This window comes from Arachis hypogaea, chromosome 11, assembly GCF_003086295.3.
Source record: "Arachis hypogaea cultivar Tifrunner chromosome 11, arahy.Tifrunner.gnm2.J5K5, whole genome shotgun sequence".
Classification (NCBI taxonomy): Eukaryota; Viridiplantae; Streptophyta; class Magnoliopsida; order Fabales; family Fabaceae; genus Arachis; species Arachis hypogaea.
Window position 1 is genome coordinate 75,842,233 of NC_092046.1, and position 72,089 is coordinate 75,914,321.

At 34.1% G+C, this 72,089-nt stretch overlaps 4 protein-coding genes and 2 long non-coding RNA genes across 8 annotated transcripts; 2 read left to right on the plus strand and 4 right to left on the minus strand.

Moving 5' to 3' along the window:
- The first annotated feature begins 19,933 nt into the window (after positions 1-19,933).
- Positions 19,934-23,393, plus strand: LOC112722242 (SNF1-related protein kinase regulatory subunit gamma-1). Its single transcript, XM_025773229.3, has 6 exons — positions 19,934-20,461; positions 20,684-20,856; positions 21,156-21,344; positions 21,481-21,756; positions 22,415-22,578; positions 22,755-23,393. Exons 1-6 carry the CDS (start codon positions 20,287-20,289, stop codon positions 23,050-23,052), a joined length of 1,275 nt encoding a protein of 424 aa, XP_025629014.1. The 5' UTR covers positions 19,934-20,286; the 3' UTR covers positions 23,053-23,393.
- Positions 23,394-24,037: 644 nt separating this feature from the next.
- On the minus strand, positions 24,038-27,107 carry LOC112722241 (exocyst complex component EXO70B1). The gene has a single exon (XM_025773228.3). It carries the CDS (start codon positions 26,309-26,311, stop codon positions 24,260-24,262), a length of 2,052 nt encoding a protein of 683 aa, XP_025629013.1. The 5' UTR covers positions 26,312-27,107; the 3' UTR covers positions 24,038-24,259.
- Positions 27,108-38,242: 11,135 nt separating this feature from the next.
- On the minus strand, positions 38,243-44,248 carry LOC112722243 (probable inactive purple acid phosphatase 27). Of its 3 annotated transcripts, none has more exons than XM_025773232.3 (13): positions 43,881-44,248; positions 43,436-43,604; positions 42,897-42,988; positions 42,726-42,795; positions 42,484-42,606; positions 42,196-42,288; positions 41,868-41,997; positions 41,503-41,584; positions 41,276-41,408; positions 40,857-41,062; positions 40,652-40,777; positions 39,636-39,945; positions 38,243-38,689 (listed from the first exon to the last, which is right to left on the minus strand). In XM_025773232.3, exons 1-13 carry the CDS (start codon positions 43,922-43,924, stop codon positions 38,384-38,386), a joined length of 1,884 nt encoding a protein of 627 aa, XP_025629017.1. In that variant the 5' UTR covers positions 43,925-44,248; the 3' UTR covers positions 38,243-38,383. The 3 variants fall into 3 exon arrangements, with proteins under 3 accessions (XP_025629017.1, XP_025629016.1, XP_025629015.1); XM_025773231.2 differs by having other exon boundaries at positions 43,436-43,651; positions 43,881-44,028; XM_025773230.3 differs by lacking the exon at positions 43,881-44,248 and having other exon boundaries at positions 43,436-43,757.
- A 9,923-nt stretch (positions 44,249-54,171) lies between these two features.
- LOC112721486 (pentatricopeptide repeat-containing protein At3g56030, mitochondrial-like) lies at positions 54,172-54,756 on the plus strand. The gene has a single exon (XM_025772545.1). The coding sequence runs from the start codon at positions 54,172-54,174 to the stop codon at positions 54,754-54,756; it is 585 nt and encodes a 194-aa protein (XP_025628330.1).
- Positions 54,757-61,812: 7,056 nt separating this feature from the next.
- Positions 61,813-65,515, minus strand: LOC112722244 (uncharacterized). Its single transcript, XR_003162544.3, has 3 exons — positions 64,451-65,515; positions 64,192-64,364; positions 61,813-62,006 (listed from the first exon to the last, which is right to left on the minus strand). It is a non-coding gene; the product is annotated as an uncharacterized lncRNA (long non-coding RNA).
- Positions 65,516-66,190: 675 nt separating this feature from the next.
- On the minus strand, positions 66,191-69,374 carry LOC112722245 (uncharacterized). The gene is made up of 3 exons (XR_003812304.2): positions 68,806-69,374; positions 68,547-68,719; positions 66,191-66,384 (listed from the first exon to the last, which is right to left on the minus strand). It is a non-coding gene; the product is annotated as an uncharacterized lncRNA (long non-coding RNA).
- Between the last annotated feature and the right edge of the window lie 2,715 nt (positions 69,375-72,089).

A 72,089-nucleotide genomic window follows, 5' to 3' on the forward strand; every position in this document is an offset into this window, starting at 1 on the left:
GACAACCCACCATGGTATGATCGTCCCTTTTTTAATTTTTATTTAGTTTTATTTGTTTTCAAGTTTTATTTTATTGAACCTGGAATTTTGCATCTCATTCATATTAATCATTGCATTCTACATACTGCATAATTGCATACCTGCATAAAAAAAAGGGGTGCGCGACGCGACCGCATCACTCATGCGATCGCGTGACCTTGAGATCGGCGTAAAGATCCAACGTCCAGAAAGTTAGGCTGGAATCGTGCGGCCATTGTGCGTTTAGCACAAAATGCCCACGCGATCGCGTCACTTGTACAACCTCAATCCCACGCGACAGCGTGAGCGATGCGATCGCGTCGCATAGGATTGCACAACACCCCAAAAAGAGACAGGGACTTGCGCTGAAACGACGCTGGATTCGTGCGTTTAGCACAATTTCCAGCGACGCGATCGCATGCTCCAGGCGATCACGTCATTCACTCTTTTCCTATTCCATGCGATCGCGTGCCCCACGCGATCGCGTCAACCACCATTTCAGCCCAACCACGCGACCGCGTGCCCCACGCGATCGCGTGGATTCAAATTTATATCCCCCAAGTCACGCGAACCCTATCAATCGCGCCCCCCCAAACCCCTCTCCTCCCCTCTCTTCTTCTCCAATCACATCACCACCACCACGCCACCGCCAGACGCCGCCGACCACCCAGACCACGCCGCCACCCACCCCCCTTCCTCCTTCCCCCTTCTCTCTTCTTCTTTCTTCTTCTTCCCCACTAACCGCCACTGCCCACGCCGTGCAACCACCACCCACCGCCGCCGCCCCGTTACCACTGCCCAGCACCAACCACAGCCCCCCTTCCTTCCCCTATTACCCCCTACCTCCATTACCCCTAACTTTCCCTCCCTTCCTCCGAACAGCAGCCACCGCCGCCGCGCCACCCTCCTCCGCCGCGCCGGATGCCACCGCCGTCATCCCCAGCCACCTCTCTGCCCCACTCTCTTTCTTACGCCTACCAGGTTCCGACAAATGCAACCCATCTATCCTTCGTAGTTAATTCATATTTTTCTGTTTATGCTCGTCATTAGGCTAGTTAGATATGCATGTTGTAGTGGATTTTAGGTTGTTAGGTAGCCTAGGATGTGGTTAGTGGATTTAGGTCTGTTTAACTGCGCTGTTCGTGTTTCTTGTTTCATTATTTTCACAATTCTGCTATTGTTGTGATGTTAGTTTTGTTCATATGCTGTAATTTCTTGTTTCATGCTGCTCTTTACTCTAATTTTTCATGTTCTTATTCCTTATATGTAATTGCAGCTGTATTTCTGATTCATATGAACTATTCTGTTGTTGTTTATTTTCTGGGACAATCTAATTTTAGCCGGAATGCTGCCCAAATTTCTGTAAAATGTTTCCATTCATGTCTTGATTTTGGCATTTTCAACTGTGCTTTCCTTAGATTTAACCAAAACAATTCATGAATGCCAGGGCAAGCTTTCTTATTCTTTTTGATTTCCTGGTTCATAATTTGCATTTTTGATGTTTGATTCCAATTTTTGCTATTTCTATATCTATTTGAATCATCATCAACCTGTTTTCCTTATTTGGATATAAGTTACTTATAGCTTCTAACTGTGAATACTTGTTACTTGGAATATTTTCATTATGCCACTTACTTTAACCCCCTTTTTACTAACTCACTAATGTTAACTTCCTAAACTCTTTTTCAATTCTAACTAACCTAACCTTTCAAAACTTCTCTTCTGATTTTCTTTCACTTTCTTTTAACATTCTAACCATGGCATGATGTCAATTTTTCTATTTAACATGATTTCTAATACATTTTGGATTGTTAATTTTACTTCTCGAACTTTTAACTCCTATTCAATCCTTAATGCAGATTTACTTAGCTCATATTTATTACTCTCCTGCTCCTTTGCCACTATGTGCTTCTTTTGTTAATTGCCTCCTTGTTTTCCTATTTTTATTATATCCTTGAATTCTGTTTTTCAGGATGTCGGACTCCCACAGAAAAGGAAAAAGAAAGGCAACAACTGGCAAACGGAAAAGAGGAGAATCCTCTATGTCTATCATAGATCTCATGCATGATGCCTCCTTGCGGGGGAAAAATTTTACCCCGCAGGAGAAGGCCGACCAGCTAATCCCAGCTACTGATCCAGTAAAATTTGCAAATCGATACTGTGAGCTGAGGTATCCGGTGTTTGCAGCCTCCAGGAACCTATACCTGGAGAGAACTTTGAAGATCCCAGAAGAACTCCAGCAATACACCTCTGACCAGATCAAACAAAGAGGCTGGTTCTTCCTGGAGAGAAACCTGACTGAGGTCAATGCATCTTGGGTTAGGGAATTCTACTGCAATTACTTCAAAACCTCCCTAGATGCAGTGAACCTTAGAGGAAAGTAGATTCTGCTCACTGAAGAGGCCATTGAAGATGTTCTGAAGCTTCTGCCTAAAACTGATCAGTTGGATGGTTATCAGAAAGCTGAGAAAGATATGCACTTCATGTGATTTGATTGGGATGCAGTAAAGGCCAGGATAGCCCTTGACCCGACCGTTCCTTGGATTATGGGTCAGAACACTACCATGCCAAAGGGAATCAAGCGGATTTACTTGAATGATGAGGCTCGGATATAGCTTCAAATACTTAGCAACTTCATTATGCCGAGTACTCACGAGACTGAGATACCAGCCGCTATGATCACCCTCCTTTGGTGTGTGATGGAGGGTAAGGACCTGTACCTGCCACGCTTTATCCGGTACTATATGGCCAGGGTCCACGTCCAATGCACTCTTCCCTTTTCTTATCTGGTTACACAGCTAGGCCGTCGAGCTGACGTGCCTTGGGAGGATGCTGATGAGAAGCCACCTGCTGCAGAATGCAAGATTATCCCACACAGCAGGAACTTTCTGGCTTTGGGCTACAGACCTCCATTCCTCACTGCTACTGCTGACACAGCCACACCATCTGCCGGCCCCTCTTCTTCCACAGCTACCCCTGCCACCACCACTGCACCTCCACCTGCCCTAGAGCCCATCTATCATCTAGTGCACCGCCTGTTTCGACGGCTTGACTAGATGGAGCGTCGCAACAAGCGACGCTATGAGCAACTGAAGTTGATGATACGAACTAGCGACATCCCCTCCGAGCCTGACACACTATCCAAGGCATCTGAGGAGGAGGCGGATGATCACGAGGCAGAGACCCATCCCCAGAGCGAGGCTGCGCAGGCAGGCACCCAGCAGGCAGCATCACATCAGAAGGCTCTGCCTCAGATTCAGGCTGTAGACCTCGAGATCCCTATTCAGTCAACACCTCCTCTGCAGCAGGCTGATACTCCGACCGCCACCACATAGACCCCAGCTACCCACCTTTCTAGTGATGACACCCCTTCACACCCTGCTTGAGTGAGCATCGGGGACGATGCTTCATTTTAAGTGTGGGGAGGTCGCCATCTTTGGTGTTTTTTTTTTGGTGAACCACTACACTCTTTTTATTTATTTTGCTACTTTTCTGTATTTTTCTCTTTATTTTTATTTTTATTTTCTCAGTACTTATATATATTACTATTTTTATGTATATATTCTATGTTGCACTTTAGTTCATATTCTAGCCATTTAGTTTTTGTTGCAATTCTAACTTATTAGTTATAGAAATTGTGGATTAATTAGTATAGTTTACCCTTTTTAGCATAAGATAGCTTAGTTTAAATTGAAAATATAAAAAAGGAAGTAAACTAGGGACTTGAACATAATAGAAACAATCCACACACCATATATATATAGCATTACATGTTAGTTAGTTAACAACATTTCATCAAGAAGAAACACTTGAACTTTAAAGCCACCTTAAGTTTTACATTGAGAATAATGGGAATTTTTAACTAAACCTGCATGACATACATAAGTGATAAATGATTTTTGAGCTAGAGAACACACAGCCTGTGAGTTTTGAGCTTAATTGTATGGTTACATTCAAACCATAATATTTTATTCCTGTGTGTTCCACCCTTTCTTTTTATTCTGATGTTCTTTAGTTTGTTTTAATCTATATGTTCAATTATAGAATAGAAATACATACCAAGAGAGTGATTGAGGCCATTATTTGATTTTAGCTCACTTATCCCAAAATAACCTACCTTTCACATCACCCTTGTTAGCCCCCTTGAGCCTTTAAATCCCTTTTTTCTATAAACCACATTACTAGCCTTAAGCAGAAAAAAAAATCCCAAATTGAATCCTTGGTTAGTTTAAGATAGAAATTGTGTATGATTTACATATGGGATACTTATTGGGAACATGGATGATAAAAACAAAAAGGTAGAAAAGTTGAAAAGAATAAAATAATTCAAATAAAAATTTTAGGACGCATGCTCATGTGAAATCAAAATAATTGAATTACCATGTGCATTAAAAAAAAAGTGTTGTGAATAAAGGGGACACAAAAGAATTTCCCAAACATGAAATAAAGCAATGCACATGGGATAAAAATAATAAATATTGAAACATGAGCATGTAACATCAAAAGTGGGAAAATATGGAAAAATAGGTGAAGAAGCTTTGCTTTACAAAGTATGTATGTTAGATGAGATATTAGCCTAATTAAGGATTCACTTATTAGCTCACTTAGCCTTATACATATACCCTTACCTTTACCTTGGCCCCATTACAACCTTAACTAAAGACCTCATGATTTTTGGTATGTCTATACTCTATAATTGTTGATTGGTTAGATAAAGAACAAAGTTATAGAAAGTAAGAATAAAAAGAAGAATAGAGTGATTAACCCAATAAACACTGAGTGACTAGAGAGTAAACACAAAATTCAGTGAGGGTTCAATAGCTCATTAACATATATCTCTGCTAAATTATTAATCATCTTGCAAGTTTATAAAATGTTTTTCTCTCCCATCTCAATTGTAAAGGCACTTTATCACTATCTAAGGTTTGGCTATATATATATATATATATATATATATATATATATATATATATATATATATATATATATATATATATATATATATATGACTCCTTGAGAATGTGAATTAATTCAACTACATGCAAGCTTTATATACAAGTGAATAAAAACTAGAATTGCATGATGCATGATGCATTTAGGTAGTTGCATTTAGATTAGATTGCATTTCATGACATTCCACCACTTCAACCTAACATTACTCTTGGACTTAGCATGAGGACATGCTATTGTTTAAGTGTGGGGAGGTTGATAAACCCATATTTTATGATATATTTTGTGCTTAGTTTGAGTGATTTATTCAATCCTTCACCCACTTATTCATATTAATTGCATGGTTTTACTTTTTCTTCCTTATTATGTGATGTATGTGAAAAACATGTTTCCTATGCTTTAAAATTAATTATTTTAATTGCCTTTATTTTCATTCGATGCCGTGATTAGTGTGTTGAGTAGTTTCAGATCTTCTAAGGCAGGAATGAATCAAATGATGGAAAGGAAACATACAAAAATGAAAGGAAAGCACAAAATGAAATTTTTGGAAAAACTGGCATCCACACGATCGCATGGGCGACGCGGCCGCATGCCAAGCGCGAAGAAGCAGCGACGCAGCCGCATGACTGACACGACCGCGCGCCTTAAGCAAAACACATATGACGCGGTCGCATGACTGACGCGACCGCGTGACAAGGAAAACTCCGAATGACGCAACCGCGTGACCCACACGGACGCGTGACAGAGGCCACACACCAAAAATTGCAGAAAACGCTCATAGCGAATTCTGAAGCCCTTTTTGGCCCAAATCCAAGTCCAGAAGGCATAGACCAGAGGTTATGAAGTGAGGGAATGCATCTGTTCAGGAGAGTCTCCACTTTAGTTAATTTTCATGATTTAGATTTAGTTGAGAGAGAGGTTCTCTCCTCTCTCTTCTCTCTTTAGGATTAGGATTTAGAATTAGGATTTTATTCGCTTTCAGGATTATCTCTTTATCAGGTTCAATATTCCTTTTTATTTACTTTTGTAATTTAATCTATGAATTCTTCCATGTTGCAGATTACTCTTTTGAATTAATGTTATTTGAGGTATTTCAGTTTATTATTGCTTTTCTTTTATTTACATTATTGTTATTCCCATCTGAAGGCATTTTTATTCCAGTATATTTACTTTTCTCCCTTTTGGTCTTGGTTAAGAAATCAGTAACTCAGGAGTTATCAAACTCAAACATGATTGATAATTGTTATCTTTGTTAATTAAATTGAACTTCAATAATCCCAATCTTTTCTTAGGAAATAAATAGGATTTGAAGATCAAACCAATTAATTCCTTGACCTTCCTTTATCTTAGTAAAGGTTAACAAAGTGGAATTAAGATTCAATTCTCATCATCATTGATAAGGATAACTAGGATAGGACCTCCAATTTCTCATACCTTGCCAAAAGTTTATTTACAGTCATTTATTTATTTTACTTGCCATTTAAATTACTTGTTCTTCATTTACTTTAATTTCTAATTAAACTATTCACTCCTCATTCTCAAAATCCCAAATTTACAATCTCCATAACCAATAATAAGAACATACTTCCCTGCAGTTCCTTGAGAAGACGACCCGGGGTTTGAATACTTCGGTTATCAATTTATTTAGGGGTTTGTTACTTGTGACAACCAAAACGTTTGTACGAAGGGATTTCTGTTGGTTTAGAGACTATATCTACAACGCGACTATTTTTATAAAATTCTTTACCACCATAAAGTCCCAACGTCAATAATCATCTCAGCTCGTTCTCAAGGCCAAACAATACTTCTACTTATCCCTTTTTCGTTTCGTTCTTTCTTTCGTTTCTTTTATTCCTACTCTCTACTCTCCTGTGGCAGAGGTTCTTTAGATTATTTTAATCTTTTCTCTCTGCTCTTCTGTGGCAGAGGTTTCTTTAATATTTTTCTTTTCTTTTCTTTTCTTTCCTATTATTCCATAATATAAATTATTTTCGCATTATTCCCTCGCCTCTCCCTAAGTGTCTTGGAAAAGAATTATAACGTTCTTTAATTAAGTCTGCGTTCTCTAAAGCTTTTAGGATTACTTTGCTTGCTTGCTTACTCAATAATATTACACATTATAGTATTCTTACAAAATAATATCTTTGATAAATACAAATTATAATAATAATTTATTTTAATATAATTGAGTAATTTTAAAGAAGTATTTAAAATAATATTTATAATCTTCTTTTAAAACTTAGTTTATAAAATCTTATTTTTAAAATTTTTATTAATTACTCTTTAAATTACTAACTTTTTAATGTTCTATTTTTAATATCAATATTTTATAAAATTATATTTTAACTCTTACTTATTTTTATATTTATAAATAGAACCTAAATTTTTATAAAATATCCATTTTATCCCTGAACTTTACTTATTACCTAAAATACGCGAAAGCTTATACAATTATAAGTTATACCTCGATTTTTATATACAAATACAATATTACCCTTTAAAAATAAAATTTAGTTACTAATCTTTCTTTAATACCAAAATTGAAACCCATAATTCTTTCCTTTCAAAATATTACTTGTATTTTAATCTATTTTTGAGTTTTTCGGTTACCGATTTTTCACAGCTTTTTGTTTAATCTCTCGGCCATCAAATCTTATCACTTTTAATCAATAATTTTCATTCACAACAGCACTAAAATCATCAAAATAACCCCATTTGGGCTTTTCTGCATGGCCGAACCGCAATTCACAAACAATGACAATAACTTCACAGAATTTCAACGTAAACTTAATCAAACTCAAACAGTAATTAATCAAATCAACATTCACTTATCAAATTCATATTTAATTATTATAAAGTTACCAAACCCTACCTTTGTACGAATTTAAAATCAACGAAAACTCTAGAAAAGCTTTTTGATTGAGCTGCTGAAGAAGAAAACGTCAGAAATCGCCTGTATCTCCTAAAACTCCAATTGGCCAAACTAGAGAAGAAATTGAGCTACGTCACTGTCAACTTCTACCGGACAAAAGTAACAGCAACGTGTAGAAGATGATGATACGGACACTTTTATCGGAGTAGATTTTTTTATTGGAGTTACAGATTAAAAGAAACCAAAAAAAAAATTAAAATGAACTCACGGTTTTCACATGAACTTCGGCCACTCTCTCCTCTTGTTTTGATACATGCAAGTTCGGTTATTGCATAATGAATATGCTTAATGGATGTGATGATGATTTGGGCAATGAAAGGGTGATTAAGTGTCACCTTTATATATATGTATCTATTGGTACACAGGCCACGTTTGGCTTGATCTCACTTAGTTTCCCTAGGCTTTCGGCCATGAGGAATGATCGGTTAAATATTATTAAGTAATAATGTTATTTAAAGAACATAGGATGAGTTAAGATAATAATACATGAGGTTGAATAATAATAATAATAATAATAATAATAATAATAATAATAATAAGAATAAGAAGGTTAAATATATGTGAGTTACTAACTTAAATACATTAGTAACTTAAGAATATAAAGATATTTGATAGGGCTTTAGCAACTCTAAACTTATCACGAAATACCAATAATTAATTCTATCGACAAAAGTCGGACTTGATAATATTATTAATATTATTATCTAAGTTCCATTATAACTAGAGCAAGTAAAATAAATAAACAAGATAATAATAAAATTATATTACCATCTATTTTACTTCGGGATTCGAAATTGACTCGTCATAATAAAACTAATCGCTTTAAAATATTATTTTAAAAAAACTCGCATTAGTGCAAAAATTAGAGTTGTTACAGAAGTTGTCGTAATATCTGCTCTATCAGAGTAGCGCAGGCAAAAGCATGACCTTCTGATAGTAAGGATATTACATTATAGTATCAAAAAAGTCTTTCCTGTAGAATCTGAGAAATTGACTGACTATGCTTCAATTGCATACTATGAGCGTCTACCATGTAGTAGGTCTTGTCCTGATAACAAGAGTTAGAGCTTTAGGCACATGACTGTCTACTAATTAACTTTGTTAGTCTACCATGCACATTTTTTTTTGTATTCGATTTGGCCAACCTAATGCTTCGTGTCTATGTATTTGGGAACACTAATGGGTTATCATAGACGATATAGGAGTATAGGTAACGCGACTCACAGGTGTTGGGAACGTTAGAAGTTTCTCTTTGAGGATAGCTCAATTTCGAATCTTAATCTTTGCTTTATCCTTGTAACTTGATCTATCCTTTCCAATCCTATCCCCTTATTTGCTTGATTGCCCTTATCAAGGTTTCTTGATTTGAGATTTTCAACCCTATTGTGTTTTTCCTTAAGTTACAGCATAATGATAAGATATGTAATAGTTTGTATATAATGTTAATTTTTTAGGAAAAAAATTTTTGAAAAGTAGGTAGGATGTAAAATTCAGAAAAATAATAAATAATTAATTAATAAATTAAATGAGAACAAAAAAGATTAAAAATTTAAAATTTATATTTTGGAGAAGTGAAAATAATTAGAATACGAATTAAAATTCAAATCTTAAAGATTTTGGCCCAAAATTGGGCCAACGAGCTAAAACAAGTGAACCAGACTCAAGTAGGCCCAAGCCCACATATATAACACTTAACAAAGTCACATTTCAGTCTCCATTCCCCATCTATGAGAGTGAAGGGCCGATATGAAAGGAGAAAGAATGGAGAAACCCTAACACTATTTGTCACCATCTTTAATCGCCCATAAATTTTGATTCGGAGCTCCGATTGATGAGCTGTTTGCGGTCACACATCGCTTTCCTCATCCTCTTCATTTTTATATAAGTGTTTCAATGAGTAAATCCAAAATCGCTATCCAATTTTTCATTCTCCACTATTTTATATTTTTGGGTAGTTAGTGTTGAAATTTTGTGATTTTGATTATTTAGGGGTACTCTAGCATGGATTCCAAGTGGTTCCATCCCTATTGTGTATAGGTTAAGGTAAGAGAACTCTTTTCCTTTGATTGTTTCTAATTATGTATGAAACCCTAGTTTGAAATGTGAATAAATTGATTAATTAGATTGAATAAGAGTAATGGCTAGCTTAGGTTGAGTTGGTGTTGCGGAATTAGGGCTTTGCTTGTTTTTGGGAACACTTGGTGGAAGCTTGGTGCCATTGGTTAAAGTTTGAGTTGATTGGAGGAGGAAATTCAAGAGTTAGAAACTGCCGTCAATGAGGTAGGGGTTTTCTAAAAAATCATTTTTATACAAGGATTGTTATGAATCGATATCGATATAAAAATTTTACTTTTGATGATGTGCTTGAATGATGATTTGGTGTAAATGTGTGTTGGATGATGGCCGAAATTGTATGTTTGATTAGTAAATAAATTTTATGGTTTTGATTACCTTGTGATGAGTTATAGATTGGGTTGAATGATGTTGATGTTAGAGTTTGGGCCTAAGACCGAGATGAGGTGAGTTATCCCCTATATGGTAAGTCATGAAAAGTGATGGATTGCCACGATTGAACTTGAAATGATTGGTATATGTGGTTGTGTTTTGGAATAAATTGTGAATATGGTGAAGCTTGTTGGGTATTTAAATATGAGTAGTGATACATATATATATTGGGTGTTTTGATATGATTGATGATTGAAGTTGGAGTTTCTATAATGACTGAGAATCAAGAGGTGTGAATTAATATGTTTATGAATGATTAAGAATGAGATTTAGTGGTGATTAATGTTGTGGTTGAAATTAGATTGTTGGCATGAATTGGGCATGTGAGTATATATAAATTGCTGTTTGAAAGGATATAAGAAATGAGGCATGAAAAGGTGTTGTGATTGAGATAAGAATTTATGTTGTTTACAAAGAAGGTATTTGAAAAAGGGGCAATATTGCTTGTTGCGAAAATTTTGGATAAAGAGTGATTTTGACTAACTTCGGCGCACCATAACTTGGTGCTTAGAGTTTGGATTTGGGTGTAATTTGTCTTAAATTATAGATGAGGATGAGAGATTTAAAATGGTTTAAAAATGAAGAAAATTTGAATTTTGTAGAGAAAGTTATGAGAGTTAGAAATTTTGTACAAAAATAAAAAATTTAAGAAGTTGCAGAAAACTAGAATTTCTAGTATGCATGCCCACGCACCATATGGTGTGCATGCATGGAACATAGGCAATGGAAGCTGATGAGCGGATAATTTATACGCTTTTTGGCATTGTTTTTACATAGTTTTCAGTATGATTTAGTTAGTTTTTAATATATTTTTATTATTTTTTAAATAAAAATCACATTTATGGACTTTTCTATGAGTTTGTGTGTTTTTCTATGATTTCAGGTAATTTCTGGCTAAAATTGAGGGACTTGAGCAAAAATCATATTCAGAGGCTGAAGAAGGACTACAGATGCTGTTGGATTCTGACCTCCCTACACTCAAAGTGGATTTTCTGGAGCTACAAAAGCCCAAATGGCGCGCTTTCAATTGCGTTGGAAAGTAGACATCCAGAAATTTCTAGCAATATATAATAGTCCATACTTTGCCCGAGTTTAGATGACGCAAATTGGCGTTCAACGCCAGCCTTCTGCCCTATTCTGGAGTTAAACGCCAGAAACAGGTTACAAACTGGCGTTTAATTCCAAGAAAGACCTCTACACGTGAAAACTTCAATGCTCAGCCCAAGCACACACCAAGTGGGCCCGAGAGTAGATTTCTGCATTATTTACTCATTTCTGTAACCCTAGTAACTAGTTTAGTATAAATAGAACTTTTTACTATCATGTTAAGAATCCGATCTTTTGATCATTTTTAGATCTCTAGACCTCCATGGGAGGCTGGCCACTCGGCCATGTCTACCCTATTTTCACTTATGTATTTTCAACGGTGGAGTTTCTATACACCATAGATTAAGGTGTGGAGCTCTGCTGTTCCTCATGAATTAATGCAAAGTACTATTATTTTTCTATTCAATTCAAGCCTATTTCTTCTCTAAAATATTCATTCGCACACAAGAACATGATGAATGTGATGATTATGTGACGCTCATCACCATTCTCACTTATGAACGCGTGCCTGACAACCACTTCCGTTCTACATGCAAACAAGCTTGAATGTGTATCTCTTAGCCTCCTGATCGTGAGATCAGAGTCTTCGTGGTATAGGCTAGAATTATTGGCGGCCATTCTTGAGATCCGGAAAGTCTAAACCTTGTCTGTGGTATTCCGAGTAGGATCTTGGAAGGGATAGCTGTGACGAGCTTCAAACTCGCGAGTGCTGGGCGTAATGACAGACGCAAAAGGATTACTGAATCCTATTCCAATATGATCGAGAACCGACAGATGATTAGCCGTGCGGTGACAGCGCATCTTGGACCATTTTCATTGAGAGGATGGGAAGTAGCCATTGACAATGGTGATGCCCTACATAAAGCTTGCCATAGAAAGGAGTATGAATGATTGGATGAAAGCAGTAGGAAAGCAGAGATTCAGAAGGAACTAAGCATCTCTATACGCTTATCTGAAATTCTCACCAATGAATTACATAAGTATCTCTATCTTTATTTTACGTTTTATATATCTGTTAATTATTAAAACTCTATAACCATTTGAATCCGCCTGACTGAGATTTACAAGGTGACCATAGCTTGCTTCAAGCCGACAATCTCCGTGGGATCGATCCTTACTCACGTAAGGTTTATTACTTGGACGACCTAGTGCACTTGCTGGTTAGTTGTGCGAAGTTGTGACAAAGAATTAAGATTATGAACATGCGGATTAAGTCTTTAACGCCGTTACCAAGGAATGAACGTGCGTATTAAGTCTATGTTCTTCAGAATTTTTAAGAATGAATTCTAGAGTTTCAGATGATGCTTTTATCATCACAGGAGTCAGTTGATTCCCATCAATTTGGCTGTTGTATGTAATGTCCTGCTGAAGCTTGTTCTGCCCTGTCTAATCTCTTTAGACTGAAGCTTTAGACTAACATTGCATGATTCCTGGAATCTTTATTAAAAATTTTGAGTTTCTTATTTTCTTTTTCCAAATAATTTTTGAAAAATCCAAAAAAAAAATTAACAAAATCATAACACTAACATCTGCCTCATTCCTAAGATTCCTGATGCTTGTGACATGTCCCAGGTACGACTCATTAGTTTATCCTCTGTATTCTACAAAATCATCTCTAAGATACTGGTTCATAGATTACAAGGATGTATGAATAAACTTATTATCCCTAATCAGAGCGCATTCCTAAAAGGGGGACTTATTTCAGATAATATCCTGATAGTACATGAGTGTATGCACTACCTCAAGCAGAAAAAGAGAGGTTTAGAGTATGAGATGGCTCTTAAACTTGACATGAGTAAAGCATATGATAGGGTTGAGTGGCAATTTTTGTGGTTTATCATGAAGAAGATGGGATTTGATTCTATGTGGATAAGTTGGATTCATGAATTGGTAACGACGGTTTCTTACTCTATGGTTGTGGAAGGCCAACCATACGATTTTTTTAAACCAAATAGAGGCATCCGTCAAGGTGACCATCTATCTCCTTTTCTTTTTCTATTTTGTGCAGAAGGCCTCTCCTTCTTCCTACACAAAGCAGCGCAAAACCGGAACATTCAAGGGATCCAGATTACAAGAAGATGTCCTAAGGTTAATCATTTACTTTTCGCAGATGATTCTATATTATTATTCTGTAAGGCATCAGAAGACAATTGTGGGAGGATCTTAGATTTATTAGGGGACTTTAAAAGCTTCGGTGGCCAAAAAGTTAACCTTAATAAATCTGCAATCTTCTTCAGCAATAACATTTCTCGTGATATACGCACATCACTTGCTATTACCATAAATATTTCACACATTGGAGTTTAAGACAAGTATTTGGGACTGTCTTCTTTAGTAAATAAATCGAAGACCGCCTTTTCTGCTGTCAAAGAAAGGGTTATCAAAAAGGTCCAAGGCTGGAAACGATATCTTTTATCTAATGGAGGAAGACAAGTATTACTAAGGACGGTAGGAGAAGCAATCCCGATATATACCCTGTTTGTTTCAAACTTCCAAATAATCTAATCAAGAAAATCTATGGCATTCTTAATCAATTCTGGTGGGTTCAACAAGCTATGGAACGTCGTATGGTTTGGATTAGTTGGGATACAATGACAAGGGCTAAGAAAGAAGGAGGGCTTAGCTTTAAAGACCTACATGCACAAAATTTGGCTCTCCTATGTAAACAATATTGGAGAATTGCTACTAATCTTGATGCTTTATTATCTAGAATCTTAAAAGAAAAATATTTCAGATATAATTCTATTCTAGATGCAGAGTTGGGGTCCTTACCTTCTTGGGGATGGAGGAGTATCCTTGCAGGTAGAAGTGTCGTTAAAAAGGGGTTAAACTGGAGAGTTGGTTCTGGAATAGCAATCCAAATCTTTAGAGATCCTTGACTCCCACCTCTGTATCCATTCTCAATATCACCTCTTACAAGTCAGTCCCAAACTAGACATTCAATCTTCTTAGTTCATGATCTGTTCTCTGCACATAAGCAATGGAATCAGTCCCTAATTAATTCAATATTCTCTCAAGATGTTTCCCAGAGAATTCTATCTACAGTACCAGGAGAAGGAGAGGATGAAATTCAATGGACACTCAACAAATCCAAGATATATGATGTAGCTTCAAGATATAGAGTTGCTTCCTTTTTCCACCATGTTTCACTAGAATTTTGTCCAAATATCATGCAACAACCGAAAATTTGGAATTTTCTTTGGAGTCTGACAGCCCCACACAAGATTCCAGTATTCGGGTGGAAGTCCCTCCATGGAAAATTTTCCGTCATTCAACTCATAAATCAGTGATTTCCCAGTACTTCACCAACTTGTCCCATTTGCAATGCTGAACCAGAATCCTTGTTACATTGCATCTTCAACTGTCCAGATGCTTCAGAAACTTGGAGCGAGAGTCCAATAGCGCACTTGACCCCAAATTCAAACTGCATCTCCTTTTTCGATTGGTGGAGACTCCAAATTGTTACCCCGGGTTACCGATCTGTGAGTAAGAACTCGGCCCGTTTTGCTTTGATTATTGCCTGGCATATATGAAAAGAAAGGTGTAGGAGGGTGTTTGAACGCCAATCTATGAATCTTGAAAAACTTCTGACAATTGCTACCAAACAAAATCAGGAACTTGTAAACTTACCCACTGAAACCCAACTTAATTCCAACTTTGCTTTTTTCTTAGTTTCATTCTTTTTACTGTGACTCGCTAATGTTTAAACGAAGGATAGAAGAACCCACTTTCTTTTATATAGTCCTGAATTTTGGACAAAATATTTTTTTTTATTTAAAAGAAAATAATCTACTGTCTTTGAAGGAAAAAAAAAACTTAAATGTTTCAGCTCTTTCTGCACCAGAACAAAATCTTTTTCTGGAATGCTTGGACAAGTTGTTATATTTTTCATCAGTAAGAATGGTAAAATGAGTTCAGGGTAGATTTTATGCAAATATCCCTACACAGTACTGAGATGGAGATAAAAGCAACCAACCTGTGCCAATCTTGTAACTATATTATGTAGGTGTGGAGATCGACTGAACTACGAAGTAATTAACAAAATGTTCAATCATACCATGAAAAAATCACCATTCTATATTGACAACTAACTCCATAAAAATATTTGACTATAAAGAACATATATCTAACCAATTAATTATATGAAAATATTTAAGTGTAAAATACTTGCACAAAACATCTCTCACCAAATATACGCATTGACTCATGCATCATATCTATATCTATTTCAACTACTGGAGTGGTATCCCAAGTGCATAATAACGTGAACAGAAATAATTACCTCTGAAATTACAAATAAGTTTTTGAATGATTAAAAGCGTGACAATAATAAAAATATAACATATTTCTTTTATAATTAGTAAAATTTTTTATATTTATTAAATAATTTATATATTTAATCTCAATTTTTATGAAAATATTAGATAATTATTTAAATTTAATCTTTAAACATTTTTTATTTTGTAAAAGAATTTTGGTCAGTTACAATAAAAAATAAAAAAATTGTTTGACATAAAATCTTTAAATTTTAAGAATAAAAATATTTTATTTTATTAATAATATTTGTAAAAAAATATGTTCAAATTTGATTTTTTAAATATATATTAAAAATATATATTTAACATCTGAATATTTTTATTGATGAGTTTGGAAAACTCTAAATTAATATTTGTGATGACTAATCATTATTAAATATTTAATTACAAAATTATTAATTTGATTTTCATTTAACATATGTTAATTAATAATTTTGTGATGCAGGTTTTAATTGGGCCGAAAACAAAATTCTGATGCAAGCCCAATTACATTCAGCCTTGGTTTAATAAATAAGCTTGGCTGATATTGATTATTATATTACTTGGGCCAGATTGAGTTATTATTACTACAAGCCCAAATGAATGCTTTCCTATGTGCTCAATGCATGATCCGAAAAATATACATCAGAAAAGCAAATGTTACTAATTGGACCAGATTAAATGATTATTGCAACTAAGCCCAATTTTATTTGAGATGAGAGTTCCTCATGCTTTGTCCGAATCCATGAAGCAAAGAAAACAAAGCTTCAATGCTTTCCAACGGATCCCATTTCTCTTCTTTGAATGGATTTCAAATTTAATTTGCTAGCATTGGAACTATGAGAGAGAAAAGTATGATTAACATAATTGAGTGCATTGAAGAAGCACGCTACTCAGCATAAAGGAAAAGCAACTCATTACATTTAATTTATCTTATTTCATTTAATTGTTTTCCTTTTCAAACTCCATCTTCTCTCTCTCATTTCTTTCTTTGCTTCGGTTATTGTCCAAGAAACCATGAAAGCAAAATGGAGCTACCAAAGTGAAGGAAGAACACTCTACAAGACCATCACAATGATGGCAAGAAAACATACCAAAATAAAAGTGTGATGTGGCTGAGATTTTTACCAAATATGGTTAGATTTGGTGTGGTAATCTCGAGCTCTTCATGCTCAAAAAGGAAGAAGAAGATTCGGCCAGCAAAGTGAAGATTCTTGGAGGCATGGCTTGTCTTTGATTCTGCTCAACCACCACAGGAAGTAGCTAGAGTGGCAAAGTGATGGTAGAGGCAGAGATTGAAGCAGATGAAGTCATCATCATCATGAAGCATCAAGGGCCAGAAATCCATCTTGGAGAGCAAGCCAAGGATGGAGAGCTCGGATTGATGAAGAGTGATGACCAAGGAAGGACTAGAGGTAATTGCATGTTGGTTATTGCATGGTTATCTCTTCTCTCTCTGAGTGGCCGAACCGGTTTCTTGAAGGAAGAAGAAGTTGGCTTGGGTTTTGGCTTCAAGTGTGGAAGCTTCTCTCTTCTATAAAAAAGGAGAACAGCCACTGTTTGGAGCAAGGAGTTAGAAGTAAGCAGTGAGAGTGCAAGGCACAGGATTCTCAGAGCTACCTAAGCTTGCAGATTTTCTTCTCCTTCAATGTATTCTGTTTAGTATTTTTCTGTTTAATTTTGTCATGTCTTGAGTCTCATGGAAAAAGGCAAACAGTGAGGTTTGTATGAAAAAGCCAGAGCGGAAAAAGGCAGAGAGTGCAACATTAAAAAAAAAAGCCATAGATGTCTTAGAGCTCCTTTGTTCATCTATGTTGTGTTTCATGATTCTGTGGGAATCCCCTTGTAAGTTGGGTTAGCACTTTACAGTTTGTAATCTGGAAGATTATAGTGAAATTCCATCATGTTTGTGATGGAGACTGGATGTAGGCTGCAGTGCACTTAGCAGCTGAACCAAGATATATCTTGGTGTAATTTTCTCTCTTCTCTACTCCATTTCTGTTTCTGCTGCACAGGAGCTAAAAATCAAAAATGTCTCGTGTCAAGTGACGAGACAAAATGAAAAAATCTCGTGGCTAGAGACGAGATAAAAAACAAAAAAGTCCCATCTAAGTTCAGCAAGTGTTAACAAGCAAAAAGGGGGCTAAGATTCAAACCCCCCTTCTCTTAGCCACTGAAACCATCATTTATTTTATTTTTTTTACTTTTCAAAACTTATTTGTGGATTGTATTTTTGGGATTATTTTTATCAATCACGTCAATACTAGTACAATTTTATTATTTAACCCAATACTGTTTTAGTTTAAAATAAAGGTGAATTCTATGGTGTAGAAAGAAAAAATTTTCTACACCTATAGAATCTTTGTGGCATAATATAAGAAGGACATGTGGATATTTGTAATTGTTTGATGGTTCAACAATAACAAAAAAAGCTGACATTATTATAGCTTATGGCAGTAATTAGTAGCATAATAAAAATTAACAGTTTGATTTAAAATATAATCACAGATTTTTTTTATCATTTGATGGGCCATATTTATTTGTTGAAAGAGTATCTTGTTTAGCCAAAACCTCGTGAACCACGCAATATCATTATCCTAGCAGTATATTAGAGTAAAAAAAATATATAAAAAATAACCAAAATGCAGGCACGAAAATAAAAAAGAATTTGTGATGAATGTATATTATGGTTATCACAAATTAATTTCACCAAAGAATTTTTGTAACTTATAGTTATCACAAATTATTTTTATTTTGTTTTCTAAAATACAACTAGTATAACTTGTTTTTCAGGAATTATAGTTTGGTTTAATAGCAGTGTTTATGTTTTTCAAAAATTTAAAAACCTAGTTTTATATTTAGTAAACTAAACCAAAAAGATAATATATTTATATTTATAATTTTTAAAAGTTAACTTCTATTTATTAAAATTAAAAAAATCTAAAATAACTTTGTATATTAAAAAATATAAATATTTATCTTTATATTTATATCTATTATGAAATTTTAAATTTTAAAATTATTTTACTAAATATAATTATTGTTGTTTATATTTATTAAAAAATTATTTTTAATTTAATTTATCAAACTTATATGTTACAAATTTTAAAAAGTTATCTTTTAAAAACTAATTTTAATAAGTTACTTTCAAAAGTTAAAAATTTTACTAAACCAGCATTATATCTAAAAAGCAAAAAATATACAACTTTTTATAAATTGCAGTCTTTAATAATTTTACGCTAAATATTAAAATACAAAAAAAGTTATTCACCCAATCTTTTGCTACTCTACATATTCATTTATATTTATTTTTTAAAGGTGATGTTATTGTCTTATAGCATAATTACGTTGCTTTTTTATTGTTTACTATCATTTATTTCATTTTAAATTTATGATATTAAGTCTATAAATTATTTTTGGACAACTTTTTTTAAAATATTGGATGTTAACTTTTATAGTAAAGTTACTTTATAATATAATATCTTATGAAAAAAAATATTTTAATTTATATAACTTACCCAAACACCAAATTATGGTCCCCGAATTTTAAAATTGGCATATTTATCAAAATCTACTAAATAAATAAATATTAAAAATGTGGTTCAACTTTTTTTTTTTTTGGGTAGCAGTTTAAAATTTTGATCTTTTTTTTTCACTAGATTTATGGAAAACACTGCATCCCATCCAAATATTTTTTATTCGTCTTGTGCTTCATGATTATTGGTCAAACAAAACTCTCTCAACTAACTCACCTGGTCCATAAAAAATAATTAAAAACTGTAATTACATTTTATCAAATAGTTAATTATTTAATAATGCACTACAAATTACTGCAACAAATTATAATCTGTCTATTATTCCTGTTATTGCTGAACTATCAATCAGTTACAAATATCCACATGTCCTTCTTATATTATGCCACAAGTATTCTATAGGTGTAGAAAATTTTTTCTTTCTACATCATAGAATTCACCTAAAATAAATTAAATCAACATATGTTTCATCCTTATTAATTAATTGTTTAGGCCAAAAGATTAATTATGACAGAAAAAATAAAAAAAATTAATAATTAATTAGCCCCATGAATCGTCACTCAATTCAATCCCATGAGCGCAAACCACTCCCTAGCTCACATCAGTGTGGCCGATAGTAAAACCCGGATGAGGATGTGCTTTCTAATCAATAATAAACAAACACAAATTTGGATAAGCATGACGAATAATAAGGGAAGGACATAACTATTCTCGTTGACCGCTAAGTTGATCTACAGTGTGTAACCAAATCATATCCATCCAGGTGTCACCATTACAAAAGCCAATGTAAGAAGGATGTGAATCCAACGATGGTTTATATTTGTGTTGAGTAGGTTATGTGATCCTATATGGTTCAGTTATTTATGGGAATGTGTTGGAGAAGAATGATCATGTTATAAGCTTGTCAACATTGCAGTTACACACAGAGAAAAAGAGAAAGAAAATTATGGCAATGAATACAATGGTGGCAGAGGGTCCAAGAAGCCCAGAAGCGAAGCTTGGGTTGAGAGTGGAGGATCTTTGGGATGTTATGGAGCCACAGCTAAGTCCTACTGAGAAGCTTAATGCCTGCTTTGAAAGCATCCCAGTCTCTGCGTTTCCAATGGCTCCTTCAAACAAAGGTATGGTAGCAATAAGGATCTATAAAGCAAGAAAATGCTTCAAATTTATTCTGATGCGCTTTCACTTCAATCTGTCGAGTTTGGACTTCTGGATCATCATTTTGGTCCTACTCGGTTGAAGAGCAATATAATATTTGATCACAACTCGCAACCATGATAGTATCCATTGATGTCTAAGCATGTGTATTTTTGTTTTATTTTATTTTTTGGTGTGTATTGTAGAACTTGAGATAAAATCAGATGCCACACTAGCCGAAGCTGTAAAAGTACTGGCACGTCACAACATTCTGAGTGCACCTGTGGTGAATGTTCACGCACCTGAAGATGCAAGTTGGCTTGATAGATACATCGGAATAATTGAGTTTGCTGGAATTGCTGTATGGATTCTGCATCAGGTTAGACACATGTCAATTCACCTTTAGTTCCCCCCTTTCTCACTGTAGTAATGTTTGAAATTATGTATAATTGAAAATCTAGCAGTGGCAAATATGAATGTCATATTTTGGTATGTATATGGTGGTGATACACAATTTTGTTGCTATATAAGGGAGATTTGAATGTGATTGTGATTGTTCCTATCTATGCATGTTATAATATAATGTTTTAAATGCAATAATCGTGGACCATATGAAAATGGAATTAATTTAACCAACATTTTTGCACTAAGCCAATGTGGGTCTATGCTTTTTGGCAGTCTGAACCTACAACTCCTACAAGTCCATCCACTCCAAACACTCCAACCAGTGCAAGTGCTATTGCAGCTAAAGCAAACGGATTAACCTTTGCTCTAGAACTTGAAAATTTAGGCCTTGGATCTGCTGCAACCACTTCAGGGAACTTCTTTGAGGATCTCATTTCTTCTGAACCTTACAAGAACACCAAGGTCCATACTTGTCTTTGCAATTATTTCACCTATTTGTATTTCAACTGCTATTTGTTCCAGCTATTCCATCTGTTTGATTTAGTCTTATATATTTGTCTATTTATTTCACTAGTTTTTCTTTTCTGGGTGCAAACAGGTCTGCGATATTTCAGGGACGTTCCGGTGGGCTCCATTTCTTGCTTTGGAGAGATCAAACTCGTTTCTAACCATGCTGTTGCTGCTTTCTAAGTACAAGATGAAGAGTGTCCCTGTGGTGGATTTAGGTGCTGATAGAATTGACAACATTATTACACAATCTGCAGTGATTCATATGCTAGCGGAATGTGCCGGGCTTCAGTGGTTTGAAAGCTGGGGAACCAAGAGTCTATCTGAAGTCGGTCTTCCCTTGGTGACACCAGACCAAATCATCAAGGTTTGTAAAGGAAAATGACTTGCATTATCATCAATCTAGAATATAAAATAGTAGACTTTGTTATTAGCATAATGCCATATTATATTTTACATACATTAGTACATTATAATCCTGTGTATACTATACCAACATAACCTTTATTGGAATATTTCATGCCATTGGAACTATGAGGGTAAATTTACATTAACCGCCTCTAAGATTTGGTGAGATTCAACATGACCCCCACTTGTTAGTGACATTGATCTCTCCTAAGCTTCAGTTTAGAGGAGGTTAGTACTATGTTTACAAGTGGGGTTTAGTGTCATTTTAGAAAATACAAGGATATTGAGGTTAGTACTATGTATATTTCTAGAAATAAAGGAGAGTCAAGGTCAATTCACTAAAAGTTAAGGAAGATGAGATTAATTTTCCCTAACTATCACCCATTAATGTTATCAACCTGGCAAATACATCCCCGAGTTCGAAGATGTTTATTCTGCTTAGATACAAGATGGTAAGCTTTAGCTCTCTGCTGCATTGAAATTTGAACCATGTTAAGTAGAATTCTCAAAACTCTAGTAGATATGGAGAAAAAACTCTGTTAGATATCTTGAAAACAATATAAATTGTAGTTGTAGAGTGTTGCCACCTTCTCAGTGGAGTGTTGCCACCTTCTCAGGTTTATGAGGATGAACCAGTGCTTCAAGCATTTAAATTGATGAGGAAGAAGAGGATTGGAGGGGTGCCTGTGATGGATAGGGATCAAGGCAAGGCAGTTGGTAACATAAGCTTGCGAGATGTTCAGTTCTTGCTAACTGCCCCAGAAATCTACCATGATTATAGGTGTGTCATTACATTAAGAGAATTTGGTTTCATAGCTTATTTTTTTCTTTTTAGAAGCTACTTTGTTTAGCTGAAAGGATGAAACAAACACAACCTAAATTTGTGAGATAAAATTATATTTCCTTTATATGTGTTTCTTTACTTCATTCCCTGATCAGATGTTCTCTCAATCACAGATCTATTACAGTAAAGGACTTTGTGACAGCAGTTAGAAGCTACCTAGAGAAGAATAAAGATGCAAACCCAATGTCAAGTGAATTAGTTACATGTAAAATTCATTGCACGATCAAGGATCTGATTAAATTGCTTGATGATGAGAAGATTCATCGAGTCTATGTCGTCGATGATGATGGGAATCTACAAGGACTTATCACGCTGAGGGATATCATCTCAAGGCTAGTACACGAGCCACGTGGCTATTTTGGTGATTTCTTTGATGGTGTTCTTCCCCTGCCTCTGGATTGCCGGGTTTGACAACCAAACTGTTAATGAAGAATAACATGCTGTCTCAGTATCTTTTTTATATATACTTATGTTCTAAAATGAAAAAAAAAATTACAAATAGATCTATGTGCTTCTCTTCAGGGTTGAAGATGGGAGCTTGGACCTTTGTAGTATTAGGCTGTGTGCAAGTTGCTTGCTCCGCATTTTGACCAGTGTCGTAGCGTGAGATTTTGAGTACTGTAAATTAACCATGACTTTTGTCAACTTCTGTAATTTAACAAACCCTTATTTTTTGGATAATTGAACAAGGTTCGATATTCAAAATGAATATAGTACTCAGAACCTAATGGAAATTGGAAAATTCATTACCATATCGATAGCAAGACTTATGACTTATCCATCCTCCTTTAGTTTGGAAAGAGTATAACTCGTGAACTTGCAAAGTAAATCAAGAATTTGGGATTTCTCATTTTGCAGTTGCTATGTTAACATAACATATGAAGTTGGAAAAAGAAAAATGTTGGACATGTGACACTTGAAGAAAATAAGAGGAGAGCTGCTTTAGTTAAAACACTTTGTTGAATAAGACCAATCATAGGATATAGATCCACATACCCTGGGGCCAGAGGCACAAAGTGAGGAATTAAAAATAGAGGCTGTTCTAAGTTGTCCCGGAATGGAAAGTTAACAAACATATAGCATCTAATAATGCTTGATGATAGGTGTTAGAAAATGAGTAAATGACATTATCATTGTACTGCTCACACTAACCATAACTTTCAACGACCAACCAACATAACATGTTCTCACGTTGTTTCATTCAGCAAATTAATATGCAACTTTCTTCATCCGATTCTTCTTGCTTCATTGACAATATTTTGATCATCACTTGAACCTTTTCGTTAGCAAACTCAACATTTAGCATATCCAGAATCCAGTTTCTGCTAAACTAGAGATTATTTCATTTCATCACTCTTGGACATAAGCATAGAGCAATAAAAAACTGCAAGTACCGTTTGAGACACTAGACCTGTGAATATATACAAAAGATACAACAGTATTGACAGCCAAATGAAGGAAAAAAAACGTGGATTTCATAAAACCCCATTGCACCTGAAAAACTAACAGCTATTTAGGAAAAACACATAACATACACAGGATAAGAAATCTTTTCTTTTTTTTTTTTCCAACTAATCCTCCTAAAATGAGTTCACCCTTTATAAACAACCTATATAGTCTATGTACTTTTTCTCCTTATGTGATGCAATACAGCAGGGGACCCTTCAAATAAATTCAATAAATAGGTATCAAGATCCTCTGGGGTATACTTAATGTATTTTCCAGCATGCCTTCCTTCTACTAGATGACTGCTAAACCTTCCCACAAACGAGCGGTACGCTGGAATCACCTTCTCCGAAATAGATAACTGCAGCTCTTCACGAAGCCGATCATCCGGTACCTTCCAAGCTGTCTGAATCCTATAAATCTCTTCAAAACAGGCATTGAAACTCTTGAACCTCTCCTTCAAGGCCATCTTTGAGGCACTACTAAGACTAGAGCTCCCTCCAATTCCTTCATCCTTCAAACAAGCCAAGGCTCTGGTCCAAGAGGCCCTGAGATAGCCTGTAGCATACTGGCGTATCTGGCCACGGCGCTTCCGGATCCAATCATCCCCTAAGACCTTCCTGATTTCGGAGTCTCTTACTTTCCACACTAGGTAATAGAGATTGTTCATCAAGAATATCTGCTGCAGCGCATTGTCCTCATAGAGCCTTGATTTTTCCTCAAGGTTAAACTCAAGCTCAGACATCAACAACAACGTTCTTTGTCCTAAGGGAGAAATGGCCTCTATCTGGGAAACATCACCCCTGAAATCATTTTGAACCCGATAAAGATCCTCTTCTCTGATTTCCAAGAGCAAGTTCAAGGGCTCACTGTAATCCACAAGCAACTTTAGGTAGTTCATCACATATCGAGCCAACGGATGAACATCCCCTGTAATCACCAGCTTCTTGGAAGTCTCATTCCTAATACAATTCTCAAACTCGGCAAACGTCCCTATCACGGCATTGCCGAGTCCACTAAGCGCTCCCCTGGCCTCACCAGCCACAAACTCATCAGAAACCATCGCCTCCAAATCAGGCAGAACATCCCTCGATGCCTCGTACATATCCAATATCCTGAACAATTTCTCCGGGGACCTCTTACAAATTGAGACAGCCTCGGCGAAATTCAGCAACTGCATAACACACCCTTTAGCAATCTCATTAAAACATACCTCTTTGACCTCAACCAAATCCCCAAACACATTTTCACAGAGCCTCTTCTCACCACTCAGCAAAACCACAACACTAATCTTAACAGCATGAACCCAATTCTTCATCTTCTCATCTAGAACCTTCCATTCAACCCTGTGAACCTCTTCGATACTCAACCTCTCGACACCAATAATAGCCAAGCACTCATCCAAAGCGTCACGCCTAACACCGCTATAAACCTGAAGGCACTCTCTTTCGTAACCAGACCTTATCATTCGAGTTACGATTTCTCTCAGCTCTGGAACCGCATCGGGATGCACCAAATCGATTGAAACGCCATCGTTTTCGTTTTCGTCTTCAAAGCTCGCGACGCGCTCGTGGAACCGGTGATTTGGGGTTTTGCCAAAGCTCTCCGAGCTTCCGTCGATTTCGGCGGCGGCGGCGCCGTCGTGTGAGGCCAACGAGAGTGAAACTCTATGCACCGAGCTGTAGAGGCTGTCGGCGTCTAGGGGGACGGTGCTGCGGATCAGCACATGGCGGAGCTCGTGCTCGAGCCTTGTCATCGCGATCTGGATAGCCTTTTCGGCGCGGTCACACATGGCGGCTCGGCGAGGTGGCAACGGCAGCGCTAACGAGAGATTTTCATCGATCCACTGGATGATGTCATCAACGGCAGAGAAGTACTCTACTCTGTGGACATGCGAGTCAAGGATGGAGGTGGAGTGGCGCAAGGAATCGCCGCCGCCGGAGAAGGAGGCGTCCCAACGGAGGATGACTTTCATGGCGGCCTCGAGGCGGTCAAGGTCTTCTTGTTCCTCCTCATCGGCGGGAACGGCGTCGGAGATGGTGGACTTGGAGTCGTTATCGGCGTCGATGAGGTCAGAAATGGTAGAGAGACGGTTATCGAAGGAGGAGAAAATGAGGAGCATGTCCTGGCGAACCTCCTTGGGAGTGTTGAGACTCATGAGGATCTGCTGCGCCGTCGCCAGAACACGATCCTCTCCGGCGCCGTCGAGGCTAGTGGTGGCCATTCCTCCTCCACCAGCGCGGTGTATTTTGGTCTTTCTGTGTTTCTCTCTTTTTGTTGGAGTGAGTTTCGGAAACTCGTAGATTGCCTTACGTGAGGTGGAAGGGTTTGGGGAATTTGGAAGTGTCAGAACGCATAAGGTTCGAAGAGTGAAGGCCAAGAAGCCTTTTATTCTCGGATAAGTCGGACTTTGTGGGATGTGGATTCTTTTTGGATTCCTTTTTGTGGCTAAAATTTTTATATATGGATAATTTTAATGTGAAATACAAAAATATTTGATGATTTTGGTGTTCTACAGGGTTGTGGTAGTAGCACAAAACGTTACTAACGTTTTGTAATAAAAAATTTTTTTTAATCATCAAAGAACAAAACGTCACTGACGTTTTGTAATAAAAAAAATATTATTTTAATTATTAAAACACAAAACGTCGCTGACGTTTTGTTAGAAAAATATTATTTTAATTGAAGAAACACAAAACGTCATTGACGTTTTGTAAATGGCCATAGTTGTGTTCAACACACAATTTGGTTCATGATAAAGGATTTCACCTCTAGTAATACAATATTAAAAAGAAAAAGTTCCCTTTTTGTTTTATTTGTTTACCTATTTATTTATTTATGTTTTTTCTAGAGAGAAAATCGATGAAGGGATAAGCCGAGGGAGTGTTGTTAGCCCTTAGCCGGCTAAGCTGTGGTTGGGGTTGAAGTGGTAGAGATTCTCACACACTGTTCTGCGCACCCCCATAGCATGTTTTTGTTTTCTGTTTCGCTATAAATAAACAAATAGTTAGTCTATAGATGATTTTTATTAACTTATAAATTTAGATGATGATGATTATTATTATTATAAAGTAAATAATGAATTAAGCTTCAAAGTAGTCTCTGAACTTGCACTTGAGTCTTAAAGTAATTCTTAAAATTAATAATTTCTCAAATTCGTCCCCAAAATTGCACTCCAGAACTCATAGTAGTCCTTGAGACATTTTCCATTCATCAAAACCTTAAAACGACGTCGTTTTGAACAAAAAAAAAAAGAGTAACGTAAACCCCCCAATTCGAACCAAAAAAAAGAAGAAAGAAAAAAAGAAAGTGTAGCATAGAACCAACCCGCCCTTTCCAATTCCCAATTTGTTCCATCCCTATCCCCATTCCCAACCTTCTCCTTCTCCTTCCCCTTCTCCTTCTCCTTCTCCTTCCTCTTCCCCATCCCCATAGTTACATTTATGGAATAATCAAGTGCGAAAAACCGAATCGAAACATTTATGGATTCCAAGCTAACATGGAAGTTGATGGAAAGAAACTGTCTCTTGCATCATCGAACATTGTGTTTAGAGGATGCGAGCTTAAGAACACAAGCTGGGCTTTGGGAGTTGCTGTTTACTGTGACAGTGAGACTAAAGCTATGCTCAACAGCTCCGGTGCGCGGTCAAAGAGAAGCCGGCTCGAGACTCGAATGAATTCGGAGATCATCATGCTCTCTTGCTTTCTTGTTGCTTTGTGTACAGTCACGTTCGTTTGTGCTGCGATTTGGTTGAAGCGCCACAAAGACGAGCTTGATTTGATGCCGTATTACCGGAAGCTGAGCTTCTCCAGGGGGAAACCGAAGAAGTATAAGTATTATGGTTGGTTTTGAGAGATAATTTTCACATTTCTCATGTCAGTTATAGTTTTTCAGGTTATGATTCCAATTTCGTTGTACATTTCGATGGAGCTTGTTCGTGTTGGCAGGCTTATTTCATGATCAGAGATGATAAAATGTATGATAGGACTACCAAGTCAAGGTTTCAGTGTAGGGTTTTGAATATCAATAAAAATTTGGGACAGATTAAGTATGTCTTTTCAGATAAAACTGGTGCTCTTACTGAGAACAAGATGGAATTCCAGTGCACCAGCTTCTGAGGGGTTGATTACAGTTCGACGAAATCCGGAGAAGGGGATGGGGATGGGGAAGGAGAAGGGGAAGGTTGGGGATGGGGATAGAGATGGAACAGATTGGAAATTGGAAGGGGGGTTGGTTTTACGCTACACTTTCTTTTTTTTTTTTCTTTTTTTGGTTCGAATTGGGGGTCTATGCTACGCCTTTTTTATTTTATTTTTTTGTTCAAAACGACGTCGTTTTAAAGTTTTGATGAACGGAAAATATCTTAGGGACTACTATGAGTCCCGGAGTGTAATTTCGGGGACGAATTTGAAGAATTATTAATGTTAGGGATTACTTTGAGGCTCGAATGCAAGTTTAGGGACTACTTTAAGACTTAACTCGTAAATAACTAATAGATCTTTTTCAATCTCGTCTATTTATTTAAAAAATAAAATACTCTTTCACAATTTGACAATTTTTAATTGAATCATAATTATTTAAGTAATTAATCTAAATAATTTTTGTTATTAATCTAAGTGAATTAATAAATTAATTCTTATATATTATCATATTCTATACAAGATAATATATAAAATTATATAAATTTTTTTATTAAAACAATTAAACCAAATATTATATATATTGTAACATTTACTACATAAAACTTTATATTTAAGTCGTAAATCAAAGATAGTAAAATATTACGACACCTAAAAAAAATATACATAATATTTGAAGGATAATAATATAACTAGAAGCCTGTTAAAAAAAGATAAATAATATCGACAGTCGTTATCTACACTCGAATCACATTAACACAAATGAACGTTGTATACTGAAACAAAACATATATATATATAAGTTTCAGAATAAGATACATAATAACTATTAGTCTCGACCTGCGAAGAAAAAGTTAGTGAGAATATTACAAACTAAAAAGTATACAAAATAAAAATTATGTTTCTCCAAATAAAAACATTTAAGAGGAAATATACAATAAAGCTTTCAAAAGTGGAGAAATACTAAATACAAAATAAGCATCAACAAAAGTCTTCTTTGCTTCGCCAAAATAATCCTGCACACTCAGTGAGGTGTGTCACGTCCTACATTTGAAAAAATAGAAAATCCACGACGGATGAAAATCCGAAGATTCCCAGTAGAGTAATAGTTCTAAATAAAGACTATATAAAGAAACATGAACCCACTAGGCAATTTTAATCTCCAACTTCATAGAAATTCAAGCCTAGGGTCCTAACTAATCCCAACAAGGTCAATTTTTGCTAAAATCTTAGCTCTATCAATTACCTCTAATCTCAACCATTCTCAATACATCGTCATCTTTACTCCCAATATTCAATTTCCCAGTTTAATATTCAGTTCAGTAATATAAATCACAAATAATAATCAATACAAGGTTAATTTGCTAAGTTTAACATACTATGAACTACCATCGATCTCATTCATTCCCATAGTCATATATTAATCCAAGTCTCAAGTATCAATAATGAAATCATACACAAACAACAAGCAGTACAAAGCAAATACAGTTAAAGAGTAATTACAACAAATAGTACATTTAACCGTTAACAGAAAATCAATTAGGCAAACCAAAATAGTTATGCACACTCAAATAATAGCAAACAAATGCACATGATGCATGTCTGTCCTACTGACCGTGAGCTAAGCTGTCGGTTAAAATGCCAGAATACGACATATCTGGTAGCTAACCTGGATATTGTCTCTCTGTTGTCCATTCCCAAAAAGTAATTGTTATAACCTCGCAGGGAGAGTGCCTTGTACACCTTGCAGAGAGAGTGCGCTGTTACCTTGCAACCAGAGAGAGATCGTAATGCAGCAGAAAGGAAATTCTCAACCTAACTCGTTGACACCATAGCCAAGAATTGAAATCAAAAGGAATCTTCAACCTCCTATTCATTTTTCCAATATAACAAGAGTGGGAATCCTCAACCTTGTTTGTCCACCGTAACAAGAGAGAGAATTTTCAACCTCAACTTGTCTATCAGTGAGCGAGATCAAACCACCATCCTCACCGTAGGCGGGACAAAACCACCATCACACAACATTAATAACGCAAGCGTGACAAAACCCACATTCTTGCCAATCAATAATCATTATTAACCAAACCTATTATCATCGTCAAATTTATCATTAATCATAGGCGCTAGTATATATCTCAATCATAGTTTTCATCCTAAGCCTCATATGAATCCTCACTTTTTGATCTAAGTCTCTAATCAATTCAATTCAATCCTAGTCATAATCTTAACCAGCCTCGTAAAGCATTACTCATCATAACCACATTCATATACATATATATGTATAACCAGAGAGAATCCTCAACCTCTCCAATTCGTGAGCGGGATTAAACCACCCTCCTCATCGTGGGCAGGACAAGACCATCATTCCTACAAAATCACATCGCAACTATGAACAAGTGGGATGAAATCGCCGTCCTTATCCGGTGCAGGTGCCAAATCAATACGCAAGCGTGACAAAACTCACGACCTTGCCAATTCAGTTTTAGACCACATTCACTCAAATCCATTTCATAAGTTATGACATTCAATAACTCTAATTCTTTATCAATTTATCAATTTCATTATCTCGTGAGCGGGACAAAGCCACCGTTCTAATCGTAGGCGGGACGAACTTCCATCCACAACATTCTCATCCAATTATCCAAGGGTTTGTCCGGGTATAATTCAATTCAATTTGTTATACTCCTTCCCAGTATATTCAACGCTTACTAATTAGTTATTCAACTCCATACGGAGGTTAAAGGGGGATATAAATAGACAAAGAAGGCTAGATAGTTTAAAATAATCATTTTAGCCAAAACAAGGTAGTCTTGCATACGCACGCCTCGCACATATGCGCGGAATTTGGTTCGGAAAAATTGGGAAGTCGCAAGCAATGCATACATGTTCATCATTCAAGCGCGAGAGTTCGAGTGCATGCGTAGGCGGCACCCGTGCGTATGTGCGGGAGCTGCCTCTACCCCAAATTTAGCAAAATTTGAAATTTTCAATTTTCAACCCCAATTTTCAAACTTATATAACTTTTGCTAAAAAATTTATTTTTCATTTATTTTTCAACGATTTTAAAGTTCTCATCACCAGCTTTAATTCAAGATAGGTTTCACTCAATTTCAAGTTTCAAGCGCCAAGTTATCGCCCGTCGAAGTTAGCCAAAAATCACTTTTTACCAAATTCTTCTGCATCACTCAATTTCACAAATTCTTAAATTTACCTTTTTTAAAACAAATCGTAGACCAATTCCTAGGTCTCCTTTACACTCAATCATCAATCCCAAATCACATCCTAGCCATTCAAGGGCCAATCAACCAATTTCGATTTACATCAATTCCGTTCAAAATCCATTAATCAATCAAACCACAACAAAATCAAAGCATATAACTCAACCATCATACCACAACCCAATTCAACATATTTATACCAACAACTTACAAAAACTTACCCAATTATGGTGCCAAACACTACCAATCCGGCATTTGGCACCAGTAGCGCAAACCAGAGTGGTCCCCACATGATTCAGAACCGAATCTCTTGCTCTAATTTGAACTTTTAATCAATTTTGAATTAAGAAAAGATATTTTTAGGTTTTAGAATTTTAATTTTGTATCAATTAGTATTAGATATAAGAAGAGAAGATATCTCGGCCTATGGCTTCTTCTTCTCTTCTTCAGACTTTTACAATTTTCTCTGCTAGGATTTTTTCACACCATGAGCAACTAAACTTCCATTGTTAAGGTTAGGAGCTCTGTTTATTTTGATGGATTAATGTTAGTGTCATTCTATTCTTATTTAATGCACTGGTTTAAATTCAAGGATTGTTTTTGTTCTTCATCTTAGGGATTAGAGTATATTGAAAGATAGCTCTTTTTCTAATTAAGTTCTTGTTGAATCTTTGAAAAGTTAAATCACTTGAATAACAGTTTGAAATCAATTCCTCATAACTCTCTAACTACCCAAACTTAACATGATATGTGATATATAATCATCTTATCTTTAGGTACTTAGGGTTTGTGTGGCTCATAAACTAGAGTTGAACTTAATCCTCTAATTGAAATTAAGTGACCAAGGAATTGGCAGTTAACTAGGTTAGAAGAGAATAAATTACTAATTAAAATTTGCCATGAATTAAACCTTTGTATGATTAAAGTAGTTAATAAGAATTATTAATCCAAAAAATTAGTCACCTCCAAATCCTTAACTGTTATATTTTCACCAATCGTTCATTACTTGTTTTCTTAAATTCTTTTATTCATTGTATGATACTGACGTGGCAAAAATTGGCGAGTTAATAAATTGTTATAAGAGATACGTTGCAAGTACAGTTCTTAACCAACTAAAAATTCACTTATCAATTTAGAAGGGTTGTCACAAAAATTAGAATTAAAATACTGGGAGTATGAATCCCACGTCGTCTCCCAACGAGTTGCAGAAAGGTGTGCTATTTTATTAATCAGATATTTTCTAAAATGGTTTGAGTTGATAAACAGGAAATTAAATCAGAGAAATTGTGTAATTTTAATAAAAACCTTGACTGGGAGTAGATTAGTTGGAAGCCCTATTCTTGTTGGAGTACTCTCAAGATTAATTGATGATTGAAGGTTGTTCTGCTTAGTTATCCCTTACTAGGTAGGGAAAAGTCAAGCAAGTTGAAAAGCTATTTCTATTCACAAGTTCCAATCCTCTCTCTTGGAAATGATTGGTGTCAGTGACTAGAGGACAATCCAATAATAAACCCAATTACAATTTTTCTCTTGAGCATTCCAACTCAAGGTCCTCCTTTCAATCAACTCCCAATCAAGTTATGGAACTACTCGCTCATTATGAATGTAAACTTCACAACATAAGAAAGGAAAATAAAGAAAGACATGATAAATAATAATCAAAAAGATCAATTAAAAATAAAAGTGGTTCTTGTATTAATAAATTCTAAAAATAATCCAATAGTAATTCTGAATAAATTGAAGACATGGAAGAGTAAGAGACAAGTAAGGAAAACAAACTAGAATAATGAAGTCTTGGCGGAGGTAATAACTCTTCTCAATATCCCAATCCAAAAAGCAATAAAAACGAAATCCTAAAAACTATCAATGTGTAGAGAGAAAACCTAGAGGAGGAGTAAAATCAGATCTAAAACTAAAATTATGCGGAATGAATGTTGTCTTTTTTTGTCTCTGCATGTTCCCTGGCTCTAATATTCTTTTTTGGGCCGAAAATTGGGTCAAAACAGGGCCCAAAATTACCTCCAACGAATTCTGCAGATTCTGCAGATCGCGCACGTCACGCGATCGCGTCATCCAGGCATTCGCGTCATCCAGCGTTTTGCCTTGCCACGCGTGCGCGTCGTCTACGCCTTCGCGTCACTGGTGTAGTTTCCAATCCGCGCGGTCGCGTGAGCCATGCGCCCGCGTCACTTCTCGCTGGTCATCTCCTTAATTTTTTGTATTCCTTCCATTTTTGCAAGCTTCCTTTCTAATCTCCAAGCCATTCATGCCCTATAAAGCCTGAAACACTTAACACACAGATCACGGCATCGAATGGAATAAAGGAGAATTAAAATACAAAATTAAAAGTTTCTAGGAAGTAAGTTTTCATCCATAAAGCATTTTTAGGAAGGAATTATAAATGCATGCTTATTTAATGAATAAGTGGGTAAAGATTTGATAAAACCACACAATTAAACACAATATAAACCATAAAATAATGGTTTATCAGATACTTGGAACACAAAACACTCAATTTGACTTGTTTGACTAGTCTAATCATTCGATTATTGTTGCTCAATCTATTAATCGTCGTGGGATCGACATTCACTCACTTGAGTTATTACTTGGTACGACTCAGTGCACTTACCAGTAAGTTTGTGGTATTCGAAAATTCGCATCAAGAGCCAACTGGGATTCTTCTTTGGAGGACGCCAACGCAATGAAGAGTGAGCCCCTGACTGTGACGGACGGCGTGGGTGGCTCACTCCTTGCGGCGGTGAGGCTAGGATTTTCGTTTTTGTTTGGGGAGAAGGAAGGAGATAAAAGAAACTAGAGAAGGGACTCTAGGGTTGGGAGGAAAGGCTTATGTGCTTCACACGTGCCCCTGATTGCGACAGACGGCGACGGTGGCTCACTTCTTGTGGCTTGCGGCGGTGAGGCTAGGGTTTCCATTTCTTTGGAGAGGAGGAAGGAGATAGGAGAATTGGAGAAAGTGTTGGTTCTGTTTCACACGTGCTTTCTTTTTATTTTCCTTCAACGCGAAATGGCAGCGTTTCATGAGAATCGATGGGGTCCTAATTCGGTCCGACTAAGCGATTTTTGACCAATTCAGTGGTTTAAATTCGGTTTTTAGATTAGTGGTTTTGCATGACAAACCGAGTTATTTAAGCTGATGGTTTACAGTTGAACCGGCCAGTCTGATTTTAGAACCATAAGTATAATAAGCATTTTATTATTTTGTACAAAATATTATTAGTTTTAATTTATATATTTATTATTATTGGGTATTAAAAATAAAAGATATTTGTATTATTATCATTTTTCTAACCTTCCTCAGCTCCAACTGTGATTAGGCCTAAAAGCTTGCTCACCGCATTGGAAACAAATATAATTTAATCAGTTTTTATCTGATAGTGCTATACATTTGCATAATAATAGGAGAATTAACTTTAACGAGTTAATGATATGGTGTTTGATCACCATAGGAGTATTTTTACACAAAGTTATCAATCAATCTTGTATGGCTTCTTATGAAAATAATATATTCAACATGAATGTTATTTGTTAGGTAAAAGATAATAAATTGACAAAGAAAATTAATTACAATGTGTATATTCATTTTAACAAATATTCTTCTATTCAATATTGTAAAATATGCACTGACTACCCTGAATTAATACAGGTTCAACTTTTATTAGTAGCGGTAGAATGCCTAAATTGAGACTATAGCATTCATCAAACAAACAATGAAACACTCATTCATGCTTTCTCATTTTAAGTATATTTATACATAAAAGAAATTACATATAAAAAAAAAAAAGAAGAGTTGAATTATAATAAGAGTGATAAAAATGATGATTCTTATAATTTTGTTTGGCCATCTATATATAGAAGACCAGAAGAACATGATTATTTAACAAAATTAATTTATATTTTTGCATTCAATTTGAATAAGTAAGAAATTATCTTATTTTAGTTTAGTTCTTAAATATTAGTTAAAAATATCTCAATTGTTTATTTTATTCATAGATTTATTATTCTAATGACTAATAAATTAATCAAATCAATTAATTAATACGCATAATTAGTATAATTAATTTAGTTTAATAAATTAAAAGAAATAAATCTAAAAATACTACAGAACATTAAAAAAGTAAATTGAAAAATACTACTAAAATAAATTGATATAAATTATAATAAATTGTGTGATATATAAATATCTAATCAAATCAATCAATTGATACAATTAATTTATTATAATAAATTGTATTTAATGAGTTAAAAGAAGTAAATTGAGAAACACTCTCCAAACATATGCTACGTCAACTTTATCATTAAGTGCATAAACCGAAATTTTAATAGATATAATAGATAATAGATAATAAATGAGAAACACTCTCCAAATACATGCTATGTCAACTTTATTATTAAGTGCATAAACCGAATTTTTAATAGATATAATAGATAATAGATAATAGATATGTTACCCTTTATTAGATGCCACTGAAACTAATTAATTGGACAATTAGAAATTGATTAAAAATTTTAAAATTCAAAAAAATTATTTTGTCTTTCGAATAAATGGTTGGAGACTGAATTTTTTTTTTCTTATTATTAGTATTAGATCAGTGAATATCTATCTAAGTCCTTGATAATTTTGTTGAAAGACTACGAGACTCCGAATAAAAAAAATACCCATTCCAATATTTAATATTTAACTTCGTGAGACTGTTTAGTCTCCCTATCAATGATCTTTCTTCAGATCATGCTTATGTGACACGTTAAACACTAATATATCCTCAATTTAATTATTATAAGTAAAAACAACTTAAAAATCACTAATATTTTTTAGTTTTATACAGTAAATTTAGCTAATATATTTAAAAAAGACAACAGAAAAATTAAACGGTCCTGACAATTATCCTCTAAAAAATAACAAAACTCCCAACAACAAAAATTTGTTTTAATTGGCTCTTAATGGATAAATTAACAGTTTAACATGTCATGTAAATTTATTTCGTTAATACAAAAAAAAAAAGATTAACAAAAAGACTAATCAATCTCGCTAAAAAAAGATCAAAGACCAAGAAATGTATATTTTTTTTATTTGTTATTTAAGGTAATTATCGACTCGTTTATGAAATTTTTTTCTTAATATTATGATGTTAGAATTGAAATTATTTTGATACTTGTATGACATCTATCTAGTTTGTGAGAAGCTTCGGCAGCCAGTCAGCCATCAAAAAGGAAGAAAAGAAAAATAAATACCACTGATATTAGAATTGAAAGTTGAAGTGTGTAACGCGAACCACTAAGTAATCTACTTGACCACCTAATAGTATGTATATTTGTGGGAGAAGTTGATTCCGTCAAATAGATGAGAACCCAACCACTGTATACATTGAAAGATCAGTTTCAGTTTAGTTTTATCTACCATAAATCTATTATACAGAGATGACCATTTATAGATTGACTGGTCCATAATACCTTTAAAGTTTTCTTTTTGTAGATTCTTTTACTTAATCTCATGTATATCATCAACTTGCTGGTCAAAGGTCCATCTCAATCTCATTCAATATGCCACTTTCTGATTAATATTTCCATCCAACTTGGGCCCTGAGCCAAGAATTTCTTTCACCAATATGTAGCAGTTTTCACACCAGCAAGTAGTGATGGAAACAATCAATAACAATATGGACGTTTTAGTTTAGTTAGCTAATTATAATATCATTATTATTTGCACTCCATAAGATCTCATCATCAAATAAGGGAAATAAGTTTATCAATGAATGTTTTATTGTTATTTTAATTTGTCGTTTATAGGTAGTCAACTGAAAATAAAATTTAAATTGTGGATTCGATTAGTATTTAAACGCCGTGGTTGATTTGATTTTACATGATAACCATTTTCCACAAAAATACAAAAGAAGGTCGTTAAAAGCTTAGAATTGTAGAATTTGTTTGATGAGCATAGTGGAGCCAATATCCGAAAGCAACACAAATTAGAGAGCTTGAAAAGGTCCAGAAATCTTCAATCAAATAAAAATTGGATGTTAATCTTTTTCAAGAAAGTGACAAGGCTTTAAGCCTTAAGGGGTCGTTCGGTTGTTCGGTGTGAGATACTATAACTTATTTTTGGAGTGGTATGTTTGATATACACACAACTATAAAAAAAAAAGATTATTTTAAATTAAAATTGAAGTTAGTGACAGACTATACTCATCTTTAAAAATTATCCTCTTATTAGGTGTGAGTAAGCCTTTGAAATGGTATGAAACTTTGAATAGATTGAGAAGAAAATTTTGGTTTGGTAAAGTTTTTCGAAGAGGTGTTTGTACTTTTTAAAAGCTCAAGCTCCTCATTTTGTGTTTGGTAAATAAAAAGGATCATGTGTTTGTACTTGCAGTTTTTAAAAGATCAGAGTACTTTTGAAAGCACTTAAGGTAGAGCTTTTCAAAAAATTTAAAAGTCTAATAAAAGCAATTGTTGTTGTTTGTGTTTATTGTAAGCTATTTTAATTTGATTTATCAAATATAAATATTACAATTTTAAAAAATCATCTTTTAAAAATTAGCTTTTATAAACTACTTTTAAAAAGTAAAAACTTTACCAAGTTAAGCCTTAGCTACATACAAGACTAACTAGCTTGTGATGCAAGCAATCATAACTAACTAACTAACTAATTGCTATGAATACAATAACTAACTAACCGAAACTTCAACAAACTATATTAGGTGGCACCCGCTACGGGTCAGGATAATATGAAATTCGTTCATTCCCTTACCCAGCTTAAAATGAAGTGAAGAGGATAGACATGGGGTTAATAATTGTGTTCTTTGATTCATAATTGTAGCCTGATTACACTGCATAATTCTTTCAGCCCTTAGTTCTTGCAGTATATAAATATTCAATTCATAAGAACATAGACGTATAGAGTCTATAGAGGCTACACAATTTTAAGTGGCTAAAGTGGTTGGTTCACATCCATCATGTACACATGCCAATACATCTTTGTAATCCCTTGAAATGGTGAAAGAATCATAGACGTTGCCATCACTGCTTTTCTTGTACTCAAATAAGAGAGAAGAATGGTTGAATGCGGTCAACTTGACAAAGCCAAAGTCATAGTCTCTGTAAAGACTCCACTTTGGTGTTACTTGGCTGAAATTCGACAAGTGGCTTCCTGCTCCTCCAACAACAACATGAATTGTTCCGTTTACTGTGCCTGAATACTGTGACCTTTCTTTGTTCACACATTGGTTCTGCATATGTTTTGTTACAAAATTAATGATTATTGATGACGTCCAAGTTTTTAAAATAAAATTCAATATTGCTTACCACGCAAACTCTGGATCTCAGTTTGGGACATCGTATGATAATATAAATTTAATACACAATCATCTAAGTATTTAATTATATTATTTTTTCAGATAACCAAATAAATGTTAAAATCAATTTTCTTTTCAAATAGCATGATAATAAATAATTGAATGTACGTATGTGCAAAATATTTTTATATGATATTGTATTAATATTAAATTTTTGAAGTGATACAACCTCTTTTAAAAAAATGGTTTTATCAGAGCTTAATATAAAAAAAAATGTTAGAGAACTACTAGAATTTATTGTTTTTAGTAATTAGCCAACAATGTTTAAAAGTATAAACTAAAAATATGTTATTAGATGACTATACTAAATGAATTAGACTGTTAGTTAAAAATATTGACAAAAAATAATAAATTTTGCTAAAATTTAAACTTTTCTCATAAAAAAAGATTAAAAAAAAAGTCATGATAAAGTTCCCAAAATTTTAGGGGGAAAAAATTAGTGGGTTTTTTTTTCCTTTTGCTTCATATCACTTTAAAATTATTGGCTTAACTTTATCTCTTTATGAGAAAGATATAAATAAGTCTCTGTTTTTTTTTATACAAAAATAAATAATTTTTTATCAAATTAAAATACAATTAAATTTCTGATTGCTTAAAAGAGTCATCATAACTATATTATTAAACAATATGAGTTTACATTTAGGTGATGAGTCATATACAGATTCAAAAAGGTGCAGAGATATACAAAAAGAGAATAAAAAAGATGCTGAGTCTCTTTTCTTTTTCTTTTTTTTGTACTTACTCTATATCTCTGCATCTTTTCAATTCATCACCTAAATTTAAATAAAACGAGGGCATATTTGGCTATTATTGTGTTTACCTGATAAATGGGGCATGTCCTTTCATAGTTATGGACATGGCCATAAAATGCAATATCCACTTTATATTTCTGCCAAAGTTTCTGCAAACTTTCCCTTCCCATTGGCTCTTCAAATGAACCCTCCAATCCATAATAAAAATCAGACGAATATCCAAGCACTCTATGTGCAGCAAAGATCAACCATGGTTGCTTCTGTCTGTCCACTGTTGCGAGACAATGCTCAATGAATTTGTATTGTTCTGTTCCTTCTCTCCAATCATGTTCAGTGTCCCCTATGCAGAAGCGAAACATGCCATAATCCGTTGAATACCTGTGTATTCAGAATGTTATTTATTATTATATATATTAATTGTATTTAAAAATTATAATATACTATTGCTTTTATTTTCACTGTCATTTTCTGATACGTCTTTGGATCTGTTGATCTGTGTATAAAGTGATAGAATAAGATGAAACAATGAGAGTGCGCGAAAAAACACTCACTATTGCTGTGTATCATTATAAACTAAGTTTTGTACTTTTGTTGAATTAAGCATGTTCGATGATACAAACATTAATGTCATGAATAATTTAAGAGTAATATCTATCATTTTTGAATTTGAACTTAATTCAATTTAACCTCTTCCTGCATTAGATTTGATGCTAATGTGTTAGTTTCTTACAGCTATCTTCAACGTTGAAGTTAAAATTATTTGGAGAACTAAAATAGACTCAAACGGTAAGCCCTTCATGCTTCATTTGGTTCCGTTGGTTTAACCAAGTTGAATTTTGATTGAACTAAATAATAGATACTCTGTGTTCCCTTTTATCTATCACCATCACTTTTTAATATATCTATAGACAAAAATAACAACTTTTTACAATTGACAGCATAAATAGTTATCCAAAAGAATACATGTAATTGCAAGATTGTATCAGATGTTTTAAACAGTGCATCAAAATTAAATTCTATATATATAATAATAAAAGTAAATGATCAGCACTAAGATTTTCATAAAAGATAAAACAGTATTTACCAGAACTTTTCTCTGTTTTCTGCTGGGACATAAAACATGGTCTGAGCCAAGACTCCACATTCACCACCTGAATCTGTAGTATTATAAAAGGATCCCGTGTTGGGCCAATCACGCTCATGATTACCACTGCATCATGATAACACAATTACGAATTCTCAATACAAAAATTGAAAAATCTTGTTCTTATAACATAGGACAAACCTACCTGCCAATCATATATGGCACTTTTGATGCAATTGGTTCCACTTGAGCAGTGAATTGGTCCCATTGTGAGATGTATCCATTTGCATAAGTCATGTCTCCAATGTGGAAAACAATGTCAATGTTTTCTAAATCCTTGATGAGCTGGTCTGTTGTGTTGAGTGAACCAGGTTGATAGTTGTTATACTCGTTTGAACCGTCACGTTCAGCCTGCAAACTTATTGGATCAGAAGTAAATCTTTTTCACCCCTCATCCTCTTGAAAGTTTGTCATTTTAGCCTAACTAAGATTCTAAAGAAAGTTTAGATAAGTTCGGTGTAGGTGTTGATCATTCTATTAAGATCAGAACAAAGATACAAGCCCGACGAGCACTTCCAAATTTTTCGCAACATAAGATAGGATTAAAAAATGGTTTAACATTACCTTGCCCATGTCACCAAATATGATTACACGTTGGAGTGAGTTCTGTCCAGGATAAGGTGATGACTTGAATGAATATTGCTTGCTCCAAATTTCTGAACCATTAGACAAAAGATGCCCCAATCGGTATGTGTACCTGAAGAAAATATATTTGAAAGAAAGAAATTATGAAACAAACTCTGCCAGTTACTCAGTTTGCTATCAACATACATGGATATCAATAACCATACACTTTATTTGGCCACAGTTCTTTAAGAAAACTTGTGTGGATGAACCCGGGATCACGCCAACCTACAGTGCTTGCTGGTGAACCTGCAGAGTGGCAAAGGAAGAACATGGTTTCAAATAATTAGTGATCTTGAATCTTGATGATAGCCAGGATTCAGAAGGTAACAGGGATTATGCATGTGTTTATATCTGATTAAACCTGAAATTGTTAGTTTTCTCACCAATGGCTCAAATGCGAGCCTAATCGAAGTTCTTTCATATTGGCCAAGCAGAAATTTAATTTATGAGTAAGGTTAAATAAAGTTATAATTCAAGAGTATTATTTCTGCAATAGAAAAGTTAATTTAGCCGATTGAATGAAGCATACCACACATGGCGTTGCGACCAAATGTCAATGTTCCAGCAGGAGATTGCATTGGAGTCTTTCCCTTAATACTCCACTCAACAAATGGTGTAGCTTCACTTATGTCATATCCACTTGTCCATGTAACTGTCATCTGCATAAATCACTGTATATTTCATCTTTTCATAGATGTGTGTTCAAAATTTACTAAATTTTATAGATCAAGTGTCTAAGGAGTAGGGTACTGAATTTTATCACGTTGATTCATATAAAGGGTATGTATCACTCGCTATGCTCAACTAAATTGTTATGGCTTGTGATAAATATCTTAAGACATAAGAAATAAACTTACTTCATCCCAAGACTTCCCTTGAGCAATACGCGGATACAGAGGTGCCTTAGGATTCACAAATGATATGAAATTGGAGACTGTAACAAGTTTAGGCTGCAATGATAAATCAATTACAATTAATTAACGGCTAGCAATTTCATAAAATAAAAATCATATACATATTCTGAATCAAGATAATAATGAGCTGTTTTTGTAAACAGCAAATGCTGGATCAAAGTCTCTAAGGTAACACTCAATATTATTAGAAGACAACAAATACAAGAACAGCTGCAATAGTCATGGACATACATTCAATAGTCCGCCAGAAAATAGCGCGAAGGAAAAGTCGGCGCGCTGGTTGATCAATTGGAACTTCAAAGAAGCCTTTCCTGTCTTTGTATACATTGAATTGGAGTAATTCACAAATTTGTACTGGAACAAACATTCAAAAAGATAACATCAGCAGGGTACCACTTTGAAGTAGTTAACCTTAATACAATCTACCAAGAGTACAAGTTAATCATAAAGAGATTAATGAATAACATACTAACCTTTATTGGTGCTGAGCATATGTATGGAGTAACTTCTTTTGGATCATTAACCGGTGGACATGTCGATGAGCTGCAATTAACAAAATACAATAATAATTAAAAAAAAAAAAGAATTATTCAGATACAATACTGAATTTATGTTGAATATGAGGAACAGAGTAAGAACATTACTTGAACTTTGCAGGAGAGAAAACTCCAACCCAATCATCTGCAGATGGGTCAGGGTGATAAACATTCACAGTCACCCATTGGGTATCCTCACCCTGAAATCAAATACGTGAAAAGCACATGAATTGAATGCTGCACACAAGATAAATATGTTTTTGAACATCCGAACTCTTCATAAAAATGTGTCAACACTCATTTTACTAAAATCTTGGTGTGGTCCTCACTTAAACAGCCTAAATCTTACTTTTCATGTTTAAATTAGTTATCAATAAACACTTGCTTTTAGAGGTGCAGTCCAAAATCACAATAGTGTCATCGTGGCGCCCTCTGGAACGGCATTAGAACAGAAATTGCAACAGCATCAGTACCATTAATTTTGGCTCTGGCGGAAATTAAAACTAACCTAACCATCTGCAATTTAAAACGGTTGAGAACAAACCAAGGTAGAGCTAGAACTTGTCTGAATCAAACATGGTCAACTTCTCTGGATAGATATAAAATCAAAATCAGAACAGAAGGAGCAAGTTGATGGTGATATATACCTTAGTGCCAAGAAGAAAAGGGGAGGCTGCAATGGAGGCGTTACTGTGGAGCGAAACAACAGCCTTATGGATTGCAATCTTGGCGAGTGGTTGTTCCCCGAAGCCATGAAAGTGAGCCAAAGCGATGCTCAAGTTGATAAGCAACGAAACAAGAAGAATCATACTGCCTCTAAGGATCAAAACAATAACACCATGACCATCGTATAATACCTCCATCTATATGAATATATTATTGGGTTTTAGTTGCACATGCAATTTTTGTGAAACCAAGGGAGAATCAGATAAGCATAATATGTATATATATATATATACATATATATATATATATATATATATATATATATATATATATATATATATATATATATATATATTATATCAATGTGCAATATATGAAAAAAACTATATTATTGTTGACTTTCTTATGATTTACTAGCGTGCTTACCGTTTCTGTGTTTTGCACTCGACACAAGGATATTCAAACGGCATAGCAGTGGAAACAAGAAAGAGCAAGTGAGAGGGTTTTAATTAATAATAAGACTATGAAAAAATAAGAAAAGGAAGGAGGAAGAAATTTTTATTGTTATGTTGTTGTTGTTAGAGAGAACAATGCTACTTTTTAAATTTTAAAATAAACTAAAACAAATAAGATAATAAATTTTATTTAAAAAAAATAAAATAACAAATAAAAAAAATAAAAATTTAATAATTAATTTATTTTTATTCATAAAAAAAAAATATTCATATATATTGAAGTAACGAGTGGACTTGAAGTAGCAGTAGGGAAGACTCAAAAGATGTATGCAATTTGTTAAATGCATCTTCCACCTACCTACCAAGCCTTCAACTCTCTAGTCCGTTCAAATATTTGAAAATTCATAGTTAATAGATTATAATTATACCTAAGTATTTCACTAGCTTGGCTTTTTGCTTACACAACAATTGAGAAGTTATTAATTATTATTGTTATCATTATTTTCACTTTAGGAAGGAATTAGCCCTCCAATTGTTGCGATTAACAGACTTTATTAATAAAAAATTCTCTTAGAATTCTGATGGTGATTAATGATTATCTTCATGAGAGCGAAGGTTCTTTTTCTCATCACACGCAGCATCTTCTCAACACAAAGTATACAGACTGAGGAATATACTAAGGATATTCTCAATCCAGCGGTGTACTCGAGATCCCTGAATAAACATAAGTTGAATAGTTTGTCTTTTAATATATTCAGTCTTGTATATATTTTACGATTTGCAAATGAAAAAGATTGAACAAAATACAAATTGTGGATTGAATTCTAATGTGTAGGAGCGAAATTTATTCCTCTTATAAATACCACCTTTACGTATTATTAGCACGAATTTCGACCTATAAAAAAGTTTGATCAGAAGTCATGGGAGGTCGAAAGTGTGGCATGGATGGTTTAGCTGTAGAGAAATCCTTCTTCGATTATAGATCAAAAGTCTAATGATGTGAGGGGTCGAGAAAATAGGGTCGAGACTAGAAAAATGCCATGTAATAAATATGGACACGTCAGAACATAAGATTTGAAGGACTAGACAAGATAGAACGTGAAGAATTATCATGAGAATCTTTTAGAGTAAGATAAGATTGTGGTTTGAGAAAAAAAAAAAGAGGAATTAAGTCGTGGTCAAAAATTATTCAAGAACTAGTCCATTCTTGTGATCTATAAATATGAGGAATTCAGAAAAGTTTAGGAGGACTTCAATCAAGAAAATTAGATAATTAGATCATTACGTAAACTTATAAAATTTCTGGTTTTCGTAAAGTAAAGAAAGAACATGGAGTACAAGTGCATGTGAGCGTTAGAAATCAACTTTTAATTTGTTTTCTTTTGTTTATTTGATTCATTTTCATTAATTTCTTTGTATTTTTGTTGTTATTCTGCTTTCATTGAAATTTTTACACTTTTTATTTGTTAAGTTTTTCTTTATTTAAGTAATTTAGTCATTTACTTTATTCATCATAAATCTGTCGCTAGTAATTTTGACATTATTACTAAGTAATTCCTGGTTCGAGCTCACTCTTTTTCAGAGAAGTCGCATCTACTCTCCAATGAGATCTTGATACAAATTCGATTGGACACCCTATCGAATCATACCAAAAATCGAGTGAAACACGTACATCAAAATTTATATTGTCAATAAAAAAATCATAAAAATATATAGAATCATAACCACACAAATAAATAATTAGATTGATTATAAAAATAGAACAAAATTTGCAGAATTTTAAAGTATTAAGAACTACAACGATTCTTCACAAAGGTTTGAAGAATTTAACAACAAATTGAGAATGAAAATAATGAAATAAAGAAAAATAAACGAAGCTTGCAATGAACATAAGTTATGAAACTATAAATGATAAAAAAAACTAAAAATGGAAGGAAAGCTACAGAATTTGACTCGAAACAGAGTTAGAAAATCTGTAGAATGTACGTGTATGTGATTTTGAGGGATTAAATTATGGCAGAAATCACTTCATCCTTATTAATTATAGCTTATACCTTGTAATTTTATGGGATTAAACTCTTTATTGAATATGTCATTTCTTCAATAACCAGAATAAACGATGGTAACACTAGAGAGAACCTACGCTGAATTCATCGTTGGAAAAGGAAACTTCATTTGCTGCATATGGTTATTGAACTGTATCAATTGTAATTCACTTATCTTGGATAATGGGCATTCTGTGAATGTCATTCGTACTATTGTTAGGTACCAGACAAATGACACAGCAAAATATAGAGATGAAAAATTAGAAATTTGTATAAAATATGGAAACAATTGAATAACTTTCTTTGAGAATTACAACTTCTCTCTATCACAAGGAGACTACAAAACACTCTCTCTTGACAAAAGGAGAACACACTTCTCTCTATATATATAGAAGAAAACTACTCAAAGAAATATTATGTTATTCTCTTTGGATGACTTGATTGAAATGAATTAAAGAAAAACTCAATTTATAGGTGAGTCTCTTCAATATGAACCATCCGTCAATTAGAGGTATATAATTCTTCTCTTTTTCAACCACTAAAATTCTAAGGTTATAAACTAAGATTGTTTATTACCTCTCATTTTATTTAGTTATTATTTATTTATATATTTTCTAAAATTAGCTTTACTAATTTTCACAATCTCCCACTTAAAGCTAATTTTGATAAATTTTCAAAATTCATGTTGCTCATGTATTCCATAGGCCATATGAGGATCTACACCATTCAAACTTTTCTGTGTTGATTGGTTTTGTCATGGCATCTGCTAGGTTATCTTTAGTGTGAATCTTCTGCATATCAACACTTCCTTCTTCTACTACTTTCCGAACAAAGTGATATTGTACTCCAATGTGTTTTGTTCTTGAATGAAAGGCAGGATTCCTTGCAATGTGTAAGGCACTCTGACTATCACAATACACAGAAATCTTTTGTTGTTTGTGCCCGAGTTCTTCTATCAACCTTTGGATCCAAATAGCTTCCTTGCATGCTTGTGTAGCTGCCATATATTCAGCTTCTGTAGTAGATAAAGCTACAACAGTCTGTAATTTAGATAGCCAGCTCACAGCTCCTCCTGCAAGTGTAAACACATAGCCTGTAGTAGATTTTCATTTATCAAGATCACCTGCAAAGTCTGAGTCGACATATCCATTGACAATGAATTCTGATCCTCCAAAACATAATGCAACATTTGAGGTTCCTTTGATGTATCTCAAGATCCTCTTAACAACATTCCAATGCTCTTTACCCGGATCTGCCATAAATCGACTTACCACTGCAACTGCTTGAGCAATATCTGGCCTTGTACAGATCATGGCATACATAAGGCTTCCCACCGCTGATGCATACGGTACTCGAGACATTTCCATCCTCTCTGCTTCACTACTAGGGCACATACTTGAGGATAATTTGAAATTCATAGGAAGTGGGGTTGAAATTGGCTTACATTCTTGCATATTGAAGCGTTGCAAGATTTTCTTCAAATAATTCTTTTGCGATAGCCAAATCTTCCTATCTTTTTTGTCTTGGTGAATTTGCATCCCTAAAATCTTGTTTGCTGGTCCCAAGTCTTTCATATCAAACTCCCTAGCCAACTGTGCCTTCAATTCTTGGATTTGATCTTTGTTGGGACCTACCACCAACATGTCATCCACATACAACAGTAGAATGATGAAATCATTATCACCAGACCTCTTGTAATAAGTACAATGATCTGAACTAAGTCTATTGTATCCAAGGCTAATAATGAAAGAATCAAATCTCTCGTACCAACACCTTGGCGCCTGCTTTAGACCGTACAGAGATTTAGTTAACCTGCAAACCAAGTTTTCTTTTCCTTGTTCTTCAAAACCTTCTGGTTGGAGCATATATATCTCTTCTTCAAGTTCTCCATGAAGAAAAGCAGTCTTTACATCTAATTGCTCTAGATGTAAATCAAATGCAGCACACATAGCCAAAACTACTCTAATAGTAGTTAGTCTCACCACCGGAGAAAATATTTCATTGAAGTCAATACCTTCTTTCTGAGCATATCCCTTGACAACCAATCTTGCACGATATCGTTCCACCTGATCATTACTATCTCGTTTGATCTTGTAAACCCATTTGTTACCAATGGCTTTCCGACCTGCTGGAAGTTCAACAAGTTTCCAGGTATGGTTCCTATGTAATGCCTCAATTTCTTCTTGCATTGCTGTCATCCACATAGAAGCGTCTGGATTGCGCATAGCCTCCATAAAAGTTGTTGGCTCTCCATCTTCTGTCAAAAGACAATATGCATCATGGTTTGTCAAAACATAATTTGAGTGCCATGATGGTGTTCTTCTTTGTCGAGTGGATCGACGAACTTCTATGTCATTAGCCTCTGCTTCTTGTTCTTCGTGCTGTGGTTCTGCTTCAGAAAGATCACCTTCTCTGCATTTTTCATCTATTTGAACAGTGGTTATCTCTTTAATAGTGCTGTCATTTTCTTGTTCTTTTTGCAATTCATCTTCTGCAAATATCACATCTCTACTGACAACTACCTTGCGAGCAGTGGGATCCCACAGGCGATACCCCTTAACACCATCTGCATAACCCAAGAATATACATTTTCTAGACTTTGGGTCTAGCTTTGTTCTTTCTTGGGAATTGTACATCACGTACACAGGACAACCAAATATATGTAAAGAAGAATAATTAGGTGGCTTACCTTGCCACATCTCCATTGGTGTCTTTAACCCAATTGCAGTTGATGGTGACCGATTTATCACATAACAGGCGGTTTTAACAGCTTCTGCCCAAAAAGACTTGGCTAAACCTGCAGTTTGCAACATAGCTCGTGCTCTTTCTAGGAGAGTCCTATTCATTCGCTCTGCTACACCATTTTGCTGAGGCGTATATGCAACTGTGAATTGTCGTTGAATACCTGCTTGCTTGCAAAATGTTAGAAAATCACCATCAACATATTCTCCTCCATTATCTGTCCTTAAACACTTGATCTTCTTTCCAGATTCAAGTTCTAACTTTGCTTTGAACTCTTTGAACATCGCAAACACGTCTGACTTTTTCTTGATCGAGTACACCCATAGCCTCCTAGAGTAATCATCAATAAATGATACAAGATATTTTGCTCCTCCTAGGGACATCTCCGGTGATTCCCACACATCAGAATGAATCAACTCCAATATGTGCTTGCTCCGAGCAGTTGATCTACCAAACGTCAATCTATGTTGTTTGCTTGTAACGCTGTGCTTAGAAAATGGTAAGTTTACCGATTTGAGCCCGGGAATGAGATTACGTTCTACAAGAATCTTCAAGCCTCGTTCTGACATGTGGCCTAGTTTGCAATGCCATATCATCGTCATTTCTTCTTGGCTTGTTGAAGCAACTGATGCCTCTGCCTCTTGCAAAGTATCTCCCATAAGCATGTATAGATTTGCTGCAATCTTTTCTGCTTTTATTACCACAAGAGCTCCTTTAACAACTTTTAAGATCCCACCTTCAATATGGGTCTTACAACCAAGTTCATCCAATTGCCCAATCGACAACAAATTCTTCTTCAAGCCTTTCACGTGTCTTACCCCTTGAAGTGAACGAATAGAACCATCAAACATTTTTATTTTGACAGTACCCATTTCAACAATTTCTAAGGCATGATCGTTTCCCATAAACACAGATCCTTCCAAGACAGGTTCATATGTACAAAACCAATCACAATGAGGAGTCATGTGCCATGTTGCTCCTGAATCAACAATCCAAACATCAGTGAGCTGTTTACTGCCTTTAGAACCAATTGTTGCTTCGCCATACAGGATTTCTCCATCATCAGAGGTACTTGCAACACATCCTTGAGAACTTGATCCTTCTGGAACCTTCTCTATACTCTTCTTATTCCAACAATCTTTTTTGAAGTTCCATTTCTTACCACAATTGTAGCATTTGACCTGCTTCTTACTTTGTGACTTTGGTCTACTTTGACTCCCACTGAAACCACGCTCCATTGATCTCCCTCTTGTCATCAACAAAGCCTCTGCTTGTTTTGAGCTTTCTAATCTATCTTCCTTATTCTTGCGCCTAGATTCTTCTTCAAGAACCGCAGCAGCCATGTCATCAAAAGAAAGATAATCAGTCAAAACATTATTAGTTAAGTTAATGATAAGCTGATCATATGAATCTGGTAGACTTTGAAGTAAGAGCTCTGCACGTTCGTTTTCCGCTATGGTATATTCCAATGATGAGAGTTGGGAAAATAGCGTATTTAGATTGTTGATGTGATCTGTTGCCGATGTGGATTCACTCATTCGAAGAGTATAGAGTCTTCTCTTCAAGAATATCTTATTGTGAAGTGACTTGACTTCATATAATTTGGTGAGAGCATCCCAAATTTCCTTTGCTGTCTTTTTCTCTGCTACACTTGATAAAACTGAATCAGCTAGTGCCAAGTGTAAGTTTGCAACAGCATTGTTATCCATCTCCTTCCATTTTTCATCTGTAATTCCAGTGGGTCTACCTTCAATTGCTGTCACGCAATTTTCTTTTCTCATAATGGCTTTTATCTTCAATTTCCATATGAAAAAATTACTCCCACTGAATTTCGGAATTTCATACTTTACTGCCATTTTTTTTAGACGGTAACTCGCAGCGGAAAAAAAATATATTAATCAGCAACCTTTGGCTCTGATACCACTGTTAGGTACCAGACAAATGACACAGCAAAATATAGAGATGAAAAATTATAAATTTGTATAAAATATGGAAACAATTGAATAACTTTCTTTGAGAATTACAACTTCTCTCTATCACAAGGAGACTACAAAACACTCTCTCTTGACAAAAGGAGAACACACTTCTCTCTATATATATAGAAGAAAACTACTCAAAGAAATATTATGTTATTCTCTTTGGATGACTTGATTGAAATGAATTAAAGAAAAACTCAATTTATAGGTGAGTCTCTTCAATATGAACCATCCGTCAATTAGAGGTATATAATTCTTCTCTTTTTCAACCACTAAAATTCTAAGGTTATAAACTAAGATTGTTTATTACCTCTCATTTTATTTAGTTATTATTTATTTATATATTTTCTAAAATTAGCTTTACTAATTTTCACAACTATTATCAATGTTGGAAGCGCACATCAAAGCTTCTCTAGAACTAGAAACTTAGTTCCAGTTTAGTTACATTAAGTCGGAATAGATTAAGTCGGAATAGACAGATGGTTAAGACTTAGGACCATGTCTACGACTCAAGGTGCTGGTATCTTGTATGGTACTTTTTTTAATTTGAAGGATGTTGTTGATTGCACATGTTATAAAACAGTCAAACACATTAAGTAATACCTAATGTAATTTATTATGTACTACTTTGGTACTCCGATATATATATATATATATATATATATATATATATATATATATATATATATATATATATATATATATATATATATATATATATATATATATATGTATATGTATGTATACTTGTAAACAAATACAATATAATATACACGTGAAGTTGATTGCTAAGAGCCGTTAGATGAAAATTTAATCAAATCAGTCCAATTATTTAACAACCCTCAGTTATCAACTTCACGAAATCGACTGCACCTGAGTTTCCACCATATAACTAATGGTTATAGCAAAGGGTTGTAACCTCATACATTATAAGAATTTAAGGTAAAGAATAAATGTACAAAGAGCATAGTTTTTTTTTAATAGCAATGAAAATATATATGTTAAAAATATTAACACATTTGGCTATATACTGTAATTGTTATTTTGAAAGCTTAATTATTAAGTTTAGCGATAACATTCTTTTTTGTCAAATGAAAATATATTTTAATTTAATTTTTTAGTAATTGATTGACATATTTTTTATAGATTTTGAAGTGAAGGTAAATTTTTTAATTCTTTTTTATTTATGCTTTTACATCTGTAAGAAAGCTAACATTATGAATGTGTAGATAAAAATATTGATTATTAGACTTAAATTTTTATAAAATTGAATATTAAATATACTAAGTATAATATTATAGTTTACAAAGTAAGCAAACTATTAAAAAATATATTATTTGCAAGAAGTGATCATGATTTAAACCAAGAGTCTAAGATCACAAGTACAAACGATTATACCTAACGTAAGTTATTATGTACTATTTTGTTACTCCACTGTATATATATATACAATACAATATATAATTTATTCATTTTTGCATCTCAATAAAACGCTCCAAAAATTAAATTGTAAAAATATTAATAAATAAAACCTAAAATTAATAATGAATATGTAGCATAATTGTCTATAAACCTCATGAAAAATCTTTATATTTCATTGTGTTCTTACAATATTTTTATTTTCATAGAAAATAATAATACAGATCTTTTTAAATTTTAATTTTACCATTTCAACCCTCAACTATACCTAACTTTCAGTTACCTTACTAATATGAATTGCCTTTAAAAATGATACATACATACATACATACATACATATATATATATATATATATATATATATATATATATATTTCAATAATTACTGTATTAGGAAAGGAAAATTTAATTTCAATATTTAAAAATGGTTTAATTTGTATGATAAAATAAATATCAAATAAAAAATTTTATAATTACTAATTTCTGAATGTACATGACTATCTGAAAAAATGTATTTGAAAATATAAAAATAATTAATTTTTTTTTTCTACAGAAAGCAGATGATAAAAATTCACAAATTCGTAAATTGAATATTAGCAATAGAAGAATAATAGAATTTAAATCCGTATTTAAATTATTATGTCATACTCAACAAATAAATAATCTCCTACAATTTAATACTCTACAAGCAAAATTTTTTGGTAGTTAACACCATACAATCGTTTTCATATTATAATCCTTCTTTTGTTATTAGGCCTGCATACGGATCGGATCGGATCGGATATAGCTTAAAATTCTATCCGATCCGCACTGTACTCATCGGATCGGATCGGATATGATATCCGCAATTTTTCAGGCCAGATCCGATCCGATCCGATCCGTAAATATGCGGATTGGATATCGGGTATATCCGCATAATTAAAAAAAAAAGTTTTCAAATTCCATTTGGCTATTTTTACAAAAAAAAAAATTATTTTTCACCTGTTTAAGCATATTTAATTCTAAAATATTATCAATAAAAGTTCTCTTGAATAACAAAAAAAAATAATAACACAAGATTTAAGTTTAATTATTCTAAGTCGAAGTACAACATAAAGAATAAAAAACAAGATATCATAAAATTCATAAAACAACACACTAAAATTCATATCACATTAGGGTTTATTTTCTTAAACTATGTTATTTATATGTGATGTGCGGATTTGCGGATCGGATCCGCGGATATCACTGCCGAATCCGCAATCTGATTCTACCATAGTGCGGATCGGATCGGATCCGATCCAATGGCTCTACGGATCGGATAATATTCGCAAAATTCGAATCGGATGCGGATAATTACCGCGGATATTTGTTACTTAATTCCCACCTGGAGCATATATTCAAAGATTGGTATATCCCATGTTATCTTTGCATATTTTTTAAATGAAATTTATTTGAATTTTTTAAAAAAAATAAAAAATAAAAACTTGGTAAAATGTAAAACACAATAAATTAAAAAAAAAATCAAATTATTTTAAGATATATCAAATTTGAATTTGATTGTAAGAGAAAAGAACTACTCATCCTTTAAAGCAATTTCAATGGGTGAGTTTCCAACCTACTTTTCTTGACAAGATGCAGTTCTATCCGTTGGAGAGGAGAGAAGATGAGTCCCTTCACATAATTCGAGAGAAGAGAGTTCCTCCTCAGAGGGACTCTTGATATCCAATGGTGCAAGTTACCTTTAAAATAAGAAAAAGTATATGGAACCAAGAGGTTACCAGCCAAAACCTAAACAAAGTTACATTAATTTATATTAATAATTAATTTTAAACTTTTTAAATTCAAAATTTAAAAAATTTTAAATTGATTAAGTAAACCTAATTAAAACCTATAAAAACCTTCCTCTCTCTCTCACATTAACCTACCCACCTCCAACAATCACACACACAGACCTCTCTCTCTCACCGTCAGGCCCTCTTCGCCTCCCCACCGCGACCACTCCTCTTCTATCACCGACATCTAACTCGTCGGCGAACTCACCAATGCTGCTAGAAGCTTCGGCGACTTCCATGCTCCCCGCGACGCCCTCAACAAGCGCATGCAAGACAACTGCTTCAACACGAAGTCCACCTTCGACTTCGTCACCGACGAAACCTTCTCCTCTTCCCTCCTTAACCACCTCCTTCAAACCCTATCCACCCTCAACCGCGGTGTCACTCGCAAGAACGCATTCGATTCCCTCATCACGCGCCTCTGCAAGCTCCAGCACGTCGATGACGCGCTCCACGTCATCGAATATATGGCACGTATCGACGCCGGAGGCTGCCGCCCCAGTGCGACCACCTTCTACCCCGTCCTGAACATCCTAATGCGCCAGAAAGCCATAGACCATACGCGGTGCGTGGTGGATTTCATGTTCACGCTTAGCGTGAATCTGGATCTGACGGGACACAACTACTTCCTCGTTGCACACCGCTACACTGGAGACGTGGCTGCCGCTGCCGGAGTTTTGAAGAAGATGGAGGAAGATGGGATTGGTGCGGATGCGCGTACGTTCGACGCGCTTGTGTTGGGCGCGTGTAAGGTTAAAAAGGTGGATGGTGCTATGATGCTAGTGAAAAGGATGGTGGATGATGGAGTTCCTATTAGGTGTTGGGATATTAGGTGCCGTTTTGATTATTAAAGAGACTGCAAACTGCACAATTACAGAAATATAAAAAAAATATTCATTTAATATGAAAAAAAACATCATAATACTTAACAAAAGAAATATCCAGTTATATTTTAGCAAAAATAATTAAATATCTATAAAATTTTAAAAAAAATATGAAATTCTTAAAGAAATAGAGACATTCACATTTGCAATACAAAAAAATTCGAAAAATATATAAAAGAACATCCATTTAGTATGAAAAAGAAACATTCTGATACTTAACAGAAAAAGCATCCATGTATATTCACTCGTAGAGTTTTTGGATTCACCCAAAGGTATTTGGCTGATTTTTGGCTAATACTCTTTTGGTTCCCTAGCATTGTTCTTAAAATAAATAGTTATATTAAATTATAATTAAATAAATAATTATATTAAATAATTAAATTATAATTAATTAATTAATAGTTATATATTATAATTATTAATTAATTAATTATAATTTAATTATTTAATTAATAATTAAATAAATAATTATATTAAATTATAATTAATATTATTTTAATAATTATATTTTTAATTAATAAATAATTTATAATAATTATTTAAATTATAATTAATATAAATAATTATATTAAATTATTATTAAATATTATGTATATTGTTATATTAAATTATAATTAATTAAAATTGTTTATGTAAAAAAATTTAATTTTTACACATTTCAAAATAATTTTTGGTTAGATTATTTATTTTTATCTATAAAATTTAAAAATGTTAACCATATTATAAAATTAGTTGTTATAAATTTAAAAATGCTAACTATATTATAAATTTTTTAATATTAATATTTTTTAATAGTAAATTATTTTTGAATTCAAATAAATTTAAATAATATTATTGTAAAAGAAATAATAATTAATATAATTTTATTTATTTTAATTAATTAATTAAGTGGAACCATAACATGGACTAAAGTTAGATTCTCCTAATGGAAAAGAGAGAGATGGTTTGAGTTCCTAATTACTGTTTATGATGCAAAAACTGATATGAAGTTACTTCTTATGACAAATGGGCCATATATAAAAATGGGTCTGCTATACATCCATGTAACCATGTAACCAAGTTGGTCCAAACCCAAAACAACTAACGCACTTCCCAATATCATTAAATAAACGTGACTTCCACGCACTTCATTATGAAAAAACGTTCCTTCTTCTTCAACACACACGAAAACACTTCGTCTTTTCGAATCTCTCTCAAAATCAGTCAAACGTCAATCACATTCTCTGCGAAAATCACTACTGGAAAGAAATCGGAAGAAGATTTCGCAAGCAACAACCAGAAACAAACGAAAACCGCAACAAAGACTACCAAAGGTATGAGAAAACTACTGTTCATCTGAAATCTTGCAATGTAGTGTTTTCCTTAGTTGCATTTTAGTTTTACTGATTTGATTTGCTTCGTTTAGTAGATTGAACTATTGTATATGATTTTTACAGTATAACTAGGGTTTGAAATGATATTTGTTGTTATTTTCATTCAATTCAGTGTAACTAGGACTTTAAGATATACGTGCTTGTTCTTATTGGTATGGATATTTAACTAGAGATTTGTTACTATCTTCAGTACTTCTTTTGCATGGAAGAATACTATTCTTGTTGATTGAAAGTTGATCATCATTTATTAACCACATGAACATTTTTCAGTTCGATGGCCTTTGGGATTTTGGTTCTGTGCATGAATGAGTTTCGGTTCGGTAGGTTGTGGCATTTTAATTAACTTGATTAAGATATACATGATTGTGCTTTTGATGTATTGAATAAGTTTTGTTTAGGACAATTGAAATTAGAAAAAACTCTTTCACTTTGATAAGCCATACTACTGTAAAATTGTCTCATTATATTGGATAGATTTCAACACGAATTGTAGTTGACCTTGATACTTAAAGAAAGATATCAAAAGTTTTAGTAAGAGTTTTTAAAGAAACCAATCTGCAAATGTTATTTTGAAAGAACACCTAATTGATGAAATTTGAAAAACTTTTCTTTTGGAAGATGTTGATTTGATTAAGATATATGTGCTTGTTCTTACTTGTGTGGATAGTTTAACTAGAGCTTTGAAAAAAATTGTTAATATCTTTAGTACTTCTTTTGCATAGAGAAATAATATTCTTGTTGATTGAAAGTTGATCATCATTTATTAACCACATGAATGTTTTTCGGTTCGGTGGCCTTTGTGATTTTGGTTTTGTGCATGAATGAGTTTCGGTTCGGTGGCTTGTGGCATTTTAATTGACTTGATTAAGATATACTTGCTTGTGCTTGTTGATGTATTCAATGAAGTATTGACCAAAATTTTTCATTACAGAAAACACAACAAGAAAATGGCAACAATGAAGGAGAAGACACATTATAACGTAAGCAGATTAAATATATTTATCAGCTTTCATTCAAATAATATCTATTTTGTATTATAAATATATCTTCACATTCTGTTACAAAATTTGCAGAAAACTCACTATTGCAAATGCCAAAAAAAGGCAATAGCAACAGTGTACAGGGAAATGAGTCAAGAAAAGAAAGATATTGTGGAAGAAATGGGATTTGGTGCCCTGGCAAATGTCCCAGAAATGAATGTCTCTAATACCCTCTTGAAAGAATTGCTTGATCGCTTTGATGAAGAGAAAGGATGCCTGAAAACTCTCCAGGAAAAAATATACATAACTCCTCAAAAAGTAGCAGTTGCCCTCGGCATAACCAACGGAGGTAATACATTTTTCACTTACTGCTTATTTTCAGTTCATTGGTGTCCAGAAAATTAAACTGACTGTTTTTGACTGATTTTTTCTATTAAAATATTGTAGGAAATCATTTTTTTGATAAGGTTGATTACAACAACCTGAATCCAGTAGACAAGGAATGTGCTGGATATGAGTGTAGAAGGGGAGGAGAACCAGAAAAAAATCAAGAGGACTTTTGTTGTCTTTATACAAAAGTGCTTCTTGCTCCCCACAACAGTAAGTGTGGCCTCCCCAATCCATAAGCCACTGATCTTTCATGTGGACAACATTCGGGAATGGGATTGGACAAAACATGTGCTCAACTTCTTGATGAAAGGAGTTGAAAACAAGAGAAAGAGGAAGAAACAGTCTGTTGATGGCTGTGTTTTTGTATTAATGTTGATATACTTCTACGAAACTAAGTTCCCCCTCCCATTCGCACCTGATGCTCCCCCTGCACTGTGGGTGGCCCATTCCACAAGGCAAATGATCCTTGAACAGATTTCTAGAGAAGCAACAGAACCATTGGTAAATACTCTACTAAAATTCTCCCAAAATTTTGTTTTCAAATGCTTTTAAAATACTCGACTAACTAAATAAACTTCTGTTTTAGATTATAATTAATTTATTTGTCTTACTTGCAATTGTTAGTTTGTTCATTTGAATGTTTCTACATTAAGAAATATTTTTCTTCATGATTAAATAGTTGTCATGTACTATTCACCATTTGAATATTTTTCGGTTCGGTGGGATTGCTTCATTTGGTTCACCGCATTGATAATGTGTTTTCTTGATAATTAAATAATTGAGTCCTTGTTTCTGTTATAGGGACTTCTGTACAACAAGGGAAAAAAGAAATTAAAAACAAAAACAAGTAACTTGGACAAGAAAGAAAAAGGAAAAAAAATAAAAAAGAAAATTGTCGAGATGGATTCTTCTTCAGAAGAGGAAAGATTTTCCGAATCTGAATCCGAAAGCCAGTAAGTTTAATTTTCATATTGATTTCATTTAACTTGTATTTGCTTAAATTTGTTCTTATGTGCTTGTTCTTATGTATTGCAGAGAAAAAGAAATAAAAAAATCAGAACAAAAAAAAGAAAACAACCACCGTAGGTGATTAAAAAATAAACTAAAAAAAAAAGCCTGTGCCGATAGATTCAAAGAGCACAAGCGAATCTGAAAGCCAGTAAGTATTGTGTAATTTCTGTGATCAAATGAATTAATTTCGGTTCGGTGAGTTTCTAATTTTCGTTTTAGTACTTTAATTCAATTCGGTTCGGTGGTTTCTGTGAGTTTGATTGACTTCATTGTTAGTGTTTTATCTCTGGTATAAATTCGATGTGTTTGTCTGTATTCCAGAGAAAATGAAATCGAAAAAACACCCGTTATAAAAAGAAAACAACCGGAAAGGGTGGCAAAAATACAAGCCCAATCTGACAAGGAGTAAGTTTCTCAAATCATATTTTCTTTTATTGATTCTTATGTTCTAGGTTCCTTGATACTTAATTTATGAACTTTCAGAAATGAACAAGCAAAAGACAATGCTGCAAAAAGGAGAAAACGAGCATTGGAGATGATAAGAGAAAAGAGATCAAAGAAAAGAAATGATGGAGCTCAGTCAGCAAACATTGCTCCGGATCATTTTGACTCTCCACAAGCACAAAATGAATTCTCCCAGACGTAAGATTCAGTTTATTATTCCCGAGTTCTTTTTCTTTCTTTGCTTACTTTTTCTACAACCTTTTCTAATTCCTCTAGATTCATTACTAATATTTATTTAAACTTGCTTAGAGTGCCAACTGTAAATCTGGATAGCGAGCAACTCTTACAGACTCAAGGAAGCTCTACACCTTCTGTAAATGCCGTGAGCAATACCAGGTAAATTGGTTCACTGAATATTCTACTTTCAGTTCGGGGGTTGCCCAAAAATGAATTTAATGTATTTCTAGACCTCTGCTTTTAATCTTGGTTTCTAATTTTAATTTGTCATCTTTTTTTTAGAAAAACAACCCCAGAAAGTACGGTTAAATATTTTAGAAAATGGAAAATCTTCCCAAGAAAGACTTTTAAAACTCCAACAGTGTAAGTTAAAAATATTTATGTTATTCTTTTAGATTTAGGTAATAATTTTTGTTTAATTAATCACAAGGTAAATGTGTTTAAATGTCGCTAGAGCTACACCTGATTCTGAGCTACAAATCGTTGAGTTTTGACAAGAAACTCGTTCTCAACCTTTGGAAGTGTGAGTTTTTCAATGTGCAAATTTCTATTTTTCAATGTGCAAATTCTAATTATTCAACATTAACTTTATCATTGTTTACATTCCTTAGACATCCTCTTGCATTGTCTCTTCCAAGTTCTGTCCAGGAAGAGTTGATCAGAGATGACTTCATCTATGTCCCTCCACAAAATGAAACACAACAAACTTCTAATAATGAGTAAGTTAATAAATATTTATTCACCACATGAATCTTGTTCAATGTTTACTGCTTATACATGGTTTAATTATGGTTTAGTTGAAACCAGAAATGAATTCAATGTGTTCTTGTCTTTGGACTCTCTTCTGTTTATTACAGCTGCCCTCCAGAACCCGAAAAGCAGGGTGTTACGGTGTCTCTTACAAGTTCTATAATTGAAAAATTAATCAAAGATGACTATGTCTATGAAGTTTCTAATCAAGAGTAAGTTTCATATAAAAATTCTTTTTATTAATTTTAATGGTATAGGATAACAATTCTGGGTTGTTATTGAACTGTTTTATATTTAATGCAATAGCCATGTCAAAGAAGAAGAAGAACAATCCAAAGAACCTCCAGTGGCACAGCAATCCAAACAAGAAGCACCTGTTGATGTGTAAGTTTTACTGCTTATATAAATACCGATAATATTTACTGCTTATACATGGTTTAATTATGATTCAGTTGAAACCAGAAATTAATTCAATGTGTTGTTGTCTTTGGACTCTCTTCTGTTTCTTATAGCTGCCCTCCAGAACACAAAAAGCAGGATGTTACGGTGTCACTTACGAGTTATATTATTGAAGAGTTTTTCAAAGATGAAGATGTCTATAAAATTTCTGATGAAGAAGAATAGCAACAATCCCAAGAACCTCCGGTAGCATGAAAATCAGAACAAAAAACTCTAATCTTGTCATCATTTCATAGATATTTTACTTGCTTTTTTTTAATATCATTTCGGTTCACTATAAGTTTGGATTTTGGTTCACTATTTATTTAAATTTCGGTTCACTACAATAATTAAATATTATTTTTGTTTAATATCTTTGTTAAATATTTATCATCTTGCAATGCTACTCAACCTAGGAAAAGGGAAGATGAAAGGGCTTCCTTTAACCTTGAGATAAGTCCACCAGCATCTCAACCAAGTAAGCCCTCTCAATTGAATGTTTCACAGCTTGAAATCTTGAAAGAGGCGGTGGTAGATGCTGGAGTGACAGCAGCATTAAACTTTGCTGAAGCAACAACTTCAGAACTAACCTTACCAGCTTCTGAAGTTTACAAAACCCCGGAGAAAAAGAAAAAAAAATCATAAATGAGTTGATTGAAAAGTTTTATCGATGGATGACACATGTGAAAAAGACAAAAGATGGTAGCAATGAATATGATCCAATATTTGTCTTGAAACACGAGGAATTTTACGAGGGATTAAGAGAATATTTCATGTCTCTAATGCTCAAAGAACAAGTGCATGCCATGGTAAATCCTTTGCCATTTGCGTTAACGTTAATGATTTTTCTAAACAATCCTATATAGTATATCTCATAAATTTTCATCCTGTAGGTGGTTTGTATATACAGCATGATTCTCAACGAAATAAAAGTTCGACGGTATCAAGAACTAATATACATTGTGCCGCTGGATATTGTGGTAAGCTAAATTTCTTATTCACTGCTAATTGCTGTTCGGTAGAGTGGGAATATTAATATTGATTCACCTCATTGTTATGTGTTTTGTTGAGTTCTTTTGCATAAATAAAAATTTTCTCATGATAATTGAATGTTTTTCAAGTATTATTCAGCACATGAATTGTTTTCAGTTCGGTGCATGAATTGTGTTGGGTTCAGTGCAAATGTGATTTAACTGATATTCTTTTTGCAGAATTTTATGTTGGGGACATGTAACACCTTAACTTCTAGCACGTCATGATCGTACTAAGAGTAAGGCGTTACGACTCTATTTTCCTTTTATTAGCTATTTAATATTGAGCCTCTACACGTTAACTGGTCGATAGTTTTTAAGAAAAACGAAATTCCTTTTAGTTTGGTATATACTTCAAACTCAACTATGTCAGATAAACATATACTCACATAATTAAGATTAATACATAATAATTATTCATACAAGACTTAAATACAAACCTATCCCTCTGTAAAAATACAACACTTTACAACATCAAGGGCGAGGGAAATAAATCCAAAAGCAACTAGCCAAACAAGCCTTCTATGTCCGTAGCTCTTGAACTAGCCATCCTGTCTGTACCTCTGAAAAGATTTTTTAAAAACTTTGGGGTGAGAACAAAGCCACACGTTCTCAGTAGGGAACGTGAACGCCGCAATATATAGAGTAAACACAAATAGCTAATTCATATCATAAAAACAATTTCACTTAAAACAGTTTTAAATTCCTTTCTTTAAATCTCGTTACGTAAATAAAATCCCAGTCACATTAACAATTCTTTATCCATAAACAACTTTCCTAAATACATTATTAAGACCACAACTCAAGTAAAATATCCATCAAACACACAAGAAAATCACCAAAATAACAGCACAGTCACAAATAAACAAAATAAAGCAAACGCAATCAAATGTAAATGCGCAAACAAGATGATGCATGCCTGTTCCTAGCGCAGACCATGAGCTCATGCGTCGGTTGTCTACCCGCAACCCGACGTTACTCGGAGTGAACCCCGAATATGGTCCCTTTACTGTGTCAATTAGACACATTGGCATCACGGTTATCCGTGTCAATTAGGCCTCATTATAATAACAGTTCAATGTGTATCACAGTAAGAAACAGTGCTATCAATTAGGCGAACATTCTCGCATTAGCAATCTCAGGCTATCCATTAGGCGGGCACTTTCGCATTAGCAGTTTGGCACAAGGCCCATTCAATATACACTTTTCATAATTTACTTATTCATTTCAATTATCTCTTTCAAACATGGTTTCTCATTTACTTTCTCTTTATCATGCCTCTGCATCACCAATACTGTAAAACATACCTCCGCATCACCGCCTAACTATACATACCTCCGCACCACCGTCTAATTATACATACCTCCGCATCACCCATTAACCTTAAACATTCTTGGAGACAACTTACACATTTACATTTAACTAAGTTCCTGAACTTTTATAGGAATTCAGACATAATCTCCTCTAAAATAGCACTAAAACCACCCTTACGGGTTCCCTCAGCTTTAACAACGTTCAAACTTTCCTCAACAATTTACTAGGTAAACATTCTTAATTGGTCATTATACTCTCTTTAATCCCTTTAGTTATTGTAAAAACACGGGTTTAGAAAATAAAACTTGGTTCTGGGGCATTCCTACCATAATTGAAATTTGTACAAATCTTTCAAAAATTCTACTATCATTGCAGAAAAAACAGCAGCGAGTAGTAAATTTCTTAAATTCACTAAAAATCCAATTCTCACCCATTGCCTTTCAAAATTCATGTACTTAAAAACAACTCTTTCAGATTTCTAGAAAACTAAATTTTAGACTATTACCATGTCACATGTAAAAGTTATGAGGTTACGAACACAGCCCTGCCTTATACAAATCTGTTTTCAAAATCCAACAAGCAACTCACACTTTTTGCAACATATCTAATTGGTTAAAAAGAGTTTTGACACGAAATTTAAACTGAATATTTTAGACACATAAAGCTTGAAACTGCCGTTAGTTTCAGCCCAAATACTCATCAGAATTATAAATTAAGTGAATTGGAAGTTGGTGCTTCTGCAGTAAAGAAACAGAATTTTCTGCTGAAACCATCAATCTTCAAAAATTCATTTCTCCCAATCCACTAATCAATTAATTCTGAAATTTTTACGAGATATTAAGAACACATTAAAGTTTCATAGAAAAATAATTTCATCTAAAATTATGATCTGAAATGCTCCCAGAAATTCGTTCATTCTGCTGCCAATTATGCAGAAATTGCAGAAATTCTGCATAATGCACTTCCAACAACCTCTCATGCCAAATCTTATATTCAAGCATAGGATTCATCTAAAACCACATTTCTAACTTTCTTTTGACTAACCAAAGTTGTCCAAGAACTCTTAATTCAATATATTACAATTTCATATCATAGGTGCAACGTAACCATATTATCACAGCATCCATTCTTCAGCATCTCATCTATAACAACATATCAAGTTCTGATTCATCAAATGAATTTCCAGCAATCATAGCAACACTCCATACACAAAATCAACGTCAACAAGTACTAACAGCAAGTATAAATTTAAAATATACAACATCGTCAATAATTACTACATTAAATCATTAAACCAATCACCAACTACAACCATGATTCAACTCAATTCCAACAATTATTCACGCAAAGCAACCATAAACCATTTGCAGTTACTCATTTAATTTTAATGGTATTCATAACTTAAAACATTTATTTTTAAAACAAATCCCCTACCTCAATTAACCGAAACTCCAAGAAATCCATAACCGCGACAATTTCCCTTTTTTTTTTCTTCCTATCTCGCAGCAGCAGTAACCTCACACAGAACCAGCAACAACTACAACAGTCCCAAAACAGCATCGACACCAACACTAGTTGTAGCAGATATTAGAAGCAAAGTGGCGGAGCTAAAATAAGAATACATGTGACTATGATCAGAACAAGAACATGACAGAGGGATAAGTTTGAAGCAGAACAAGAATGAGAGGGTTACAATTTCAGAAAGAGAGGATTCGAAAGCAGAACAGCAACTCTGGGGTTCTTCTCCAGCATCAAGGGCGACGTTTGGTTCACCACCATCAGTGGCACACGACCCGACGGCGGACTACGCCCGCGGTCACGGCGGCAGCGGCAGCAACAATGGCTGCGACAACAGCTCCTCTGGCGCATTTGCTTCCTCTCCCTCCGCGAATGGTGACGGCAAGGCACGAACGGCGGCGACCCTTCCTTCGTGACATGACAGTGATGGGACGAGCTCGACGTGGACGGTGCGACGAAGAGTTGAACGGCGGCGGTACCCAGCCGCCAACGCCACGCCCTTCTCCTTCTCTTCTTCCTCGCGGTTCCCTCACTCTCTGGATCTCCATCTCTCATTTCTCTTCCTCTGATTTCTCTTCTTTTCTTTTCCATTTTGTTTGCTGAAGTTGTATTGTGTGTAGAGGTTGGCGGTGGTAAGTGAGTCATGAGGGAGTGTGAGCGTGGCTAATAGAAGAATGCACAGGTGGTAGGGGTTATACGTGTAGGTGAATTGGGTAATAGGGTTAGGGTTTAAATTTGGGGATTAGGGTTTTGGGTATGAAATTGGGGATTTTGGGTAATTAATAATTTTAATAAAATTAAAAAATAATATAGTAATTGAAAACTAATTCCAAATCCATTAATAATATCCACAAAATTATCATTTAATCATCATCTACAAATTATTTTCAACTCAATATTCTAATTCAATATTTGGAGATAATCAAATTAATTTTCTTTAAATTATAAAATAGAGTTAAAAATCTAATTATTCAAATTGAAGCATATAAAATCCTCATTGTTTTTAAATCACTAAAGCTTTAAATCAATAATTAAAAGTACTCAATTAATACAAAAATTTCTGAAAATATGCTTTTGAATAAATAAAATAAATCATAAATAATTTATTATTTAATTTTCAAAATCTGGGTCTTACATCCTACCCCACTTATAAAAATTTTCGTCCTCGAAAATTGATATAAGATAGAAAAGATTTGCATCAACTTCACTTTCAAAAATATAAAAAAAAAAGAAACAAAAAAGTCTAGCACGTTCAGTTTTGTTCAAATGTGAAAGAAATCATATCTTATGAATGATAAGATATGGTCAGAAGTAATTCAAAGCACTTCTTAAGAGGGAAGTTCGAAACAAAGAATTTCACTGCAAACAATCAAGGAAGAGTTGACATCAAACCACGTTGGCACAAATAAGAATTATATGTTGAAACGAAGTAACCCCTAAAACTTAACTTCTAACGTTTCCAAACCCCGTGATTTACGTCTACTTATTACTTCTATTTCGTCTATGATAACCCGTTAGTACCCTCATATACATAAATCATTAGTATTAAGTTGGCCAGACTTAATACCATGAGGTATGCAATGGTAGGCTAACAGCGTTAATCAACAGACAGTCATGCATATCAAATCTAAATTCTTGTTATCAGAACAAGTCACTAAGCATGACAGACACTCAGAGTATGCAATGAAGCATAGTCAGTCCAATCCCAAGGCTCTAACGGGAACGAACTGCTCTGATACCATAATGTAACACCTTAACTTCTAGCACGTCATGATCGTACTAAGAGTAAGGCGTTACGACTCTATTTTCCTTTTATTAGCTATTTAATATTGAGCCTCTACACGTTAACTGGTCGATAGTTTTTAAGAAAAACGAAATTCCTTTTAGTTTGGTATATTCTTCAAACTCAACTATGTCAGATAAACATATACTCACATAATTAAGATTAATACATAATAATTATTCATACAAGACTTAAATACAAACCTATCCCTCTGTAAAAATACAACACTTTATAACATCAAGGGCAAGGGAAATAAATCCAAAAGCAACTAGCCAAACAAGCCTTCTATGTCCGTAGCTCTTGAACTAGCCATCCTGTCTGTACCTCTGAAAAGGTTTTTTAAAAACTTTGGGGTGAGAACAAACCCACACGTTCTCAGTAGGGAACGTGAACGCCGCAATATATAAAGTAAACACAAATAGCTAATTCATATCATAAAAACAATTTCACTTAAAACAGTTTTAAATTCCTTTCTTTAAATCTCGTTACTTAAATAAAATCCCAGTCACATTAACAATTCCTTATCCATAAACAACTTTCCTAAATACATTATTAAGACCACAACTCAAGTAAAATCACCAAAACAACATCACAGTCACAAATAAACAAAATAAAGCAAACGCAATCAAATGTAAATGCGCAAACAAGATGATGCATGCCTGTTCCTAGCGCAGGCCATGAGCTCATGCGTCGGTTGTCTACCCGCAACCCGACGTTACTCGGAGTGAACCCCGAATATGGTCCCTTTACTGTGTCAATTCTCTACCTTGGCATCACGGTTATCCGTGTCAATTAGGCCTCATTATAATAACAGTTCAATGTGTATCACAGTAAGAAACAGTGCTATCAATTAGGCGAACATTCCCGCATTAGCAATCTTAGGCTATCCATTAGGCGGGCACTTTCGCATTAGCAGTTTGGCACAAGGCCCATTCAACATACACTTTTCATAATATACTTATTCATTTCAATTATCTCTTTCAAACATGGTTTCTCATTTACTTTCTCTTTATCATGCCTCTGCATCACCAATACTGTAAAACATACCTCCGCATCACCGCCTAACTATACATACCTCCGCACCACCGTCTAATTATACATACCTCCGCATCACCCATTAACCTTAAACATTCTTGGAGACAACTTACACATTTACATTTAACTAAGTTCCTGAACTTTTATAGGAATTCAGACATAATCTCCTCTAAAATAGCACTAAAACCACCCTTACGGGTTCCCTCAGCTTTAACAACGTTCAAACTTTCCTCAACAATTTACTAGGTAAACATTCTTAATTGGTCATTATACTCTCTTTAATCCCTTTAGTTATTGTAAAAACACGGGTTTAGAAAATAAAACTTGGTTCTGGGGCATTCCTACCATAATTGAAATTTGTACAAATCTTTCAAAAATTCTACTATCATTGCAGAAAAAACAGCAGCGAGTAGTAAATTTGTTAAATTCACTGAAAATCCAATTCTCACCCAGTGCCTTTCAAAATTCATGTACTTAAAAACAACTCTTTCAGCTTTCTAGAAAACTAAATTTTAGACTATTACCATGTCACATGTAAAAGTTATGAGGTTACAAACACAGCCCTGCCTTATACAAATCTGTTTTCAAAATCCAACAAGCAACTCACACTTTTTGCAACATATCTAATTGGTTAAAAAGAGTTTTGACACGAAATTTAAACTGAATATTTTAGACACATAAAGCTTGAAACTGCCGTTGGTTTCAGCCCAAATACTCATCAGAATTATAAATTAAGTGAATTGGAAGTTGGTGCTTCTGTAGTAAAGAAACAGAATTTTCTGCTGAAACCATCAATCTTCAAAAATTCATTTCTCCCAATCCACTTATCAATTAATTCTGAAATTTTTACGAGATATTAAGAACACATTAAAGTTTCATAGAAAAATAATTTCATCTAAAATTATGATCTGGAATGCTCCCAGAAATTCGTTCATTCTGCTGCCAATTATGCAGAAATTGCAGAAATTCTGCATAATGCACTTCCAACAACCTCTCATGCCAAATCTTATATTCAAGCATAGGATTCATCTAAAACCACATTTCTAACTTTCTTTTGACTAACCAAAGTTGTCCAAGAACTCTTAATTCAATATATTACAATTTCATATCATAGGTGCAACGTAACCATATTATCACAGCATCCATTCTTCAGCATCTCATCTATAACAACATATCAAGTTCTGATTCATCAAATGAATTTCCAGCAACCATAGCAACACTCCATACACAAAATCAACGTCAACAAGTACTAACAGCAAGTATAAATTTAAAATACACAACATCGTCAATAATTACTACATTAAATCATTAAACCAATCACCAACTACATCCATGATTCAACTCAATTCCAACAATTATTCACGCAAAGCAACCATAAACCATTTGCAGTTACTCATTTAATTTTAATGGTATTCATAACTTAAAACATTTATTTTTAAAACAAATCCCCTACCTCAATTAACCGAAACTCCAAGAAATCCATAACCGCGACAATTTCCCTTTTTTTTTTCTTCCTATCTCGCAGCAGCAGTAACCTCACACAGAACCAGCAACAACTACAACAGTCCCAAAACAGCATCGACACCAACACTAGTTGTAGCAGATATTAGAAGCAAAGTGGCGGAGCTAAAATAAGAATACATGTGACTATGATCAGAACAAGAACATGACAGAGGGATAAGTTTGAAGCAGAACAAGAATGAGAGGGTTACAATTTCAGAAAGAGAGGATTCGAAAGCAGAACAGCAACTCTGGGGTTCTTCTCCAGCATCAAGGGCGACGTTTGGTTCACCACCATCAGTGGCACACGACCCGACGGCGGACTACGCCCGCGGTCACGGCGGCAGCGGCAGCAACAATGGCTGCGACAACAGCTCCTCTGGCGCATTTGCTTCCTCTCCCTCCGCGAATGGTGACGGCAAGGCACGAACGGCGGCGACCCTTCCTTCGTGACATGACAGTGATGGGACGAGCTCGACGTGGACGGTGCGACGAAGAGTTGAACGGCGGCGGTACCCAGCCGCCAACGCCACGCCCTTCTCCTTCTCTTCTTCCTCGCGGTTCCCTCACTCTCTGGATCTCCATCTCTCATTTCTCTTCCTCTGATTTCTCTTCTTTTCTTTTCCATTTTGTTTGCTGAAGTTGTATTGTGTGTAGAGGTTGGCGGTGGTAAGTGAGTCATGAGGGAGTGTGAGCGTGGCTAATAGAAGAATGCACAGGTGGTAGGGGTTATACGTGTAGGTGAATTGGGTAATAGGGTTAGGGTTTAAATTTGGGGATTAGGGTTTTAGGTATGAAATTGGGGATTTTAGGTAATTAATAATTTTAATAAAATTAAAGAATAATATAGTAATTGAAAACTAATTCCAAATCCATTAATAATATCCACAAAATTATCATTTAATCATCATCTACAAATTATTTTCAACTCAATATTCTAATTCAATATTTGGAGATAATCAACTTAATTTTCTTTAAATTATAAAATAGAGTTAAAAATCTAATTATTCAAATTGAAGCATATAAAATTCTCATTATTTTTAAATCACTAAAGCTTTAAATCAATAATTAAAAGTACTCAATTAATACAAAAATTTCTGAAAATATGCTTTCGAATAAATAAAATAAATCATAAATAATTTATTATTTAATTTTCAAAATCTGGGGTCTTACAGAACACATGGCGAGTCCTACATTGATAAAAGTACAAACAAGGCCTACCGGTTCGATATTGAACAGTATGCCCACCATCGGCAGTTTCTTGACAAAAGAAAACTTGCATCGCATCCATTTGTAAGTTGTAATTTCTAAAAATTATTCGATAATTCTCTTGTTTGCTATTATTTTGACTGAAATATTTTATTATTTTTTCAAACTTCAGCTATTTGTGCCAATTTGTAATGGAGCATATTGGTGGTTGTGGATTACCGATGTGAACAAAAAGAAATTCTATGTGCTTGACCCTATCAATAAACTGTTAGAAAATATACCTGATTCGAGGAAGAAACTGAACAAATTTATTGTAAGTTATTTTCTTGTAAATTATTCAAATTATTCAGTAAATGAAATGAGTTTGGTTGAGTGTTGTTGATTTATTTTGTTCAATTTTTGCATACGTTTCAGGGATTAATAATTTCTCAGATGAGGGTTTATGCTGAAGGGGAACCATTAATGGAGGATGGACTGGGAGTAGAAGCAGAGTATATCCTACTAAATGGTCAACGTACAGAGTAAGAATCGTTCTCTTCTATAGTGCTATTTTTAATATGTTTTATTTTGTAGACTATTAATCATATTATACTCAATTCTTGCTTAGCTATGATTGTGGGATATACGTCATGAAATGGCTTGAAAAAATTCATCCATAAAAGATCAGAAGTAGAAAGAGATATAAATATTGAGCTTGGACACAAGTTAGTACTTTCTAAAGTTATAAACTTCTTTCTTTTCTGTTGCATGAAATGAACAAAACTAGAGATCAAGTGATTTGGGAATTTGAAGCAATAAGACTCCCGAAGCCATTTGTTGCCCTCTCCAGCCTTTATTGTAAAATCACATAAGGGGATTTAGATAGTAAATAGCATATACTAGGATTGGCTGTTTGTAATTAACAATATTTTGTTTAACTTGTTTAAAAAGCAAAAAATGCTTACTTCAAATGTATATATGTGAATATTAATCTAAATGTTAATGTTAATATTAATATTTATATTTGATTAAACATGAATTACTCATCTGAGATGTTAATTTATATATCTGTTGGAACTGTCTGGCTGCTGTTTTATTCCAGGTTCTCAGTGATTGCAATCACTGTATTTACCAATACATTATGAACTCCAAAAGAACACAGTGAACCGAAATTAATAGACTGGACAAACCGAAAGATGGAAACACAATGAACCCCTAAACCCTGAACCCTAAATCCTAAACACTAAAACCAGAACCTTGAACCATGAACCGATAAACCCTAAACCCCTAAAACCCTAAAACCCTAAAACCCTAAACCCTAAAATCCTAAACCCTAAACCCCTAAACCCCTAAAATCCTGAACCCTGAACCCTGAACACTGAACCCTAAACCCTAAACCCCGAACCCCTAAACCCCTAAAACCCTAACCCCTAAAACCCTAAACCCTGAACCCTAAACCCTGAATAATGAATCCCTAAACCTTAAACCCCTAATCCTAAACCCTAAACCCTGAACCCTGAACATAGTGAACCGAAATTGATACACTTGGCGAACCCAAAGTTAGAAACACACTGAACCCCTAAACCTTAAACTCTAAAACCTGAACCCTGAAACACTAAATCCTAAATACTAAACACTAAACCTAGAACCCTAAACCCTAAACCCAGAACCTTGAACACTGAACCCTGAAACCATAAACCTTAAACCCCTAAAACCCTAAAACCCTAAACCCTAAACCCCTAAACTCTAAACTCTAAACCCTGAACCCTAAACCCTGAACACTATATTCGTCTAATTATTTTTAGACTCCTTTCTTCATAACGAACCGAAAACATGCACATGGTGAATCAACTCTTTGGTAATTACCGAACCGAAAAGTTACTCACAGTTACATATTATCAATTCAATTCAATTCAATTTAGATATAGATCACCTCAGTCCATTCAATTCACTTCAAATAAAATTAGCAATTTCATTCCATTGAATTCGATTCAAAATTCAATAATTCAAACCTCATCAAATTGATGCGTTTCAGAAGAATTATCCAAATCTCACTCATTCAACTAATTTGAAGTTGATTCATTCATTGTTTCAATTCAGAAGTGCAGATCGAAGAAGAAAACAAAAAAGAAGATGAACGACGAAGCTAATTGCGTTGAAGTCAATCCAGATCCATAATGTAGAGAAGAAAAACGTAAAAGAGGAAAACAACGAAGGAGAACAGGAAGAAGAAGAAGGTTTACGTTGTATGGAAAGGTTTACGTTGAGAAAGGTTGATCACACAAAATAAGGATTACGTTATATACGT

Coding starts and splice junctions, on each gene's coding strand:
- LOC112722242 (XM_025773229.3), top strand. CDS start 20,287: ATGGCAATGAATACAATGGTGGCAGAGGGTCCAAGAAGCCCAGAAGCG. Junction 20,857..21,155: donor CTGTATGGATTCTGCATCAG/GTTAGACACATG, acceptor GCTTTTTGGCAG/TCTGAACCTACAACTCCTAC. Junction 22,579..22,754: donor GAAATCTACCATGATTATAG/GTGTGTCATTAC, acceptor TCTCAATCACAG/ATCTATTACAGTAAAGGACT.
- LOC112722241 (XM_025773228.3), bottom strand. CDS start 26,311: ATGGCCACCACTAGCCTCGACGGCGCCGGAGAGGATCGTGTTCTGGCG.
- LOC112722243 (XM_025773231.2), bottom strand. CDS start 43,651: ATGGAGGTATTATACGATGGTCATGGTGTTATTGTTTTGATCCTTAGA. Junction 42,796..42,896: donor TTCTCTCCTGCAAAGTTCAA/GTAATGTTCTTA, acceptor TGTTAATTGCAG/CTCATCGACATGTCCACCGG. Junction 39,946..40,651: donor GAAAACAGAGAAAAGTTCTG/GTAAATACTGTT, acceptor CTGAATACACAG/GTATTCAACGGATTATGGCA.
- LOC112721486 (XM_025772545.1), top strand. CDS start 54,172: ATGCAAGACAACTGCTTCAACACGAAGTCCACCTTCGACTTCGTCACC.